General features: G+C 36.6%; 2 protein-coding genes and 1 pseudogene across 5 annotated transcripts in view; 1 reads left to right on the forward strand and 2 right to left on the reverse strand.

Annotated features, from left to right (window-relative positions):
* The first annotated feature begins 4,742 nt into the window (after positions 1-4,742).
* Dcun1d1 (defective in cullin neddylation 1 domain containing 1) lies at positions 4,743-47,330 on the forward strand. Of its 4 annotated transcripts, XM_071615438.1 has the most exons (8): positions 11,249-11,387; positions 12,618-12,723; positions 16,846-17,062; positions 18,853-19,021; positions 21,913-22,043; positions 41,713-41,795; positions 42,015-42,111; positions 44,528-47,330. In XM_071615438.1, the coding sequence occupies exons 2-8, from the start codon at positions 12,721-12,723 to the stop codon at positions 44,605-44,607; spliced, it is 780 nt and encodes a 259-aa protein (XP_071471539.1). In that variant the 5' UTR covers positions 11,249-11,387; positions 12,618-12,720; the 3' UTR covers positions 44,608-47,330. The 4 variants fall into 4 exon arrangements, with proteins under 4 accessions (XP_027798003.1, XP_071471540.1, XP_071471539.1 ...); XM_027942202.2 differs by lacking the exons at positions 11,249-11,387; positions 12,618-12,723 and adding an exon at positions 4,743-4,851; XM_071615439.1 differs by lacking the exons at positions 11,249-11,387; positions 12,618-12,723 and adding an exon at positions 9,600-11,211.
* An 8,257-nt stretch (positions 47,331-55,587) lies between these two features.
* Positions 55,588-57,215, reverse strand: LOC114098047 (splicing factor 3A subunit 3 pseudogene; annotated as a pseudogene).
* Positions 57,216-60,313: 3,098 nt separating this feature from the next.
* LOC114098033 (elongation factor 1-alpha 1) overlaps positions 60,314-60,395 on the reverse strand; it is a 1,585-nt gene continuing 1,503 nt past the window's right edge. Inside the window, exon 1 of the mRNA XM_027942117.2 lies at positions 60,314-60,395. This exon is cut by the window's right edge and continues 1,503 nt beyond it. The gene's annotated coding sequence lies outside the window, so the exon portion shown is untranslated.

Here is a 60,395-nt window from a genome sequence, read left to right on the forward strand (position 1 = left end):
GCAGGAAGCTCTAGGATGGATAGTGTGGGACAGTGGAACATTGTGACATCATCAGTGATTGTCTCAGATAGCTTCCCATTGCTGATCCTGAAGTCCCAGCTGTTACCGCAAGTCCATTCCTCTACCATGAGTGAGGAGCAGCTAAAATCAACAGATCCACATGTACCTTGAGGTGACAGACTGGCTCTGGTGAATATTTCCTTTTTTTTTTTTTTTTTTCTTAGAAGGTGACCCATTGGAATCTTGTTTTTTTACGCAGTCCTTGAGGTTTTTCCTTTTGTACTGATTAAGGATTCTTCAAATGATTCAGAACATGAAGGAAGAGTCCTAAGCAGTCATTCCATCAGTTTACTGGTAATGTTCTTTTGGGGAGGGGGAAAGTCGAAAACTTTTGATTTTAACCCCCCACTCTGATTATTTGGGCATGAATTTGGGTCTATGACTTCCACATGAGATTTCCTGTGACCCTGAGATCTACTTTGTCTGATTTACCCTTTGAAAAATCGTTGTGGCGGGGCTGGGGCTGGGGCTCAGTGGTAGAGCACTTGCCTTGCACATGTGAGGCACTGGGTTCCATCCTCAGCACCACATTAAAACAACAACAAAAAACAAACAAACAAACAAACAAAAAACCCCAAAGATATTGTGTCCATCTACAACTAAAGAAAATCTTTAAAAAATTGTTGTAGGGCTGAGTATATGGCTCAGTGTAGAGCACTTGTCTAGCATGCACGAAGTCCTGGTTTGATCCTTAGCACTGAAAAAGGAGAAGAAGGAGAAATTGTTATAATTCTGGAGATTGAGGGGATAGCTCAGTGGTAGAGTGTATGCTTAGAATGTATAAGTTCCAGCATGAAAAAAATAAAAGAAGTTATAATGCTGGATTGATAAGATGTAAATGCCATGTTATACTCCAACCAAAATAAGTTCCATTGATCAATCTCATTTACATATTTATAAGTAGGAAAGCCTGACTCTATTAATGTAAATGTAAATATTGGGCAAAATTAAGTCTACCCAAGTGAAGTGTGAGAGGTTGGCGGCTATGCATCCCTAGTGCCTCTGAACTATACCTAACCCTGCAGCTTAATTTTAGTTAGATGAACTACCAGAAATGTCAGCAATCTGTCTTTTCAGATTTCTTCTGCTCTTCCTTTCTGCTAAAGATAGATTCTGAAAGTATAGAATCCTCAGTTTTATTTGTTGCTTGAAACAGAACTAAAACTATTTTATCAGTGAATATTACTAATGTGAATTTTTAAGCTTTTGCAACAATAATTATTTTCAACTTAGAAGTTTTACTTTGAAATATCACATATCTACAAATACTCTATTAGTTTGTCACTGTAAGTGTACAGTGAATATGTATGTGTATGTGTGTTTGTGGGGGGGGAGAGAAAAAGAAAGGAGAAGAAAGAGTAGATTTCAGTGAGATGTTTCCATCTTAATTCTTATTGTTGTATTGAGATTGTTACTATAAAAATAATCTTTAGAAATTCTGTACTTGAAAAAAATGCAAAACCTTAACCTAAGTATTTGAAACCTCATAAAAAGTAATAGAACATGTTAATGAATATCCTTTTGTTAATCAAACATTGTAATGTATGCTTTATCTTCAGGACTCTTTTCCATTTTAAAAATAACTAGGACAATTTTAACAAGTATGTTTCTCTCACACAATGACGATTGAGTAATAATTCTCCATTTCACATTCAGTACTGTAGCTAGGAAGTGCAGTGATGGGTACAGTCGCTACTACATTCACCATCTGACCATATGGTACAACATACATCTGCCAAGGACAGAAATTCCATTATAATAACCATATAGGCACAGTCTTTTTGTTTATTTATTTGCAGTGTTGGGGATTGAACCCAGGGTCTGGCTCGGGCTAGGTAAGCACTTTCCCACTGGGCCATATCCATATTCTCAGCCCTAGCTAGTCTTAAGACCTTTCTTTCTTTTATTTATCCAACTACTACTCTGTAGCACATATGTTACATAGGTCAGGACCTCACTTTATACTAAAAACTCAAAATAGGTATACACTCAGGTCTCTGCCCTGGAGCAGTGCAGAGTCTGGCAGGGGAGGTGGTCATGGAGGCAAATGATTATCATATGATGTCATAAGTGTAATGGAAGTATATACAAGGTGTCATAGAAGTACTGAAGGAGAAACATGCCCAACTGCTGGAGCCCAGAAATGAGTCAGGAGAAAATCACAGAGAAGACCATCTTTAAGTTGATTACTAAGGTCTTGGTAGGAAATACATTGTGGTGCTTAAGAGAATAGATTTTAGTCAGATTGTTTGAATTTAAATTCCAGCTCTACTACTTACTTGCTGTGGAAATTTAGGCATGTTATTTAATCTCTCTGTTTCAGTTTCTTCCTCTGTAAAATGGGCATAAAAACGAGGCATAGCTCAGAGGGTGGAATTGAGAATTATAAGTGTGTGATGGGCTTAGAACAGTGTATGACTTATAGAAAACTCTGTCAGGGTTAGCCAGTATGCCACGGAAAGCAGAATGAGTGAAAGCAAGGAAATATCAAGAAGTATGTAGGTTTGGCTATTTAAAACTGAAACATGAGCTGCAGTTGTGTAGAGGGTAGTGGGGAATGGCAAGAATAGACAGATAAGAAGAGAGAATCTATGCCTTGCCAAAGAGGCTTATGCTGAGATATTCCTAGGAGAATTTAAGAAACAAATTAGGATTTGTATTTCTGAAAAACAATTCTGATACAGTGGGAAAAGAGTAGGGACCACATTAGGTAAGCTGATAAGATGAGAATAGAGAGGAAGAGATGATAAAGACTTGGCTAAGGGATAGAAGGTAGGGTGCAGATTTAGAAGTTATTTAGGGGATGAAATTGATGAGACTTGGTTAACAGCTTAGATCAAGGCAGATGAGACAGAAAGAGTTGTGGATGATTCTCAGATTTCCAAATTGGATGATCTGGTAAAAATACCAGAGGAAAGAGGGTTCAGGGATAAGATTTTGAATTTGTTGAGCTTGAGGGAGCCTGTGGAATGACTAGTATTAGGTCTGTTGCTTAGGAGCTGGAAGTAGGGGAAATGAGGCTACTTGGGTTATAGGCAGTACTAGCCATTGTAGGAATGTGAGAACATGACACTGTGTGTATACAGGAAGATATTTGGGGATGATTCTGGAAAGCTGAACATTGAAAAGGCAAAGAGTACATCCAGTAAAGGACAGTGGTCACAGAGGAAGGAGGAAAGTAGAAAATTGAGTTCTGAAAAAAATGATGGAAATTCGAACAGGAAGCCTTAAAATGTAGGAGTGAGGTGAAGTAGAATGAAAGCTAAGAACTGTCCCTCGACATGGGCAATTTGGAAAAAAAACAGCTTGACAAAACTCACAAGCTATTATACTTCAATGAAGTAGCACAGCTGGCTAAGAGATACAGTGACTCCTCTTTGTTAAGATCCTAGATGTTAACGTTTTAGGTCAACCGAATATTTTATGTTGCTAGATGAATTCCTGGGGAACACCCATGGATGGGGTTCTTTTTCAGGCTTGCTGTATGAGGCAGATCTGGCTTGTCTTTGTAGAACTGCCTTCCTAGAGATTAGCAAGAAGTTTACCACCTTAGTATGCACATACTAAATGTTGGTGGAATGAATGAAGGAATGGTCTGTGGGTGCCAAAGGTCTGTCTTGGTGGAGCCTAGGGGGCTCTCAATATACGGTTGGTTCCAGGAGGCCCTCACAAATTTTTTTTTTTTTGATTGTTGATTTGATAAGAAATTCAGAGTTGTTAAGATATGGGGGATCTGAAAGGACATGCCTGTGTTAGGGTGGGGGGAGGACAATTTTGGTAATGACAACAGGTCTACACCAGTTGGTCTTGTTATGAAACAAATTCTTGCCTCAAGTCTTAGATATGATTTTATGAGTAGGTTTGCTATATTACCTTTCTTATTTCCTTCTTTTGTATGGGAAGGTGACTAGTCTCCAACAGAGACATATTTTTAAGGATAGGGACTACTCCAAAAAGTCCTGTAAATTCTTCCAAAACTTATCCTGGAAAGGTTGAACTGAGGGGCAATTTTGAGCAAGCAGTCAGCAGGCCTTCATGCGCGGGGCCTCAATTGCCCAATCCTCCCCCAGAACTCTAGGGCTATCCTAAAGGTCTTCCTGGCCCTCAGGTCTGGGAAGAAACTGTCCCATCCTAAAGGATTTTAGGATTCACACAGGGCCAGATTAAGATCTTCCCTGGCATATTTACGCGGGTGAACTGATGCAGCCCAGATACTGGAACAGGGAGTTGGGGCACTAACATAGTGTTTTCATTATTTCTTTCTCCTCACTCTTTTTTTTTTTTGTACTGATGGGGAGGGGTGGTTTGGGATGGATCAAGCGCTTCATTCATCCCTTTCAGTCGCCCCCAGCTTCTCAAGTTAATGGCCATCGCACCTTTGAGCCGGTGTAGAACCGACCGCCGCGGTCCGACGGCGGAAGGAGCCGAGTAGGAAGCGGAGGTGGGATGTCCCTCTGCGCCCCCACCCCGCCGCGCTGGAGACCGGCAGGCGTGGCGGGAGGATGCCGGCGCGCGGAGGGCGTGCGCCGCCCGCCACTCCTTCTCTCCCGCCCGCGCTCCCAGCCCCGGGGACCCCCGCGCCCGGGGAAGCCCCGCGCTCGGCGCCGCCGCCCGCCCCCGTCCCTCCGCCTCCTGAGGCCCGGGGCTGCCTCCTCGGGCCGCGCCGGGGCCGCTCCGCACTGCGCATGAGCGGGAGCCCGGCGAGCCCGTGAGAGGAGCCGCCGCCGCCGCCGCCGTCCATTCGCTGCGGAGCCGGAGGAGGAGGGGAGAGGCCTGGAGGACACCAACATGGTGAGGCACTGCGGCCGCCCGCCGCCCGCCCGCCCCGCCGGCTGGGGCCAGGCGCTGCCGCGCACCCCGCCCCGGCTGCCCTCTGCCCCCCGCCCCGCGGCGACCCCGTAGCCCCGAGCCTCGGCCCGCGGCCTCCGTCCCGCTCCCGGGCGGGGGCTCTCCTCCCCGCCTCTCCCTTCCTCCTTCGCCCCTTCCCGCCCGGACGCCGCCGCTACGCGAGAGCCGAGGAGGCGGAGCGGAGTCGGGCCTAGTCGGGAGACCCAGGGAGTTTGGGGCGCGGGGAGCGGCCCCGGTGCCTCTCGCCCGGGCCCGGCGCGGGTGGGGGAGGCGTTGGGGCGGGGGGAGGGGAGGGGGCAACGTCCCTGCCCCTGCCCGGCCCCCTCGCAGGCTCCATTGTGTCTGGCTGGGGACTGGGGTCCCGGGTCCCGGGTCCCGGTGAGGAGCCTCCCTCCCGCCCCGGAGCCGGGGCTTCCCTCTCTGCCCGGCCCGGGAGAAGGCAAGACTTTGGCTGCGCCTCTTTCCCTCCTCCACTCCGGGCTCTGGCACCCCTCAAGTCTCCCAGGCAGTTTTGCTTCGGGCGGGGTATCAGACCTTTTCCTCTCTCCATCATTTCCCTATGCGTCCCATGCTTTGGGGAAAGAAGAGTTTAACTGGCCAGTTGGTGGAGGTTATATTTACCTCTCTACTGAAAACAAGGGAGACTACTGAACTTGGGGGAGGGGGGTACGGAAGTGCAACCTGTTCTCATTTCATAGAATTAGGGAAAACAGACTTGCTGCCTTTGGAGTACCTATTTTATTTGCTTGGGGTGGGAGGAGTAATGGCTTTATTATAGCAGTTAAGGACCATTTGTGATTTTTAAAAAACAGTTTATCAAGTTACTCCCCTTTTTCGTTTGGGGGGTAAAAGTCTTCCAAGCTTAAAGACCCTTATAATCACATTGTTTACTTTGGTAATTAAGTATCTGACTCTGTTGCACACTCTTTGTTTTTCAGAAGCGATGTTTGGCATTTTACAGTCTGAGCTTGAGTGGAATTCCTTGCAGGTTACTGTATGAATAGTAAAAATGATATTGTCCTTTTGCTTATGGGGAACATAAAGGCCTCTTTGAGGAGTGTGTATATGCGCTCCGGTGTTAAAGGAATGCCTCAGTGTCTGGTTTTAGTGCGTTATTTTCGCTGACCGACTAATATGTAGCCCTAACATCCCAACTTGTCAGTATTTTGGTGTCCTGTATGGATAAGTGGTCTAGTTTGCCACATATTCAGGGTTCTGTTCTTTGATAAGTTTCATAAAACTTTACTATTTGTAAGAAAACTTTCCTATGAAGTACAGGTTAATGTTTGGATGGATAGTACGATGTAAGTTCAGAGTTCCACCAGGAATTTCAATAAATAAAACTCCAAGAGCTTCCAAACTCTTCGCATTCAGTTGCGTATAAAAAGCTTGAAATAATGAAATGCAATTCTCTGGTAAATACTAAGAGCATTGAAATGTGCAGTAGTATAGTTTAGTATAGTCTCCAGATCATCCATGTTGATGTTCATCACTTGTTCAGGTTTTCAGGATTAATGTGATTCAGATAAAGAGTTCAGCTTGGGAGCTTCGTGTAAGCTTTTGTCTTTTTGGTTAATTTTCAATTAGGTGGTTTTGGAACTTATCCATAAGTCATGTAATTATACTGGTGGTGACAAGGTACCATTAATTTAGAACACTGTGGCAGAACTCCCTTCATATCACTAGGATTGTCTTGCTATGCCATTGTTAATTTAGAAACTCAACATGGGTCCATAAAAATTTATTTTATTATAAACTTATAACTGTCTAGATAGTTTTTGGGCCAATCTTAAATTTTTGATGTGAGTAGTGCAGCCTATTTCTACAGTACATATTAGTGTCAATTCTAGAATAAACTTAAATGATGGGACATCTGAAATATGTTCTATAAGAAAAAAAATTAGTCAGCTTACTCATCCTATCACATGTGTCAAAAATAACCCCCAAACAAGACCATATGATATTATTTTTAAAAGATTTTTTTTTTGGTAGATGGGACAGAATACTTTTATTTATTTTAGAGTGGTGCTGCTGAGTATTGAACCCAGTGCCTCACACATGGTAGGCAGGGTGAGCTACAACCCCAGCCCCTTGATATTATAATCTTCTAAAAAGTGTTCAAAACTTCTCGATTGCTTTTTTTACTCATTTGTAATAGGGCAGGGTCAGATTTGATGATTTCTAAAGTTCTACCCAGTTTACAATTTTATGATTGTAATAATTTTTATTAAATGTGTGTGTAGGTTGTGTAAGCTGTTAGGTTTTTATACACCCAGCATCAGAATTTCAAGACCTGAAATGGCCTCAAAAATCATTTCATTTGCTCCTCCCTACTTTTATAGAAGAAGAAATTCAGGCTGAAGGAGGTTTTTAGGTTCAAATTTGTAAGATTGTTACAGAACTGAAAACTATTTTCTCTTGGCCTCCATTTCCCCCATTTGTGGTACATCTAAATAAATCTTTTAAATTACATGAAATCTAGCAATATGGCTGAAAATTGCGTTTGAAATAACATCAAACAGAGGAAAACCTTAGTATTATAGTGAATGTGTTAAGTAACAAAATTCAAATTAACAGGTGGTTAATGTTATTAATTACTGTATTTTTAATGGCTTCTTATAAATGTGTGAACTTTGAAATTTAAGTTTATATTTTCTACAGAAATCAGAACTTATAAATCCAAATGTGTAAGTCTGTTCCAGGTTCTCTTTTCAGAACTTGCTTTACTTTTCTTTGCACATCCACAAGTAAAGGAGGGCCTTGATTGATTTCATTGGTTGTTTATTAAATGTTCATTATGTGCTAGACATTCTTCAAGGCACTTAAGAGATTGTGTGTGTTAAACACACACAGACACACACACACACGCACATATGCACATACACATATCACTGAACAGTAATCCCTGCTCTGGTGAGGGTTACATTTTTAATAGGAAAAGACAATAACAAAGTATATAATCTTTTTTAATGTGTTTAGAAGGTATTAGGTTCTATGTGAAAACAAAGTGTTTAGGAAAAGGTTTGGGAATGCTGGTGTGTGGTGGAAGTGGTGTTGCAAAATCGTGTAACACTGGAGATGTGAATTTTGAGCATACTAAGGAGATGAGGGGACTAAACTATGTAAAAATATATGGAGAGAATTTGAGGAATAGTGAGATCAGTGTGACTGTAGCTCAGTGTGTAAATTGTAATATAGGGTTATGGAGCAAATGAGCTATGAGTGCTAGGGAGTGGGTACAAGGTGAGCATTGAGAAGATACTGGCTTTTTCCAATAGAGATGGGAATTCACTGAGGGATTCTGGGTCTTTGTTTCTACCGCCACTTAGTGAACTATTACAATATCATAATTATTTTTAAAACAGCTTTTAAAAGACAAGACCCTTAAAGTTTTATTTGCCATTTAGCTTATGTGTACTGTTCTGAATTCTGTTTGTGATGACTATGTTCAATAAAAACTAATTTACCTTCCTACACTATGGTTAATAAAAACAACACACCAAAACCTCTTTTATAGATTTGTTGAATATGTTCTAGTGGTTGTTCTGAGTTTAATGTCTGTATGCAGAAAACTGGGCCTGTGTGTGTGGGGGGGGAATTGACATTTGAGAAGATACTGTGTGCTTCTTAGGTTAAAATTATTCTCTACTCCCACTTATGAAATAGTATTACTACCATTATTTTGATATCTGGAGATGTAAATGTAGTGGTTCTAGATAATTTGACCAAGGTAGGTTAAGAGCTAGTATGTGGCAGAGCAAGGGTTAGAAGCATGGTCTCTGGTTCCACATTTATATCTCCCCACCAACCCCCATCCCTCCCTCTCTCCTAAACTCAGCAAGCACAAGTACAGGTGTGGAGTCTGATTTCTCTCTTATATTGAAAAGCAGCAGTTGTTTCATATAAAATGATCTGAAATAAGCATTTAGTGTATGGTTGAAAATTACAACACTTTTGTGCATTTGGTAAAAAAGTTGGAAAGTAAAATTAACACTGTGAATTTTGTTTTTTTAAGTTTTAAATTTAAAAATTCATTTGAGTCAAATGGCTGTTTTGATTATGGCCTCATATTAAGCATAAGGAAAATCTGGGGGAAAGCCCCCTTTTAAATTTCAGTATGTGTGGTTTTTAAAGTTGCAATAGTATTAGCCTTGACATTTGATGAAGAGAAATAGTTCCAAATATGATTCAGTTGCTTTGTGGACAGAAACAGGCTGACTATCTGGTTTACCTAGCCACTTTAGGTGTATATCATAGAAGCAAAAATGCAAGGGGAAAAATGCCTCTAAAATAATCTTTCATGACTTTTTTGAATTGGTTTTATATAATTAGTATCTAGTCACTGAGAATTATTAGACCATTTTTATGTATTGTAAAAAAATTTAAAAGACCTTACTTTTAAATGGTTCTTTTCTAACTGAGCACAGAGATAGGTTGCTAAAGTACGCAGCCCATTTTCTTGTTATATTTTAATAAATATTTAGAGTGCTTATTATTAATAGGATCTTAATATTTCTATTTAAGATTTGGGTAGATACCAATTCTTAGAATTGGATTTTATTTTTCAGGGATCATTTATTATCTTTATGAAAAAATATTGTATAATTGTTGAATGCTAGCCATTATAAATGAGGTACCTATGGACCTTTAAAAATCACATTTAACTGAGTTTTTTGTTGTTGTTGTTGTTTGTTTCTCAATAATAGTGTTAATTGGAAATTTCTTTAGAAAAATGAAAGGAAAGCCAATTTATTTTTTTGAGGTGAGATTTCACTATGTTGGTAGTGAAGAGAAAATTGTTTAAATTTCCATTAATGGGATACTTTCTTTAAAAATTTGTGAGGGAAATTCTACAGAACCACTTGAATATCTACATGTATAAAAAATATTTCTGACTTTTTTTAGGTGGATTGACACTATATTTCATTGTTTAAAATACTTATGTAGCACATTATTCCACATTTGACCCAGTAGTTGAACACTGCCTCTTAAAGAAAAGTTAATTTTAACTGTTACAGTGCAAGAATGATAAGCAGCAAAGTCCTAATAAGTATTGTAAAGATTATAATTTAAAAGAATACTGTGAGGGTTTTGTTTTGGATTAACATTTGAAATTGCAAACATTTCCTTATATTTTCTGGCCATAACCTGCATATGTATATGCATTTTCTGTTTCAAGCTTTTTTATTGGAAAAGGAAACCTTGACTTTTATTTAGTACTTTTGATTTTTTCTACCTGTTCCTCCAACCTGTAATTGTAGCCATATTTTTAAAATAAGTAACAGGACCATAAACACATTTTTCTTCCTGTTATATATTGTCTTTAAAATAATCTTATCATCTTCTTCCCTGCCACTCCCAACTAAACACTTAATAGTCTTTCTACCCCCAAATTATCCTTTTAGATAGGTTGTGGGAGAATGCTTAATGGGGAATTTTTAGTGAGAATACAAATTGTTTACATTTGAAAAGGGAAAGGTCAGTTACTTAACTTTTCCATAAAAGGAGGTAAAGAAATATTGCTCACAATTCCTGTCCTCCCTCCAGTGCACACAATAAGTTAGTGGTTACACTTTTGCCTTTTGTTTTCTGTTTCACATGAAGACTGTAGAATAAATGGAAAAACAGTTTTATTTGAAATTGGCTGCAGAATTTCAATCCTGGCTCTGCTATTTTTTGGATGACTTTAAATTGTGTGTTCTGAACCTTGTTCCTCATTGTTTAAAATGGGATCAGTGAGACCACCTTGCAAGATTGTTCCTAATTAAATGCCAACACAATGCCTAGCACACAGTAGAAGCTCAGATAAATATTAGCTGCTAGTTTTTGGTTCTGGTTATTTTTTCCCTTTACTTTAAAAAAAAAAAAAAACAGAAAAGAAAACTTATTTTTATTCTGCTGGGCTCAGTGGTGCACGCCTGTAATCCCAGCAGCTCTGAAGGCTGAGGCAGGAGGATCGAGAGTTGGAAGCCAGCCTCAGCAATGGCGAGACAGGCACTGAGCAACTCAGTGAGACCCTGTCTTTCAATAAAATACAAAAAATAGAGCTGTGGTTGTGGCTTAGTGGTTTAGTGCCCCTGAGTTCAATCCCCAGTACCAAAAACAAAACAAAAAAACCTTTTTCTCCTCTGGACTTTTCTTCCTTATGGATTTGTAAGGAGTTCTTACTGTATGCTAATTACAGTTCTAAGCATTTAACTTGAATTAACTCATGTAATCTTAACACCTTGTTTACAGAGGAAGAAATTGAGGCACAGAGATTAAGTGATTTTCCCCAAATCACACAGCAATTAAGAGGCACAGGTGAGATTAAAATCCTGCCAGTTTGAGAGTTTGTATTCTTAACTAATGATGTTATATTGTCTCTCTGTGCAGGTAGAGGGCAAAAATAGAAGGAAGACCTACTCCTACTTAGATTCTTAGCCTGACTTTTCCTGCAGTAGAACTTTGCCCCTAGGCGAAAGTCTTCCTAGGAGCAGGTAGTTTCATTAACTGTATTGATTTTTCCTACACTTTTGGTGTGAAATCTATAAATCTGTGGGAAGGCCTTTTTTGTAGATGAGTGTTTTTGCATATTGGTAACATTTGGCTGTATCTGCAGAATACTATGTATCATATATGAAAAATATGATTTTTCTAGACTAAAACTAGTTCTTAAAAATTTCATGTGAAGTTAAATTGTTAACTATATGATAACCACAAGGAGTCGACATACAGTGTTTATCCTGGGAATTGCGGATGATCATAAAAGTGTTTCACTGTTAAAAACATTGACTTTTATGAACTAGATTCATCAAATAATTACAATTGCATTTGAAGGGGCTGGGGTTGTAGCTCAGTGGTTGAGCGCTTGCCTGGCATGTGTGAGGTACTGGGTTCAATCTTCAGCACCACATAAAAAAGTAAAATAAAGATATTGTGTGAATCTACAACTAAAAAAAAAAAAAAAAAGGAATTGCATTTGAAAAGTAATTCTTATAAAACTATAAATGAGTATCTGTTTCTTTCTGAGTTCAGCCTGAAGTTGAAATTTAAGGGTGAGAAGATGAAAATTCAGAGTAATATAAATAATCAAATGGATCTTGTTTTTTTGTTTTAAAAAATAATTGCTTACTCATTAAAATGATTTCTGTTTTGAAATTGTTAGGAATTTTCCTTGTTAATTGTTTTTGGTGCCGGGATATACTTAACAGTAGGAAGACTTTATTAAAACTTTTTTTTTATATATATATATATATATTTTTTTTTTTTTATTTATATATATATATATATATATATATATATATATATATATATATATATATTTACTGTAGGGCCATTCTTCTGTTCACAATACTATGTAGATTTGGTGGTAAATTATATTTCACTGTATACTTGGCTACATCCAAAGTGCTATATTTGAATTTTTTTCCTCCAGATAAACTATTATTATTGGTACTGGGGATTGAACTCAGGCTTTATGCATGTTGAACATGTGCTCCACCACTGAGCTACATCCCCAGCCCCTAAACTGTTACTTTAAATGTCAAGTTAAATTTTTTGAGTACAATGAGTAAAAATGAAGAAGTATTAGTATACAATAATAATGTGATGATAATCCAGCCATTTTTATTTTGGAAGGATGAACAAATAAGTGTACTTTATTATTATGGTACTTTTTTTTTTTAAAAAAAAGAGAGAGAGAGAATTTTTTAATATTTATTTTTTAGTTTTCGGCGGACACAACATCTTTGTATGTGGTGCTGAGGATCGAACCCGGGCCGCACGCATGCCAGGCGAGCGGGCTACCGCTTGAGCCACATCCCCAGCCCTATGGTACTATTTTTAAGTTTGGTAATATTGATAAAATTAGAGTTAACATTATGTACAAGATGTAGCATTTTTCTTTTTTTTTTTGCTAGAATTTAATTGAAATATATCCTGTGTTTTATAGTTTTCATACTTAACACTATTGAATTTCCTTGAAAACTGGATAATATGTAGGTAATTTTAACACTTGAGTACTGAGTGTGTAATGCTTAAGTTTTATTTAATGATCACTCAAGTTTGTTTTTCAAAAGTATTAAAGTAAAAGGCGTATACTACATTTGAGTGCTGAATCATTGTAGTCATCATATGTTTTTGTATTTGGGAAGATCCCCACTGGGTTTATAGTAGAAATAGAGAAAATCTATCTGCTTTTTCTTCCATCTCAGTTTTTTTGTCTACCCTCTCATTGCCTATAAAATAATTCTCTGGTTAGTCATCCCTTTCCTGTCTTTAAGTTGATAAAAATTCAAACTTTTGATGCTCTGCTCTCAAAATCACCTTGCCCGGTACATCTTTGTGGCCTGGTAAAAGGTGTGAGAGTGTTATGGTCCACCTAAATAGGCTTGAGAAGAAGGCAAGTGTATATAATCTACTTCTGAGACTACAGAATTTGAGTATATGAAAATTAGTGTTAATGTTTATTCTAGTCAGGGAAAGCTGACAGGAATGAGCAGAAGTAGAGCATACTTATCAGACTTTGCAGGAATAGGATTGCCCATTTCCCTTGGTCTGTCTGGAATCCTTACTGCCAGTTCTTTGTTGGGATCATCCATTAGCCTTTATGGTGTTGGAAATGGGTCACTGTGATCTCTTTTCTTAAAATATATTGATATTGCCACAGATACCAGGAAATTATACATAAGCCAGTTAAAATAGTTTTCATTACATAAACTTAAAAATAAGATATGACTTGAAATTAAATAATTAATTTGTTTACTTTTGTTATTTGTGTGGGTTATACAATCTTTTATCCTTGTTCCACCCCCACCACTCATATTTTCTATAGAGCCTTAGGGCCTGTTTTTCCCCTTCCCTTTAACAAATATGGTTAAAACTTCAGGGAACAGAGTATTGGGTTTAATACCATGTGATAAATCCTCAGATAAACCTGATTGTTTTAGGAGAATGGGGGAAAGTTATGCAAGAAGTTATATCAGATTTAATTAAAAAGTAATTTCCAGGATATGGATTGTGGTTGGTATACTTCCAGGTTAATCTCCATTTCCTACAACATTGTACAGAAGTCACTGATCACAGTGACCCTCAGGTACTTCCCTGTTCTTCAAAGGAGGATTAAAACGTGTGTACCCTATGACTCAAGGGAGAAAGGTTTTTTTTTTTTTTTTTGGTGGTGCTGGGGATTGAACCCAGGGCCTTGTGCATGAAAGGCAAGCACTCAACCTAGTGAGTTTATGTTTTAAAAAATTTTCAATAATAAAAGTTGAAATCTGAATGACTGTCTTGTTTACTTTCAGCCAACTAACTTTCAGAAATTTAAGTTATCTTCCTTGGCATTTGATTTCCTTATGAGTTTATTGTCAATTTGAATAATAAATCTCAAAGATGAGTTTTCAAAAGGGAAGAATCCTAGATCTTTGAAAGATGTGTTATGTAATGGGATATGACTTACCTGGCGTCCAGAGGTTGTAGTTATTATTAGTAGTAAAGTAGCAAATTAATAAATTTGTAGTCTTTAATATTAATGGAGAACAGAGGTTGAGATTTTAATCTAATTCTAAACAGTAACATATTTACAAAGAGGAGTGTGACTGCCAGATCAGACTACTGATCATAAACATATTTCATGTTGCATGAGATACAATTGTTTTCATTGGATTTTGCGTAGTCTTATTTTTACTCTGATGGGTAGAAATATATCTTTGGTAGTCATTCTTGAGATTGTCAAAAGCTTTATAAATATGTACAGCAAGCAGTGTACTTTATGGAAAAGTTACTGGGGCTAGATGTTAGCTCAGTGGTAGAGCACTTGACTAATATGCATGAATCCTAATTTCAGTCCCCAGTTCTGGGGGAAGAATGATGATTAAGACCTGGATTTGTGGGCTTAGGTCGTAGCTCAGTGGTAGAGCGCTCACCTAGCACATGCGAGACCCTGGGTTCCATCAGCATCACATAAAAATAAATAAAATGAAAGATATTGTATCCATCTACAACTAAAATAAAATAAAGAGACTTGGATTTGTGAGAATTCTTTGTTTTTGAATTATTCCTACTAAAAACCTGGGTGGGTTTTTTGTTTTTTTTGTGGCACTGGGGATTGAACTCAGGCACTTTACCACTGAGTCACACATTCCCAGTTCGATCTGGGTGTTTTTGTGAACAAATACTTCAACCTGGGTTTTTTTTCACGTGTCCAGACAGGATTAAGATTTGTGGTCTCCGATGGGGCTGGGGATGTGGCTCAAGTGGTTAGTGCGCTTGCCTAGGATGTGTGAGGCACTGGGTTTGATTCTCAGCACCACATAAAAAAAAATAAAAAAATAAAGATATTGTGTTCACCTAAAACTAAAAAATAAATATTAAAAAAAAAAGATTTATTGTCTCGGGTTAGGGTTGTAGCTCAGTGGTAGCGTGTGTGAAGCACTGGGTTTGATTCTCAGCTACACATACAAGTAAATAAGTAAAGGTCAATCAACTTAAAAAAAGAAAAAGATTTGTAATCTCTAGGTTTGGACCATACTAGAGATTTTGGGTTCTTAGATGTGTTGCTTAAACTATAGCATACATCTTGGGGGTAGGGTTGTGGTTCATTGGCAGAGTGATTGCCTCTCACATGTGAGGTATTGGGATCCATCTTCAGCATCACATAAAATAATAACAAAATATAGATTAAAAATAAGATACCGCTTAATGTTTGCCTTACCTCAAGTACTTTTTTCCCTTTATTTATCATAAGTAGAATAGAAGAACTGGCACTTGGTGTGGGGTAGGAGGGGCAAGAGTAATAGTGGGGAAGCTGAAGGTTGTATAAGGTGCACAGGGGAACCAGTCTGGGTGGAAGAGGAGAGAGAATGTATTTTTTTTAACAGATTTTTTTTGGTACTGGGGATTGAACTCAGGGGCACCGAGCCACATCCCCGCCCTATTTTGTATTTTATTTAGGGATAATGTGTCACTGAGTTGCTCAGCTCCTTCCTTTCGCTGATACTGGCTTTGAACTCATGATCCTCCTGTCTCTGCCTCACTAGCTGCTGAGATTACAGGCGTGACCCACCAGGCCAGCTACAGAGAATATTTTTGAGCTGGATCTTGAGGGAGAAGACATGGTTCTTGTTACTTGGGAAGAGTTGGGGGCCTAATTGCCCTGCCTCACTTTGTTTTAGGTTCAGGTCAGATGAGAAAAGAAACTTTGTCAGTGTGGGCAAGTGGAAGGTTTGCATTTATAAGGGCTGTTTGGAGAGAGCAAGAAGCCTGTGTTGGGTTCTTGCTAAGGCAAAGTGGTGATTCCTTAAGGGGAAACAGAAGAAAAATCCTATTAAAAAAGTAGCTCAGTGGGAAGGATGCTTCCCATTTGGATGAAGATATGAGGAAATTCTAGCCATCAATTTTATGGTTCCTGGTAGAAATGTAGGAATGTCTATTACTTTTATTAGCCAAAAATGACAAGAAAACAAGGTACACAGTGCTGGGGGAGCATGGTACCATAGCAAATACCTGATTAACAAATACCTGTTAATCATTGTTCCCCAGAGTCATTTGACTGATTAGCTAGATAGTGTCACCTTCTCTCCCACCACTCTTTATTTATTCCTGTGGAATTTTGTTTTGGGTCAGTGTTTTAGGATTTGCTGCACTTCCCTTCTAGAGCTTTTATGCATGCTCTCAGGACGCACTATAGGAGAGATGCTGTGGTTGAGCTTCCTTTGCCTGTGTGCTAATGTCTTTTCCCAAAACTACCAAATTTCATGTTTCAGAATTTTAAAATTTTATCTTTTTCAGAATTTAAAAAAATGTCTTTCTGATTAATAATTATCAAAAATAAGTTTTAAGTTAAAATGGTTTAATTTTTTATGAGGAAAAATATTACTAAGAATAATTAATCATAAAGAAATACTTAGTCTTATGTAATTTTACATAGAGTTTCAGTTTATTTTCTGGTTTTAATAGAACAAGTTGAAATCATCGCAGAAGGATAAAGTTCGTCAGTTTATGATCTTCACACAATCTAGTGAAAAAACAGCAGTAAGTTGTCTTTCTCAAAATGACTGGAAGTTAGATGTTGCAACAGATAATTTTTTCCAAAATCCTGAACTTTATATACGAGAGAGTGTAAAAGGATCATTGGACAGAAAGAAGTTAGAACAACTATACAATAGATATAAAGGTGAGTGTCTGCTTGTGACTTTAAATATTTTGATCCAAGTTTTCCAAAGTTCTGGGCTTGTTGTGAGAAATCAGATACTGCACAGAATATAAATTGAGTGGGTATGTTTAGAACTCTGCAGGTCTTGAAATTATTTGAGAGATCTGAGAGGAGGAATTATTTTCCTCTTTTCACTAAAATTTCACCTTGGCCTTTTGGATTTTTTTTTTTTTTTAACAGATTTTTTTTTTTTTTTTTTGGTGGGGGTACTGGGGATTGAACTCAGGGGCACTCGACCACCGAGCAACATCTTTTCTTTCCTGTTTTCCAATCTGAGAAAGGAAAACAAGGGGCCATTTTTTCTTCCCCTCTTTTTGTGAAGCTCAGCTGAGCCATATTTTAAGAAAACTTACAGAACAGCTTTTTAAAGAATTATAAGTAATATGTACTTTTAAAAAAGTTAAGTGGGGGTGGGTGTGGGTAGGTTTGGGTTGTATGTCAGTGGCAGAGCACTTGCCTAGCATGTGTGAAGCACTGGGTTTGATTCTCAGCACCACGAATCAATAAATAAAATAAAGGTCCATTAACAACTAAAAAATATTAAAAAAAAAAAAAAAAAAGTTAAACAGGGCTAGGAATGTAACTCAGTGATAGAGTGCTTGCCTAGCTAGCATGTACCAGTCCCTTGGGTTGATCTTCAGCATTGCAAGGGGAAAAACATTTAATAGCATATAATAGGTGAATAAATAAAAGAAAAAATAATAGTTTATCTTTTCCTTATTCTTCTGATATAACCAGTATTTAATAGCCTTGTATGGATCCCTTCTGAATCTTCTGTGTTTATGCATAAATATGTGTACAGTTTCAAAATTTCTCTAAAAAAAGTGAGATATGATATGTAAAATTCATGTTTCATAGTCAAAGGATGTGCATGGTTTTTATTGTTGAGTTATTGCCAGGTTCATTTTAGGAAGATGTTAACAAATTGTTTTTTTTTTTTGGTACTGGGGATTGAACCCAGAAGCACTGAGCCACTGAGCCACATCAGAGACAGGGCCTCACTTGAGTTGCTGAATGCCTCATTAATCTGCTGAGGATTGCTTTGAACTTGCAATCCTCCTGCCTCAGACTCCCTAGTTTCTGGGGTTACACATGTGCATCACTGTCTGGCAGCAAGTCATATTTGATGGCAGTGTAAGAGTGCCTCTTTCTCCTTCTATTATTTAGAAATTTTCCTTATATTGTTGAGATTAAGATTGAGGGCTGGTATCGTGGCTCACTGGTAGGGCACTTGCCTTAGCACATGTGAGGAACTTGGTTCAATCCTCAGCACCACATTAAAATAAATAAAAGTAAAAAAAAAAAAAAAGATTGTATAGTTTATAGTTTTTCTGGTACTCAGAAGTGATTGTTGTGATAAAATGAACATTAAGAAAAAAAGAATTTCTATATGTAGCACTGTTAATTTAGAATGTTTGCTTAAGCAAAATATGGATAATTCTGAATAGAATCCTTTGCCCATGTGTAGGAATATCTGATTTTCTGAAAGTGTATAGGTATTGGCTATTTTTCACACGGATGAGTGAGACTTGAAAATTAAGTGCACATCTGCATATATACTCATACTCTTGTACACTTTAATAATGCTGTGTGGGGGGGACCTTAAAGGCTTTAAATTTTGAGAAAACAGTAATGTTGCTTCATGTCTTTTGGTTTTTAGAATGGAACATAAAGTATTACCTTTTTCAGTTTTAGGAATACAGCACAAGAAATTATGGCACTAACTTGATATTGCATTGTTATTTTTAAAGATCCTCAAGATGAAAATAAAATTGGAATAGATGGTATACAGCAGTTCTGTGATGACCTCGCACTTGATCCAGCCAGCATTAGTGTGTTGATCATTGCATGGAAGTTCAGAGCAGCAACACAGTGCGAGTTCTCCAAACAGGAGTTCATGGATGGCATGACAGAATTAGGGTGAGTATAGAACCACCATAGAAAATTAGATATAGCACGTGAGGATTCAGGAACTGAATTATGTCATCAATTTTTAAATGTAAATTTAAAAGTTTTACTGGCTCACAAAGATTAGTTTAAGTAGAAATAGGCTAACAGGCTATTTATGTTAAGTAGTGTTCTGGGCTTGCTGAGCTACCTGTTTAATTACTATCACCTATTTGATTTGCATTATATTTTCATCATTTGTTTCTAAGAGAGGTTCACTAGTATTAAAAGTATTATGCATCAATATTTAACATGGAAAAGTGAAATGAGCAAGTTTGTAAGTTATTTACTAGTGTGAGGCTGTAAACTCTGAATTGACAAAATTTTAGAATTTAAAAACTGGAAGGTAGAAGTTACTGAGTGCCTTTTGTTCCACTTTTGCCTTCACAGATGATTAGCTGAATGTCTTTGAATAGATTGAAAAGTTATAGATGAAGGTTTTAATTATGACCTCCAGTTGCTTAATGAGATTATAAAAGTATCCAGTCATAGGTAGATAACAGGCTGCCCTTTGTGTTTTCAGTGGCCCACTGTTTAAATAATAGCTAGGGTTAATTGAGCATTATTTTGTTTTAGTAACTGTGTTAAGTACTTTACCTGCCTCTTCACAACAACTTTGTGAGAGAAGTAGTGTTTTTAAACCTCATTTTGGAGATGAAGAAAGTGGGGTTCAAAGAAATTACAGAATTAGGAAATAATAGAATCAGGATTGAACCCAGACACTCTTGAGCTTGAGGGCCATCATAATTAGCAAGGTGCAGTCAAGACACAAAAAACACATCAGTAATTTGACCAGGAAAATTTAATGAACTATTTTACTATGTAAAAGAAAATTCTGGTTATAACAGAAGTAGCAATATCTGTTATCACCCCTGTGACTGAGTGAAATGAATAAACCACAAAGGAATTTAGGAACTGAAGAGATAACCAGCAAGACAGTGAGGCAGAGGGCGTGGCTGCTGTAGGAACAGGATGCCTGTGATGAAGCTTCCACTCTGGTGGATAAAAAACTGGTTAGAGGCCACTTACTGAGGAGCTATGAGAGTTGCCACTGCTGGTGGGCACCGCTGGGACCTCTTCACACACTACAATCATTGCCCTCTGCAGAAAACAAGCTCTAGGGTAAAAGTTCCTTCTTCCTCTTCTGACCTTATTGCCCTCTCTTGGTAGAGCCTAACATGAGCAAGCTGGTGAGAGAAATGAAGTCACAGTTTGTAACCCACTCTTACAAAGTTGAACAGAGAAGGGTGGGTTTAAATCTGAGAGATAATAAATTTAATTACTTGACCAAACACTTTCTAAAGCCAAAGTTACCCATTCTTTCCTTCTTTCTTTTTAAAGCTGTAGATGGATACAACATCTTTCTTTCTTTCTTTCTTTAGTGGTGCTGAGGATTGAACCCAGCACCCCACATGTGCTAGGCAAGCACTCTACCACTGAGCCATAACCCCAGCTCAGCCAGCTCTTTCTTGAATTTGCTGGAATTATTGATGCCAAGGACAGATTTCGTTAGAAGTTAAAGAAACCATGTTTTTATTTTTCATTTGAAACTGAATTCATATAAAATGTGATGAACTTCCAAATGTGGATTGATTTGTGGAGTTTTTAAGAAATGGAATATTTCTATCATAAAACTATTATGAGGAAGATAAGGCTTGATACTTGAACCTTTTTAGCTCTTTGAAATTTGAATATTTTGCCAATGTAGAAAAAAGTAATTGATTTGAGATAATTCAGTTGGAGGTTGTAGGGTTTTCAGCTGATGTTTTTTATTTGTACTTTCTATATAATAGGAAACAAGTTTTCAAAAGGAATGCTTCCTTACCTAGGCAAGAGACCATGTTTCCAGTTAGTTTGGAAGCTAGACATGTGTTTGATTACCATGTAAGCAGTGTCTAATATGGTTTAAGATATGTTTTGTAATGCTGTACATTTTTTACCTAGTCACCAAAACTGACTTCTAAAAGTCAGTGTATTAATAGTTCAGTGAATTATGTGATTAAAAGTAATAACTCATTTCCTTCAAAAATAGTAATTGTTTCTAACATTTCATCACTCTCAACCTCCTCTTCCCTCAGCTAACCTCATATAAGAGTTCCCTGCACCATGTGTGGTTTTGGTTTTTGAGGTTTCTGTGACTCATGATCAACCCTGGTCCCAAATCATTAATTGGGAAATTTTAGAAATAAACAATTCAGAAATTTTAAGTTGTGCATCATTCTTAGTAGTGTGATGGAAATCTCGTGCCGTCCTGTCCTGCTTGGGATGTGAGTCTTCCTTTGTCCAGTGTATCCACATTGTATTTACTACCTATCTGTTAGTCACTTAGTAGCTGTCTCAGTTATCATATCAGTGCTTATATTCAAGCAATCCTTATTTTACTTAATAATATTCCCAAAGTACAAGAGTAGTGATGTTGGCAATTTGTTTATGCCAAAGGAAAGCTGCTTCCTTTAAGTGAAATGCTTCCTTTAAGTGAAAAAGTGTAAGATATTTTGAGAGTGGGAGAGTCCATATTTACATAAATTTTATTGTAGTATGATTATTTTATTATTAATATCTTACTATGCCTAATGTATAAGTTAAACTTTATCATGGTTATGTATGTGTATGGAAAAGCTTAGTGTATGTAGGATTTGGTATTGTCCAAGCTTTCAGGCATCCACTGGAAGTCTTGGAATGTATCCCCACGGATAAGGGAGGACTATGTACTTATTTATGTCATGTAAAAAGATGAAATTCCATCTCTCTGATATTTTAAAAAAGAAGTCTTAGGAAATATAAGCCCTCATAGGAATAAATAAGTGAAATTTTAAATTTATAGTGAAAAAGTTAACCTTTATAAACTTAATTTTATAATGTAGATGTGACAGCATAGAAAAACTAAAGGCCCAAATACCCAAGATGGAACAAGAATTGAAAGAACCAGGACGATTTAAGGATTTTTACCAGTTTACTTTTAATTTTGCAAAGAATCCAGGACAAAAAGGATTAGGTAAGAATATTTTAAAGTTATATTTGATGTTTCAAATATATTTAAATACATTGATAGTATCACTTTGTAATAGGAAGTTATGTGTTTTGATCATAAAGTCATGAAAATACCAGCTTTAGGGAAAAAAAATGAGAAACTGAACTTTTAGTCAGAAAATACTGTGCACATTGGATAATAGGATATCATGAACCACTGATATTTAAAAAAATAAAAAATTATACAGAAAATAAATAATTGTTAAAATTCCACTGACAATTATTTATGTATTATTTCATTCATTCAAGACATTTTAGAATCTTAGGACCTATAGAAATAGTATTGTTAAGGTTTTTGAGTAATTGAATACCCAATAACTTTTGTGTGTGTGTAGTGCTTGGGATTGAATTTAGGGCATGCACATACTTAGGCTAGTGTTCTACCACCGAGCTGTATTCCCAGCCTAACTTTATTCTTTTTATTTGAAAACTGTAAGAAAGGATGAAAAAGAAAATGATTAACATGTATAATTGTATTATAAGGGAAACACTTTGTTTGTTAACAGTGAAGATCAACTTAACCACTCAACCACATAATCTCATTAATAGATCAACTGATTTATACTAAATATAATATCCATACATTTGCTTTTGGGACAGACAGCTAGGAGATATGAAAGTAAAATATATATTTTAATTTACAAATTACCTAAAAGATTAGATAGTAGCAGGTAATACAAAATAAATGGGTATACAGGTTTTAGAGAAAGAAATGAATAAAAGCAGGAGTGCTTGGGAAATGCTTTCTGAACAGGGGGATATGAACTCCTCAAAGATTTGATATTTGACTTGACATGGGAAGATAAAAGGTATTTCATTGAGAGGATAGTTATTAATGAGGATCTACAACCTTAGAAATAAGGTTGGCTTGTCTGTAGTTTGATTTCAGTGGGAATTCTTTGTTGGAAATTTAATTGGCGAGACACAATAAGACTAACTAAATAACCACAGGCTTCTTTTGAAAATGGGCCAAAAGGTTTAAATTGGAGAATGTGGGAAATGTGAACCTACTGAAGATTTTGATGATAGCAGTAACTTCTATTTAATGTGAGCCTTCAGTGTGCCTGGCAGTGTGCTAAACGCTTTACACATAGCTGATGTTTGTCATGTTAAATGTAATGTTTAATAATTTTATGAGTTATTTATTCTTTGATTTAATAGTTTGTCAACTTCTGAGTGCCCAATATGCAGAAATAGAGTACTATGAGTCTTTTTTTTTTCTTTAAATAGTTTTTAGTTGTTAATGGACCTTTATTTTATTTGTTTATATGTGGTGCTGAGAATCGAACCCAGTGCCTCACACATGCTAGGCAAGCGCTCTACCACTGAGCCACTACCCAGCCCTTATGAGTCATTTTTTAATCCTTAATTAGCAGATGAGGAAATTGAGGCACAGGAAGGTTAAATAACTTTAACCATTGATGGAAATGAGTTTTTGTTTTGTTTTATTGGGAATTGAACCCAGGACCTCATCCACAGTAGGCAAGCACTCTACTGAGCCCTAATGTGGTCTTTCGTACTAATCCTTTGTTATATTTTAGAGTGGGGGCAGGGAAATGTTCAGAAATGTATTATATAAGTAGGGATTAGACTAAGGAAGTGATTGAAAGAGAGGAGGGGCTGGGGTGGTGGCTTAGTGGTAGAGTGCTTGTCTAGCATCCACAAAGTACTGGGTTTGATCCTCAGCACCACATAAATGTAAAATAAAGATATTGTGTCCACCTAAAACTAAAAAAGTAAAAATTTTTTTAAAAAAAAAGAGAGGAAAGGATAAATGTATAACATTTATTTATATTGGAGAATATAAACATGACTGAATTGATTAAAGGTTTATAAAATATCTTTAATCAAACTTTTAATGAAGCCTCCTTTCTGATTATTCAGTATATCACTTTTTAAAACAGATTTTTACTTTTAATTCACAGGTGGTAATTGTGTATTTTTATAAGATGCAGTGTGACATTTTAATACATTTCACTATATAATGTATAGTGATCAAACCAAGATAGATTTTATTCTTATAGGAAAAAAAATCCTCATTTTTCAGGCAAAATAAGCTGGGATATCTAGGGTTAGTTTCTCTTTATCTGTAGGCACCAGTTAACAGGCTATTTTTTCTAGCTTCTTCTTTTCCTTCTTGCAAATAAAAATCTGTTAAAGCCTCAGAATTTGTGTTAAAAGAATTATTTTGTGGTTTCTAGAAATGTAGCACAGTATTTTGGTAATATTAAACATAGAATTGTTAATGTCAAAGTAAAAGAACTGAATCTATTTCTTCATTATATCTCTACCTCTTACAGGAGCACAAAAAGTGGTTCTGGCTGAATATGTAGTTTTGATGTTGAAGCTAAGTTTTTTTTTTAATTATATGGTAAAAATAAAGCAAAATTAAATTTTTATAGATGTTGAATATTTTAATTGGAATTTTAGATTACAGGAAAAGTTGAAAAAGATTATGTGAAGATGCTAGATTTAAAAATTTAACTATCTAGTAAGTATTGTACTTAAGAAAAAAGTGTAATAAGAGTTAAAGAATTTATCTTTTGCAAGGTGAAGAGAATTCTGGAGATTGCACAGAAGTATGAGTGTTCTTAACATTGATGAACTGTATGCTTAAAAAGGTTAAAGTTGTTGGGCTGGGGGTGTGGCTCAAGTGGTAGTGCGATCGCCTGGCATGCGTGCGGCCTGGGTTCGATCCTCAGCACCACATACAAAGAAAGATGTTGTGTCCACCAAAAATTAAAAAATAAATATTAAAATTCTCTCTCTTTTTTAAAAAAAAGGTTAAAATTGTAAATTTTATGTTTTGTGTATTTAATCACATAGAAGAGGTGAGGCCCAAAGCAAATTGGCAAAGAGTGATAGTAAAATTAAGAAAACCCTAAAACACTGAATGTATAATGGCATAGTAAATCCTAATGTACAGTGTATTCTTAATAATAATAGACTTATATTAATTTATCAATTGCATAAAATATACCACACTAAAACAAGATGTTAAAAATAGTGAGGCTGGGTGCGTTGGCTCGCGCATGTAATCCCAACTGCTCTGCAGGCTGAGACAGGAGGATCACAGGTTTCAAAGCCAGCCTCAGTAACAGCAAGGCCATTAAGCAACTCCGTGAGACCATGTCTCTAAGTAAAATGCAAAATAAGGCTGGAGATGTGGCTCTCAGTTCAATCACATTTACCCCCCACCCTAAAAAATAGAATAGGGCTGGGGGGTGTGGCTTAGTGGTAGAGCACTTGAGTAGCTTGCACAAGACCTTGGGTTTGAACTCTTAAGCATAACACACACACACACACACACACACACCCCCATACACACACACACACACACACAGGTGGGAATTGAGGGGTGGGGAAGGAAAGGAGAGTATATGGGAACCTCTGTACTTTTTGCTCAGTTTCTCTTAAAACTAAAACACACAATGTATTATTTAAAAAAGAAAGCACAATAAAATAAAAGACATAGTTTCTCTTGTTTTGCATTGGTGTTAGGTGTCACTAAGTATAATGATTTGCTTAGTTGAAAAGCTTAATTAAGAAGGAAACAGTTTTCTTGACAACTTTGCAAGAGTTCACAGGGTTCTTAGATTACAAAATTTTGCATAGAGGAATTTTAAAAATCATAGAAGAGGTGAGGCCCAAAGCAAATTGGCAGAGTGATAGTAACAGCATTGTGGTTTGTTTATAAATAGCTATGTTGGTGCCGGGTGGGGTGAGTTCAAAACCAGTCTCAGCAATGGCGAGGTGCTAAGTGAGATACCCTGTCTCTAAATAAAATACAAAATAGGGTTGGAATGTGGCTCAGTAGTTGAGTACCCCTGAGTTCAATCCCTGGTACCCCCCCCCCCCAAAAAAAAAAAAAATGCTGATTACAATGAGAGTTGGTGTTTTTCCTTTTTTTTGCCTTAACTTTCTTTCCATTTCTTTTGTCTCTCAGTGTTAAGGATGGAACCCAGGCCTCACAGATTAGCTAGAGAAGAGCTCTGCCACTGAACTACACCCTGAGCCATATATAACTTTATTTCTTGGGACATCAGGCTAGGGTGCTTTGTCTAGCACCATCTGATTCAATCATCTGCCATTTTTGATACTTGTTAGCATTTTAAATTTGAAAGGGATTCTTAAAGTCCTCTATAAAAGCTAACCTACCCTGATGCTCATTTAGTTTCTCCTTTTGAATATACAGGATGAACATTGTTTTAGGAAGTTGTCTGTTCTGTCACAAAATAACTTGTGATTACTCAGTTCTTCCTTGTTAAGCTAACATCTTTGTCCTTATAACTTCTACCATTGCTCTTATTTGTTCTTTAGTGCGACAAAGAGGAAGTCTCACCATTTAAAGATTACTATCATTTACCCCTTGTATTATTTTCCCCCAGTTCAGCGTTCCAATTTATTTTGTTTTTATTTGAGGATGTGTTTGTTATTCCTGTTACTGTTCCGCCAAACACATTTCCAGTTCATTGGTTTCTCTCAAAAGAGAGCTCTTAAAGCTAAACATGAATCTGGGCATGGTGGTACACCATCCAGTAACTCTGGAGGCCAAGGCAGGAGGATTATTGCAAGTTTGAGGACAGCATCAGCAAATTAACGAGACCTTGTCTCAAAAAATAAGCTGGACACAGTGGCGCATGCCTGTGGTCCCAGCAGGTTGGGAGGCTGAGGCAGGAGGATTGAGAGTTCAACTCAGTGAGATCCTGTTTCTAAATAAAGTACAAAATAGGGCTGGGGATGTGGTTCAGTGGTTGAGTGCCCCTGAGTTCAGTCCCCCCAGCCAGCCAACTAACCAACCAACCAACCAACCAATCAACCAATAAATAAATAAATGGACTGGGGAAGAGGCTCAAAGGTAAAGGTAAAGGTAAAGCACTGCTGGATTAAATTCCCAGTAAACTACCCCCACAAACAAATAAATAAACAAAAACTGAACACAATATTCCAGATGAGGGCTGTTTAATATAGAGCACTGTTGATATATTATTATTTGTGAGACTGGTCATTCTATTAATTTTGTTTAAAGATGATATATTTTCTTTAGCAGCCATGGCATTTTAAGGACCATGCTGAAATTTTGTTAGACTAAATAAAGTCTATAGGTCATTTTATTGTGAATTGCGGTTCAGTTAAAATCTTATAACTGTGTAGTTGATTGAAAAGATTATTAAACATTGTGATTATAATTGATTATAAAACATTATTAAACATTTATTATAAAGCTAGGTGCAGTGGTGCATGTCTGTAGACTCATCATTCAGGAGACTGACATAGAAGGATCTGGAACCAAGGAATTCCAGGCCTACCTGGATGATGTAGTGAGACCCCTGAGTCAAAAAAGAAAAAAAAAAATTCTTTTTTACTTTCATGTTTAGAAATGATTTATAGTGTTTAAAAGAGCATTTTCAGGGCTTTGGGTTGTGGCTTAGTGGTAGAGAGCTTGTCTAGCATGTGTGAGGCCCTGGGTTCAATCCTCAGCACCACATAAAAATAAATAAATAAAATAAGGATATTGTGTCCAACTACAACTAAAAAAGAAAAAAAAAGAAAAATAAATTTAAAAAATAAAAGAGCATTTTCATCTATAAAATTTCATTTTGTTCTCATAACAACCCTTTGAGCTAAGTAAAAAATGCTATTCTATTATATTAAAATACTCATGGACTGACTAATTAAAAACACATAACTTTATAGTTGGTAGAACTAGGAGTAGACTCCAGTTACTTATGAGTACGTTCTGTATGCTTTTTGTTATATTATCCCTAACTGTAGGGATTTCTTTTTTTTTAAATTTTTTAATTTTATTTTTTAAATTTTATTTTTTTTAAATACACGACAGTGGAATGCATTACAATTCTTATTATACATATAGAGCACAATTTTTCATATCTTTGTATATACAGTATGTTCATGCCAATTTATGTCTTTAGACATGTACTTTTTTGCATTACAATTCTTATTACACATAATACCACAAATTTTCATATCTCTGTATATAAAGTATGTTGGCACCCAGTTCGTGTCTTTATACATATAAAGTTTGGATAATGATGTCCATCACATTCCATCATCCTTGCTAATCCCCTGCCCCCCCTCCTTTTTCCACCCACCCCTCTTCCCTGTCTAGAATTCATCTATTCCTTCCATGCTCCCCCTCCTTACCCCACTATGAGTCAGCCTCCTTATATCAGAGAAAACATTCAGCATTTGTTTTTTGGGGATTGGATAACTTCACTTAGCATTATCTTCTCCAACGCCATCCATTTACCTGCAAATGCATGATTTTATTCTCTTTTAATGCTGAGTAAAATTCCATTGTGTCTATATGCCACATTTTTTTTTTTTATCCATTCATCCACTGAAGGTCATCTAGTTTGACTCCACAGTTTAGCTATTATGAATTGTGCTGATATAAACATTGATGTGGCTGTGTCCCTGTAGTATGCTGTTTTAAGTCCTTTGGGGCTAGAATGAGGAGAGGGATAGCTGGGTCAAATGGTGGTTCCATTCCCAGATTTCCAAGGAATCTCCTTACTGCTTTCCATATTGGCTGCACCAATTTGCAATCCCACCAGCAATGTATGAGCGTGCCTTTTTCCCCACATCCTCACCAACACTTATTGTTGTTTGTCTTCATAATAGCTGCCATTCTGACTGGAGTGAGATGCTATCTTAGAGTAGTTTTGATTTGCGTTTCTGTAATTGTTATAGATGATGAACATTTGTTGATTGATTGTATATCCTCTTCTGAGAAGTGTCTGTTCAGGTCCTTGGCCCATTTGTTGATTGGGTTATTTGCTTTTTTTGGTGATTAGCTTTTTTGAGTTCTTTATATACTCTAGAGATTAGTGGTCTATCTGATGTGTGAGGGGTAAAAATTTGTTCCCAGGATGTAGGTTCTCTGTTCACCTCACAGATTGTTTCTTTTGCTGAGGAGAAACTTTTAGTTGGATTCTATCCCATTTATTGATTCTTGTTTTTAATTCTTGTGCTAGGCGCTAAGATTGTGGCTCAGCAGTAGAGCGCTCAACTAGCATGTATGAGGCCCTGGGTTCGATCCTCAGCACCACATAAAAATAAAATAAAGATATTGTGTCCAATTACAACTAAAAAATTTGAAAAAAAATATTGTGCTATACGAGTCTTATTAAGGAAGTTGGGGCCTAATTGCACCTTATGAAAATTAGGGCCTACTTTTTCTTCTATTAGACGCAGAGTCTCTGGTTTAATTCCTAGGTCCTTGATCCACTTTGAGTTAAGTTTTGTGCATGGTGAGAGTTAGGGGTTTAATTTCATTTTGTTGCATATGGATTTCCAGTTTTCCAGCACCATTTGTTGAAGATGCTATCTTTTATCCAGTGCATGTTTTTGGCACCTTTGTCTAATATAAGATAATTGTAATTTTGTGGGTTAGTCTCTGTATTCTCTATTCTTTACCATTGGTTTACCAGTCTGTTTTGGTGCCAATACCATGCTGTTTTTGTTACTATTGCTGTGTAGTGTAGTTTAATATAAAGATAATAGTACCTACCCTCACTGGTTGCCAGCGATGCCACCTGCTCCACTCTTCCTGCTAAGGATTGTTTAGCTATTCTGGGTCTCTTATTTTACAGATGAATTTCGTGATTGCTTTTTCTATTTCTATGAGGAATGCCATAGGGATTTTTTATCAGAATTGCATTAAATCTGTATAGTGCTTTTGGTAATATGGTCATTTTGATAATATTAATTCTACCTATCCAAAAGCAAGCTAGATCTTTCCATCTTCTAAGGTCTTCTTTGATTTCTCTCTTTAGGGTTCTATAGTTTTCATTGTATAGCTCTTTCACCTCTTTCGTTAAGTTGATTCCCAAGTTTTTTTTTTTTTTTTTTTGAGGCTATTGTAAATGGGGTAGTTTTCCTCATTTCCTTCTCAGAGGATTTGTCACTAATATACAGAAATGCCTTTGATTTATGGGTGTTGATTTTGTATCCTGCTACTTTGCTAATTTTATTTACTAGTTCTACAAGTGTCTTGTGGAGTTTTGGGTCTTCTAGGTATAGAATCATATTGTCAGCAAATAGTGCTAATTTAGGTATTTCTTAAAAAAAATTAAGGCATTGTGAATATTTTTTTAATCATCATTCCATCCACCCTAGTCAGTTGGTGACATTTTGTTCCCCTTAGGACTGTTAATTCATTTCCATGTTCATTCTGCACTCAACTGATCATTTTTTATGAAATCCCACATTGCCATATTGATTTTTGTTTGAAATAATGACATTGGAAAAAAATAAAATTATAAACTAACAAAAAATAGAATGACATTGAGAATATCTTTTTGCATTTTAAATTACACACTTAAGGATTCATTCTGCAAGCTATTCAATTTTAGAAAACACTGTTTTTAGGATTTATCCTGAATTGTTCTTTTTCAGTTCTTCAGAATCTATGATAACTTTAAAAATGATTAAAATAGAGGTAATGGTAAGGACTCATCTGGTACTGTTATAAATGCTTTATATATATTAAGTCAGTCTCACAACAACCAGTGAGGGTAGGTACTATTACCTTTATATTAAAACGAATCACAAAAAGGTCAACTTGGTTGCCTGCGTCACAATAACTAGGGGAAGAGTTGATGTTTACAAGACCAAAAGTCATGCTCTAAACTACTGTGTTTAGCCACCTCTTGTCTGGTGAGCCTGTTGTCTTTGTCACTCTATCTAAATAGTATTTTTTCCCTATAACTGGGGTAATTAACATCCTTGTACAATTTAATTCTATGTATGTCAGCTCTTAATTCTAATTAATTACTCTTTTTAAGACTTTTAAATTAAAAAACATTTATTGACTGCTTACTCTGAGAACCTGGAGTTAGCAGCATTTGAAGTCTTGGTCCAGGGGAGTTTGTGATGTTTTCAAAAGATAATAGTTTCTGAGCCTTGTTGGATGCATATTTTCGAGGCCAAAAGAAAAAACCCATTTCAAGTGTAGGGATTACCACGTACACTGGTCAGAGGTAAGTTCATTTGACTACACATACAGATATTTTCTGTATACTACAGGGAATCATTGGAGAATTTTAACATAGAAGTAACAATAGATTCATTCAAAAAAGCCCATCTCTAAGAACTGGTCCTTTTAAAAGGAATAGAAGGACTTGATGAAGAGATACTGGTTATGGAGCTGTTGCACGGAGTAAGCTAGAACTGAAGAGTATCCTAACATAGGCCCTCCACTGGGGATAAGAAATAGATATAAAATGTACTTAAGAGACAAAACCGAGAGTGCTTCTATTGGATGTGTGAGATGAGGAAGGAAATGGGTCTTCCCCAGGGAATTTCAATACCTTTAGGGAATATTTGGAAATCTGTAGGGTTGTTGTTTGGTAGTCACAGTGACCAAGGGTTTGTACTGGCACCATAGGGGTGCTAAATGGCCTACAATGCATGTGGAACATTTCCTCACTATCAGAAATTGTCTTTCTTTCTTTCTTTTTTAATTTTTAAAAAATATTTATTTTTTTAGTTGTGCACAATACCTTTATTTTGTTTATTTTTTATGTGGTGCTGAGGATGAAACCCAGGGCCTTGCACTTGCTAGGCGAGAGTTCTACCACTGAGCCACAACCCCAGCCCAGAAATTGTTTTTCATTGAGAAACATTGTGGGGTGTTATGACATTCACTGAGAGTGAAAGGAATAGCAGTTCTAAGGAGGTAAGAAATGAGTTAATTTTTAGCCCTGCTGAATTTGAGTTGTTTTAAGTACCCGAGTTGAAGATGACTTGAGGTAGGTAGCTATGAGTTTTTCAGAACTTGGAAGATTTTTCTAATTTAATGATCATTAGAGGTGGTCGAGTATACAACATGAAAAAAAGGTATAGGTTTGAAGATCTGCTGAAGGAAGCAGAAGTCGTTATTATTAACACACACCTTACAGAATGCCAGCATTAGTTAATAAGTGAATGGAGGAAGATAAACCAGTAAAAGAGAATGAGAAGGCCTAAGATTACAGAGAAAAATTGATAGAGTACTGTCATCAAAGCTGAAGGAAGTGACAATTCTATTCAGCCAATGTGCTCAGATCTATCAAATATGGCAGACAAATAAATTAAGAACATAAAAAATACTTAATTTGAGGACTGGGGCTATAGCTCAGTGGTAGAGTGCTTGCTCCTCAGATGTGAGGCACTGGGTTTGATCCTCAGCACCACATATAAATAAAGATATTGTGTTCATCTACAACAAAAAAAATTAAAAAAATAAAATACTTAATTTGGCAACCAGAATTATCTGATGACTGAATTTTGTAAGGTGAGCAACAAAGGTAGATACTAGTTACTAGTATTAAAGAGTGTGTGGGAGGTGAAGCAGTGGGGCACTAAATGTAGACCACAATAATTTCTCCTCTTTTGCAACCTGAGCTTTCATATACCATACATATGTAATCTTTAACTTGTAAGATTCTTTCTTTAGTGTGATCAGCTGACAAATAGGCATTTATACACGTCTTATGGTTGTAGGTATTTGAGTATTTTATTGTCATCCTTGTTTTATAAAAATTATTTGAAAATGGAGAAAACTACCAACACTAGTCTTAGTTTTCACAAATTTAATGCATTTGAAGTGAAGTGAAATCAAGTACATTAATAACAGCAAATCTTGGTTTCATGTGAATATTTACGGTGCTTAAGCCAGACCACTCTGTCGAGTTAGTGAAGGACAGAATTAAACAATCTGGAAGGAATATTGAGTATAGAACTTTTAAAGACTACAAAGACTAAAAAGGAGGTACAATTAGGAATTGATAATATTTTTTAGTACTCTTAACACTGGAGGATCTGAGTGGAGGTGTAGTGGTGTACACCTGTAATTCCAGTGGCTCAGGAGGCTGAGGCAGGAGGATCAAGAGTTCAAAGCCAGACTCAGCAAAAGTGAGGCTCTAATCAATTCAGTGAGACCCTGTCTCTAAATAAAATACAAAATAGTGCTAGGGATGTGGCTCAGTGATTGAGTGACCCTGAGTTCAGTCTCTGTTACCAAAAAAACCCCCAAAGAAACCAAAATTGGAGGATCTGATTTTGACTTTCATACATGGTTTTAGAAACAAATTATGTATAAAAGTAGAATACCACATCTACTATTTCAGGATATCTGTGAAGGGAAGAAGTAATAGGGTAGGTAGTAAAGGGGATAAGAGGTCCAAGGAATATTTTTAAAAGATAGGTGATCCCTAAGCATGTTTTTCTGTGGAGTGAGAAAAGCCAGAGGAACAGCAAGTTCCAAGTATAGAGAGAGGCCAGCTAGCTAATCAATATATAAGATTCCTTAAAAAGTGAAGGTGCTGGTCTGGGCTTGTGGCGCAGCGGTAGAGCGCTCACCTAGTACATGTGAGGCCCTGGGTTCGATCCTCAGCACCACATATAAATAAATAAATTAATTAATTAAATAAAGGTATTGTGTCCAACTACAACTAAAAAATAAATATTAAAAAAAAAGGTGAAGATGCTAACAGAGCAGGAATAAAGAGATGAAAGGCGTCTTGAATAGAAACGAAGAGGAGGTACGAGGTACCTTTTCTATTGAGCTTGAGGGGAAATGATAGATTTAAGGTTTAAAAAAGTATTCATTTGTTTGTAAAACCATGAGATGTTTGTTCATTTGTTTGTTTCTTTCTTTTTTTTTTTCTTTCTTTCTTTTTTTGTACCAGGGATTGAACCCAGGGGCACTCAAATACTGATAGCCACATCCCCAGCCCTTTCAGTTTTTTATTTAGAGAGAGGGCCTTACTAAGTTGCTGAGGCTGGCTTTGAACTCTCGATCTTCCTGCCTCAGCCTCCTGAGCCACTGGATAACAGGTGTGTGCTACCACACCCAGCTCATTCAGCAGTTTCTGAATGCCTGCTCGTTGTTGCAGTCTGTCAATTTGGGGATGTGTTTCACCTGTCCTTGCAGAAGTGAAGACCTGGTTAGATGGGAGATTAAAAAGAATAAAAAGATGGGAGAGGTGTGTGTGTGTGTGTGTGCGTGTGCGCGCGTGCGCGCTGGTGTTTGAATCCAGAGCCTTATTCATGCTGATCTTGTCTTTTGCCATTCAGCAACACCCCCAGTTCAAGGTGACTTGGCAGTACTGAGGATAGAACTCAGTGCCTCATGTATGCTAGACAAACACTCTGCCACAGAGCTACATCCCCAGTCCTATAGATGGCCATTTTTAGTAGGTAGAACAGTGGACACCTTGCTAAAGTTATATGATATTAATTTGATGGCATCAGTGTTGAAATGGTGTTTTTGTCAAGGAGAAATGAAGATTGTACTCATTCAGGATTATAATTTTGGAGAGCAGTTGTGTCCTGAAAGACAAAGGAAAGGTTAAGAGGATTATATAGAAAGAGTATGGTTGAAATAAAGTACCATGGAAGGGGAATAAAGGAAGGGATCTTGAGACTGAAGAAAAACTATAATGTTAAAAGGGAAAAAGAGCAAGAGATCAGCAGTGACTAAGAATATATGTGAAATATTGGTGTTTTTTTTTTTAAAGAGAGAGAGAATTTTATTATTTATTTTTTAGTTTTCGGCAGACACAACATCTTTGTTTGTTTGTGGTGCTGAGGATCGAACCCAGGCCGCACACCCCTGAAATATTGGTGTTTAAAGCTTAGGAGTCAGAATAATTTGAGTAGTATGTTAGCTTGTCATTGCTGTGAACAAAATATCTAACAAAACAATTTAGAGTAGGCTTAGAGTTTCAGAGGTTTCAGTTCATGATTGACTGGCTCCAAGGTAGAAACATCATGGCAGAAGGGTATGGGTGTCCAGTGGTGGGATGGGAAAAGGGCCTGAGATAAAATGAAGTCCCCAAGGGCACATCCCTAGTGACCTATGTCCTCCAACTGTGCCCTACCTGCCTACAGTTAACACTATACCCCAGTCATCCAGCTGTTAGTAGATCCACTTATGAGGTCAGAACCCTCATAATCTAATCACCACCCCAAATTCCTATCTCAGGACATTGCTGTGTTGGGGATCAAGCGTTCATTCAACCCACGAGACATTGGGTAATATTCCAGATCCAACCATACATTCTTCCCCTTGCCTCCAGAGGCCCATGTTTGTCTGACAAGGCAAAATGCATTCTGTCCCATGAATCCCTGCAATCAATTCTACCTTTTCTTAAATAAATCCAGGTTTTGTGTCTATTCTTTAAAGTTACATACTTCCAGCATACAATGGCATAGAGTAATTATTCCCATTCCAAAAGGGGAGGAATAGGGGTATAGAAAGGATAGGACCAAAAGCAAGATGGAAACCAAGCAAGACAAGCATAAGTCTTTTTTTTAGCTCCATGTCTGATATCTAGGGTTATATGTAAGTGGCCAGATATGGGCCCTGGTGGTCTTGCTGGTTGCAGCCCACATGGCGCCTCTCTTGGGCTGGCTCCACTCATTCCCTGCAGTGTTCCTTGGTAGATGTTCCATGTTTCTGGCGTCTCTAACTTAGGGTGTCTAATGCAGCTTTGGCTTCACTTGGACAGAATCAGACATCACCCTCTCAGGGACTGCTTGCAGATATTCCCAGCCCCAACACACACTGCTTGGTCTCCCAAGCCTTCCTTCCTTTCATGAAACTAAAACTCCAGGATTTTGCATTCCTGCAAAACCAGCACCATGTGGACAATGCCAAAGTCTGCCAACAGCTGGAGAATAGCTGGACACTGTAGTAGCCTCTACCAGGGTAGCTGAGCACAGTTAAATGAACCCTGGGGAAACAACTTTCTAGTTAGCCCTTTGTGAGCAGGATGCTCCAGCTCTCCTCTGAAAGCAACATCTTTCAAATGAGCTTTCGTTATGTTCTTGAGCCTGACATGGGTGTGGTCTTACCAATTCTGGAGATGCCTCAAAGCATCTTTCCTGTTGTCTCTGTAGAATACTTGTTTATTTTTAATTGTGCTAATATCTCAAGGAAACACAGATTGCTTGGCCTTAATTTTTCATACTTTTGTAAGTTGTGTAAATTTACAGTTTGGCCAAAATTTGGCAATACTGCCAATTTTCCAAATGTTTCTGCTCTTTTTGTTTATGGTTTCTCAACAGTGAACCTAACTAAAAGCCACATGTACTACCACTTGACTGCTATGCTGTTTCAAAATTTATTCTGCTAGATTAGTTTGCTACTTTTAATTTTGCCTCACCCCAGGTCTCAGGGAATAAAATGTAAACAAGTTCTTTGCTTGAATGTAACACATGTAGCCTCTAGTTATTTTCCATATGAAATCTTTTGAACATAGTCTTTACTGTCCATGTTCCTGTTGGCATTTTTGTCTTCTGAGCTCACACCTGAATGATCCATTAAACTCTCTTTACAGCATTCTAAGGGTTTTCTAGCCTGCATTTTTAAACTTCCAAAATCCTGCAAACCAGTTTCAGAGGTTTCTGAACAATGTGAACAGGTATAATCACAGGAATGACCCCATTCCTGGTACCAATTTTCAGTTTTAGGTTTTCATGTAACAAAATACCTAACAATAAGGGCTTGAAGGGGAGAAAGATTTATTTTGGATCACAGGTTTCAGAGTTTTGGGTCCTTGACCAACCAGCCCCAAGGCAGAAACATCATGGCAAAAGGGTGTTGCAGAAAAAATGCTGCTTAGTTCATGGCATCCAGGGAAGAGGTGGGACACACCAGGACATGATAAAAGTCTCCAAAGTATATGCCTTGGTGACCTGTCTTTTCCAACCATGCCTTACCTGCCCACCACCTCCCTGTAGTCTGTTCACTAGTTAGTGGATTTATTTGCTGATAAGGCCAGAGCCCTCATGATCCAATCATTTCTTCAAAACTTTACTTTCTGAACTTTGCTGCTTTGGGGACCAAGCTTCTGACACACAGACCTTGAGGGACATTCCAGACCCAAATCATAACAAGTGGCATAATGGTTAAAGTTCCAGGATATTTTACTTAAAATTTTTATTAACATGAAATATCGCTTATTGTTATGGGATTCAATGTGTTATTTCAATACATGCATAATGGTGTAAAACTGGTCAAATTGGGATAATCAGTATTTCTATCTCTTTTTTTAATATTTGGAGGTTTGAACTACTTCTAGATCTTCACAAAGTATATAATAAATCAGTGTGAACAGTAGTTGTCTTATTGAACTGTGGAACACCAGAACTCCTTCTGTGTTTTGGTACATTTATTCAATCTCTGTCTGTCCCCCAGCCTTTAGTAATTATTATTCTGAATTCAAGTTTAACTTCCACATGTGAGAGAGAACATGCACTTCTGTATCTTATTTTACATAATGTAATATCCTCCAATTCCATCCATTTTGCTGCAAATGGCAGGACTTCATTCTTTATGTCTGAGTAATATTTCATTGTGTATATATAGCATACTTTGTTTATTCATCCATTGATGTGTGCCTCTGCCAATTCTGTATCTTGGCTATTGTGAATAGTGCTGCAGTAAACATGGGGAGTAGATAATCTCTTTAATATGCTAATTTCACTTCCTTTGGATATATACCCAGAAGTGGAATACCTGGATGTATAGTAGATCTGATTTTAGTTTTTTGAGAAACTTCTATACTCTTCAAATTGATGCACTAATTTATATTACATTCTACCAGTAGTTTAAGAGAACAGTTCCCTTTTCTCTGCATTCTTGCCAGCAATTGTGACTTTTTTTTGGGGGGGGGGGTAGATGGATACAAATATCTTTATTTAGTTTTATGTGGTGCTAGGGATTTAATCCAATGTCTCACGTGAGTTAGGCAAGCATTCTACCAGTGAGCTACAACCCCGGCCCCATGACTTTTTTTAATAGTAGCTATTCTAACTAGAGTAACATGATAATTCATTGTGATTTTGATTTGCATTTCCCTATTTGCTAAGGATAAGGAGCATTTTTTCCACATATTTCTTGGTTGTTTGTATTTGTCCTTTTGAGAGATACTTGGTCAGATCATTTATTCATTTTTTATTTATTGTTGAGGGTTTTTGTTGTTGTTGTTGTTACCGGGGCACTTAATCTCTGAGCCATATTCCCAGCCCTTTTTATATTTTATTTAGAGACAGGGTCTCACTGTGTTGCTTAGGGCCTTGCTTAGTTGCTGAGGCTGGTTTTGAATTTGTGATCCTCCTGCCTCAGCCTCCTGAGTTGCTGGGATTATAGGCATGCGCCACTGTGCCCAGCGTTTGAGTTCTTTTTTGCATTCTGGGAGTAGTCATTTGTCACATGAATAGTTTGCAGATATTTTCTCCCATTCTTTTGGTTATCTCCTCACTCTTTCCTTTTCTATGCAGAAGCTTTTTGGTTTGACAAAATTCATTTATCTGTTTTTGCTTTTATTTCCTGTGCTTTTGGGGTCTTAATCTAGAAAAAGTCATTTCCTGTGTGGATGTCTTGAAGTGTTTTCTTCTTTTTCCTAGTAGTTTCATCATTATGCAGGTCATCTGTTTAGGTTTTTGATCCATTTTTGTGTTCACTTTTGCATAGGCAACAAATAGGAGATATATTTTAGTCTTCTGCATATGGATATCTAGTTGTCCCAGCACTGTGCATTGAAGAGGCTGCCCTTTCTCCATTGTCATCTTTGGCAAGAACCAGTTGTCTGTAGATGCAGGGGGTTATTTCTGGGATTTCTGTTCTGTCCAATGATCTGTGTGTCTGTTTTAAGCCAATACCATGATGTTTTTGATTACTATACTTTATCAGATATTATGAAACCTTCAGCTTCTCTTTCTCTCTTTCTTCCTTTCCTTTCCTTCCCTCCCTTCCCTTCCCTTCCCTCCCTCCCCTCCCTCTTTTTTTTTTTTTGGTGGTACTGAGTCCAAGAGGCTTCTCTGATTTATATGTCCATCACCCACCCACCTTTTCTTGTAGACAATGTCTTGCTCAGTTACCCCAGCTGGCCTCAAGCTTGCAGTCCTCCTGCCTCATCCTTCCAAGTAGCTGGGATTATAAGCATATGCCATCATTCCTGGCTTCAGCTTTATTCTTTTTGTTCAGGATTGCTCTGGCTACTTATTCTTTTTTTTGTTTTCCTTTTCCTGATACTTGGGATTGAATTCTGAGCCTTATGCATACTAGGCAAGCGCTCTGTCATGTATCCCTGGCCATTATTTGAGAACTTTTGTGTTTCCATATGAATAATAGTTTTTTTTTTCCCCTGTGAAGAATGGCATTGTTATTTTGATAGGGATTGCATTGAATCCTTAAATTGTTTTAGGTAGCTATGGACATTTTATCAATTCTGTCCACGAACATGGGGTGTTTTACCATTTTTTTGACATTTTGGGATTCAGATCTTTGGTTGAATTTAATCCTGTGTATTTTCTTTTATAGCCATTGTGAGTGACATTGCTTGCTTTCTTAGCATGTTCTTTATTGGCATATTAAAAATGCTGCTGATGTTTGCATGTTGATTAAAGCTCTTACAGTTTAACTGAATTTGTTTGGTTAATTCCAGTCATCTTTTGGCAGCGTTTCTTTTAGAGGAGCGTTTGCTTTTGGACTAGAGTAGAGGTAGGAACTGTCCTAATAGAGTGCGTGGTCATAAGACATTTCACGTGGACATTGAAGACCTTCAGAATGGTGACAGAACATGGGATCAAGAAGGACTGAACCAGTTACCAAAGATGTCAGCAAATGTGGCAGATTTGATTAGGAGCTTGGTAGAAGGATAGAGCTGAGAAGGGATTAAGTGATAGATTTAGTTTTTAGGTATTTCATAAAGCATGAAGGTGAAAGAGTAGTGATTTAGAGGTGGTAGTGGTGATCTAAGAAAAGTGTCCACGTTCTTTTGAGAGGGAAATGCAGCTGTCACTTGAAAGCAATGCTGTAAATTAGGATTTAGATAACACAAGAGGATTGAAGGTTACATTCTCTAAAAAAGTTCAGGATGCAGAATTTAGTTGTATTGTAATGGGCATTCAAGGGGCACTGGAGGATCAGAAAGGAAGACCTATAGGGACAACAAAAATCTGGGGGGAAAAGGCCAGTTACGGGAATTGGGATAATAGAAAAGGTAGTGGAATTAGGATAATAGAAAAGGTAGACTACCAGATAGGTTTGCAGTTTGGATTAATGGCTAGGAATGATAAAGGGGATTAACCAGTCTGAAAATTTAAATGGAATTCTGATAAAAGTTGTTTAGTGTCTTCTTGAGATAGAAGGGGGATTAGCAGAGATGACAGCAGCTATATAGATATGATAATCAAGCTTTAGCATATCTTGGTCAAATCACTAAGGAGTATTTGAGTGGAGTGGAATTATTAACATAGAATATTACTGTTTCTGGAGAGATTTTCCTTCAGGTTGGCTTTATTCTCTTAACTCTTGGGGAAATGGTTGTTTAATCAGTTAACTGTTAATTATCCTAGTTTCAGATTCTCTTCATATGATAGAGAAAATTCTGTATCATTAGAGAGATGTTGAATACCTCCCCCTTCTAGCATTCTAAGAAATCTCATAAGAGAAAGTGAGATTAGACATTAATTCTATACAATTTTTTTTTAAAGATATTGGGGATCAAACCTAGGACCTTACTCATGCTAAATTCACAGCTGCTTTTTTTCGTATTTTGTGACAGAGTTTTTCACTAAGCTGCGTAGACGGTCTCCAACTTGCAATCTTTCTGCCTCAGCTTCCCTAGTAGCTCAGATTTTGGGTGTGCATTTTCCTAATCTCTTATGTGTCCCCAGATTGTGTTCTGAACATATAAATTTGCTCATAAAAGCTAGATTACTTTTTATTTTAATTCCTTAAAAGAGATTAGCTCATGCTGTCATATAACAGTTGTAGTTATCATGTTGGTAGTATTGCTTCAGTTGTCTCTGCTCTGAGACCAAGTGTCCCTTCATATAGTATATGTATGTGTGTGTATATACATATGTATTAATTATTGGTTTTTATTTTACTTACCTGCAGTACTAGAAATGAAACTGAGAGCTTCATGTAAGCACTCTGTCACTGAGCTACATTCCCAGCCTATATCAGTATTCTTGATGGTCTCTTTGTGGTCAGGACCAACTTGGAGTGGGAGATTTTTAGGATTGTGAGTAGAAGTTCTTTGCATTCCATCCTATAGTTGTGTATCATTGATTCCCAGTTGTGGACAAATTTGCCTTTCAGGGAATCTTTGTCAATATCTGGAAACATTTTTTGTTGTCTCCACTTGGTATGGATTGAGACTGCTACTGGCATTGAGTGGGTAGAGACCAGGGATTCTACTGAAAATCCTACATTGCATAGGACAACCCCCCACAACAAAGAATTATCTTGCTCAAAATGTTTAAATTGCCTTGGTGTACATTAACTAACATCTGAATACTTAGTGACTAGTTAAGGGCTGAACTACATGATCTAATTTAAACTGTAGGACAGTTCTGTGAGGTAAGTGGTAAAGTGTTATCACTTTATTATGAAGGAAGGCCTTGAAGGACCATTCATCATGAGAAAACAGGATACAAACTTTAGGAAATTTTTAGTACATAAGTATTCAGGATACAAGTGTGGGTTTTTTTTTTTTTCTTTTTTGGTTTGTTTTTTTAAAAGGCCTTTCTTTAGTTCTTATTCTTTTGCAGGGACAAATATTTATAGAATATTTATGGAAGTACATAATTTATTTTTAATCTTACAGATCTAGAAATGGCCATTGCCTACTGGAACTTAGTGCTTAATGGAAGATTTAAATTCTTAGACTTATGGAATAAATTTTTGTTGGTAAGTTCACATTTTCTATAGTTCCATATATTTTCTCCATGATTATGCTGTATGTAAAGAGGAATTAACATTTTAAAGCATGATTACTCATTTCAGAGCATGTAAATGGACATAGAATAAGAAATTTGATTATCAGAATTGCATTCTTATATTTAGTGTCATCTGGACTATTTTTTTCTAACTCTTTATAGTGATACGAATGTTTTTATTTTTTAATAGGAACATCATAAACGATCAATACCAAAAGATACTTGGAATCTTCTTTTAGACTTCAGTACGATGATTGCAGATGACATGTCTAATTACGATGAAGAAGGTAATAAAACTTTTTTTTTTTTTTTTTTTTTTTTAATTTGCCATCTTTTATGTGGTGGGGGCGTTACTGGGGATTAGACCCAGGGGCACTTTACCACTGATGTAAATTACCTGCCCTTTTGTATTTTTTGTAACAGGGTCTCACTAAATTGCCCCTTTTGTCCTTGACTTTGGAATCTTTCTCTCTTAACCTCCCTGAATCATTGGGATTGTAGGTATGCCCTGTTTCTAATTTTTTTTTTTTTTTTTTTTTGTTACCGGAGATTAAAACTAGGGGTGCTTAATCACTGAGCCACATCCCCAGTCCTTATTTTTTACAGACAGGGTTTCACAGAGTTGCTTAGGGCCTTGCTTAGTTCTAGCCTTAAACTTGTGAGCCTCTTGAGCTGCTAGCGTTGTAGCATGAGCCACTGTACCCAGCCTCTAATCTCTTTTTATCACATATCCCTGAACTTCCTATCCAGAGGCTGTTTTTCTTAGAGTTGAATTTTCCTCCTGAGCTTTTATTTATTCTCTTTTATTTTTTGGTTTTGGGGCTTCAGCGTGTTGAATTTATCCTGTCATATGAAGATATAGTTTTTTTTTTTTTTTAATCTTTTTTAGATGTTGGTGGGCCTTTATTTTGTTTTATTTATATGCGGTGCTGAGATTCGAACCTAGTGCCTTGCACATGCTAGGCAAGCACTCTCCCACTGAGCCACAACCCCAGCTCCCAAGATATAGTTCTTTATCTTTAGTAGTATTCTTTCTTCACTTATCTCTGCTTCAGGACCAGTTTAAAGGCCAAAAGGTCCTGGGCATTAGCCAAGACTGCCACTTCTGAGCTATGCCCCCAATCCCTATGTATGCTATTTTAAATGTATGTAATGCCTTCATTTTCTTTACCATCTATATCATTTGGTTTCTTTAAAATCCAGTGAGTGGGTTAGAGGTGTAGCTCAGTGGTAGAACACTTGCCCAGCATGTGTGAGGCCCTGAGTTTGGTCCCCAGCAAAAGAAAAGAAAAAAAGCCAACCAGTATTCTTGTCTGCCAGAAAAACATAAGAAAAGCATGAGTGATTTTCACTTATATTTTAGATTTTCAGTTGAAAGAATATATTCTCTTCTTAATGTGTTTTTATATTTACTCCTATGTATTTTTATTGTTTTCTGCTAGTTTGCAAGCTCTTTAAGTTCACTGATTTTGTCTAATTTGAAATGCACTTTAGTTATAGGTATTCAGTAAACATTCATTGATTGAGTACTTTTCTGCTGTTTCTTCATAAAAATGATGCTGCCATCTACTACCACTATATACACTTTTTTTTGTTGTTTTAAATTGATTTATTCACACATACTTACCTAATCCCCCTCGAAAATTAACAGGATGGCTTTTTTTTTTTTTTTTGGTGCTGGGGATTGAACCCAGGGTCTTTTGCATGCAAGGCAAGCACTCTACCAACTGAGCCATATCCCCAGCCCTAGCAGGATGACTTTTTGAGATTGCTAAATATGGTAGTATTAGAAAAATCTTCTATGGCTGGTCTTGACCTCTTTGTAGTGTCCTGGAACCATTTAAACTAACCAGGGATGGTGTCTTCTCTCCATTTTTGTTGTCATGTATTGTCTTCACTGTGTTTAATCTTACATATGCCTGATAATTAGGCTTTCTGTTAGGTTTTATGCAAAACTAGAGACCTTCCTGATTTGGAGATTGGCATGAAGATATGTAGAGATGTGCAATTTAAAATCTTTTAGTCATTTATTTTCATGAAATAGAATAGATTTTGATACTTGCTGTTAGTTTTCTTTTTAAGAGTGCCACAAAATGCCTGGAAACTTGTTTCTTCCTGCTATGCTCACAGCGCTGGCAGCATGTTATCACTTAATGGCCATCCATTAGGCTGCCAGTTTTGATCAAATTACTTCCGTTGCCAGACTTCAGTGGCCTTCAGGAAACCAGAATGCTGTAGTATTGATTGATTGCCAGAAGAATTATTTTTATCACTTAGGGAGCAACCATATGTTGGAATAACAGATTAGAGAGAATACAAGGAGTATTTGGGGTAAAAACTACAAAGCTTGAATTTTGAAAGACTTATTAGTGGTAAAAGATAAGAATGATATAATTTAACTCTTAGGAAGATATTTTTTAAAAAACAAAGGAAGGCTGAGTACAGTGGTACATGACTATAATCCAGTAGCTCAGAAGGCTGAGGCAGGAGGATTGTTCAAAGCCAGCCTCAGCAACTCAGTAAGGCCCTAAGTAACTCAGCAAGACCCTGTCTATAAACAAAATGTAAGAAAGGGCAGGTGATGTGGCCCAATGGTTAAGTGCCCCTGGGTTCAATCTCTACTACCAAAAAACAAAACAAAACAAAACCACCAAAGGAATCTATTAAAATATTAGCCTTACTTTGGTTTTTCTTTTTTCCCAGGAGCATGGCCTGTTCTCATTGATGACTTTGTGGAATTTGCACGCCCTCAAATTGCTGGGACAAAAAGTACAACAGTGTAGCACTAAAGGAACCTTCTAGAATGTACATAGTCTGTACAATAAATACAACGGAAAATTGCACAGTCAATTTCTGCTGGCTGGACTGAACTGAAGATCAATCCTCACAATTCAAACTGAGGGTTGAGACAAAACTTTAAGGATACATCTTGGACCATATCGTATTTCATTCTTCTAATGGTGGTTTGGGCTTGTCTTCTAGTCTGGGCCGCTCTAAACATTTATAATTCCAACGTTGTGGATTTCATCTTATATCTGTGGACCATCCTAGTTTATTCTCCCATAAGTCTTAGAAGCTTTATGGTGATTATTTTGAGGTTTCCATTCTCGCATAAAGCACAATGCTGTCTTCATCAGAAAACAGTTTGGCATAAGAATTAAACATAATGAACATCACAAACAATTTATAAGAACTTCTTAAATATATGCTTTGGGCTAGTTGCAAAGACTATGCTGATAGCACTTCCAATGAGAGTGATATATTTAAGTGTACTGGATCTGAAATGGTGTTTTGGTTTGGGGGGATATTTTTTTTTCCTGACAAATCACATGTGTTGTTGATGTGCGTAGAGAATCTGATGAAAGAAACGTCAAAATAACCAACGTGAAAAATTTTTAGGATAACTTGGTGCCTACCTGAAAAATGTGTTTCAGACTCATAATTTCAAAAAGGTTTCACAGAACTAGTCTGCATTTAACTTTACCCATGTTTATATATAATGGTCCTACAGGGAGCTTTTATTTAGAAAATGTCTGCATAATGTTAGATTCCACTCTTATCTACATTATGCGCTACATAATTGGATTTCATTATGCTTTTGAAATGCTTATATGCCTATCAATAAGTTAAACTATTTAATTTGTTTTGAATGTTTTGGGTTGCCACACAATACAATATTCTAAATTTAGGCATAAGGGTTTTTGGTTTTGTTTTTGTTTTTTTCTTTCTGGTCATCGCACTATGGAACACAAATGAAATTCTTTTAATTTATAAAAAGATAGTAGGAATTAAATTTTGGAAATGGTTGTGATGAGCCATGAAGTTCAATCTATATAATATAGGTACTGCTCTTTCAGAAAAGTAGTCCATTTTTGATGACTTCTTATTTTGTTGAAATTGCTTTAACTGCTAATCACTGTGGTTGCCAAATATTTACTTCAGGAGCAAAGATTTTCAAACAAGCATGTACTTGATGCAAAATACCAATCTGGCTTCTATTTTTGTAAACTTAGTCTTTTTACTGTTTTTCTTTCACTCAAATTAGTTCAGTTTTCACATCAAAGCAGAATACTCTCTTGTATGCATTTTTTTTATTACAAGACCCATGAACTGCTTTCCTGCTGAAAGTGCTCATTTCTCTGCTTATTTACTGACATGTGAAGAAGGGTTTATTGGTTTCTTAAACATTTCCGTAAGGCATGTTAAAAATGCTGAACTTCAAACGTTAGATGACTGTGGTCTCTTAATAGGAACAGATATTGCTTGGTATTTCCAGGTACTCTCTAAGGTCTAGTATTAAAAAAGGAATGTATGTATGTACTTCAGAATAGCAGTACGTTTTATGCAGATGTGGAAATGATTTTAAGAAACAATGACATTAAAACTGCTTTTTATTTACATGATTTGGAAATTGACTAAAAAGCTTATCCCATAGATATTATATTAATATTCCAATCATAACTTTAATTGAAGAATGTAAGTCTGCAGAAAGAAAAATTATAAAATTTCTGTTCAGGTTACAGGAATTGGTTATTATAAAAGAAAAACAAAAGAAGGAAAAGAATCCTGCTGTTTTCAGTATTTCCTGATTTAATTTTTGTAAATATGAAGAGGAACTTCAATTATGAAAAAATTTTAAATGATACATATATGTGTTTTCTGTCTTAAAGATTCAAATTTTATTTTCTGTCTTAAAGATTTCAAGTTATGTTATTGTTTTCAGATTGACTAATTCAAGTATGCTGTGTTTTGAAATGAGATCACATTAGCCTTTTTTTCCCCCAATATAAATTGTTTTTCATAAAAATCTGATATTGGTTGTGGCCTAGTGCCTTGGATTTTACAGAATTTTCCTTTTAAATGCAAGCCCTCTTCAACAAAATAGTGTTTGTCATCAGTTTGGTACTAAACATTTATAATTACTGTGTAATTATAAACAAAAATACATAAAACTTTGAATATAATTATGTAGCATTAAAGTTAAGGTTGTTCACTATGATGGCATCTTAGAATTAAACAAAACTATTACTAGGGCTGAAAAGAGAAAATTGATTTAATGTGGTGTGATTATTCTGAGGATAAATGGTTACAGGGATATTTTGTACTAAATAATGCTTACACGTATGGTTGTATGCATGTGTTAGTGTGTGCGAGTTTGTGAGAGAGGAAGACACATACACACACAACTTGAATTGCTTTAATTCATAAGTGTTTCAGTCTTCATTCTGGTCACCTCCCCATGCTGATTCTTTGTTTCAAACTGACCCACAGGTACAGTTTCGTTTTTGCCAAATGTCAGAACAGGTACACATTTTAAAATGTAATGCTTTTTAAATAGTAAAATGTATAAAATTAGAAGTACCCACATATAAAAATACTTGAGAATCAAGGTTATCTTTAGTAAATATCATCTGCATATCTCTGTAAGTTCAATTGTGTTTCTTACAATCCCTGTCATATTACCAACAGAGGCAATAAAAGCTTCAGTGAAATTGCCATGACTAAATCTTTTCACATATTATTTCAGTGTATTATTTTTGAAAATACTAAAATATACCTGAAAACTTTTCCAGGAAGAATAATTATTCATAAAGAGCATTGTAATGGCAAGTTTTGGGGAGAAAAGATATGCCAAGTCTTGTTTACTACATTTAAAATGTTTACAACTATACTGGGCTGCTTTATTTAATTAACAATACTATAGTTGTGTAATATGGCATTGTAAGTGTGTTTTCTTCATTAGACTTTTAAAAAGTTTTAATGAGAGCAAGTACATTTATTTAACAAAAACCTGGAAAATCTTTTACATAATATCCTTACTGGGAGAATTCTTATTCCCCTCAGGTTTTAAGTGAAGTGTTATTTATTTTTTATTTGATGATAAGAAGTATGAGTAATTGTAGCTAGTTTAATGTGCACTTTGCTTAGAGTTTAAAACATGTTACTTTCAAGACTACTTGCTGTAGACCTGTAATTTTTGCATATTAATGACAGAAGAAAATTAAAACTAATGAAAAGAATTTTAGAATAAAAAAGAAAAGTGGTACTGGGGATATATTTATTATAGTCAACAAAATATGCCTTTGTAAAAAACTGAATCAGCTTTTAGGAAGAATTAATTTATGTAGTTCTAAATATTGAATTGTATATATTAAATAGGAAATACTTATGACATCTCAGTAATTTCCTTTAATGTTACCTTATACTTTTAACAATGATTTATATTGAATAGTTAAGTGTTTTAATTCGATTTTATCAAATTTGAAAATGTAATGATAAAACACTTTAAAATGTGAATTATATAATATATATCTGAATAACTGAGGACACAAAACCTGGATTGTGATTTCTACATAATATGGAAAATAGGGTTCAAATTATGGTTCATTTAGTTGGTTGTAAACTTTTGAGTGTACTTCTGAACTCCTTATTGCCTCCATTTTTACAATTCCATAGCAATAATTTTTATTTCATAGAGATTAATCGAAGTTATTTTCATGGCACCTTTACCTTTGATTTCTGAGGGGAAGGGATTCATATTTTGTAATCAAATTAAAAAATTCTTAGTTGTACTAATTTCCCTTTCCAGGTTTATCCTTATATTTTATTGCCATTTTGAGTGAACATTTTCTTTATATCTGATTCTGGAGGCAGATAGAATTTTTTTTTTTTAACTATCTGTTAGGCAAGTGGCATTTCCTGTTTATCAGTTTATTTGACTACTTTCCTCTAAGTTCAGTGTTTGTGTTATGTGACTTGTCTTTGGTTGATTTTTTAAAAAAAATCTGTCATAATCAGGAAATGATAAAAGGTGTATGGTCTTTGTAGCAAATGGAATTCCTAAAGAATAATGTATTTATGGAGTTTCAAAGGGAAATTAAAGGAAAATCATTTTATAGTTATTTTTTTTAATTGAGATTTAAAAAATTATTTAAATGTATTTCAAGTTTCTCTTTTGAGTGTTAGTATTTTCAATTTAAAAATTTTTGGAGTTGTGTTTTGCCAAAATCATAAGAGTATCTTGTAATTTATAACATTGGTTTTTAACGGCTATAACTTGGGGTTGCTTTGGGCCATAGCAGACAGGGTGTCTTCTACTTCATCTTTTTTTTTTTTTTTAAATTTTTATTGTTGGTTGTTCAAAACATTACATAGTTCTTGATATCTGCTTCATCTTTAGCTTTGTACTTTTATCTGTTGTAGGCACTTAGTGTTTCATATGAGACTTGACTTGAGTTTGATTTTAATAGTTAAATGTTCTCAATGGCTGCTGAGAGGGAACATTAACTGACATATCTGTACTTGGCTGAAATTCAAGCCATCCTGAGCATGGAAGTCAACAGTGCTTGGCTGAAATTCAAGCCATCCTGAGCATGGAAGTCAACAGTGCTTTGAAAATAAGAACCCATCAAATTCAAAGCAAAGAAGAATTTTGAAACAATTGAAATGTTTGAAACTTATCGGGGACAGCACTTGAAGTGACTTAATGAGCAAAGGAGGAGGAAAAAAATAGGAAAATATCTGTTTTCATATTTAGAAAGAATGTATGTATTTAAAAATGTTCAGTATAAATACTAAGATTTTTATTTCAGGTTATGAAATATTCTGAGAAAACTCATGGAAAATTGGGTCAATATCAAGTAACAGATTTTTATAAAATGGAATATTATAGGGTATAAGATTAGGGTAAAAACCAATTAGTAAAATAGAAAAGAGATGATCCTAATGTAAACAATAGGCAGATTTTTGTCACAATTACAAGACTTATAGCTTGAAGGAGCAATATTTGATCAGTAACATTCAGAGAGAGATTTACCTGGAAAGTCTTTCAAAGATGACTTGTTTAGTTTTCAAGCAATTGCTAATGTTAATCCTAGTAGTATATTAGAAGTCATTGTATTGGAATTATTTGAAATGAATGGGCTGTCAGTCTTAAAAGTTATTCCTAAGATTTTGTTATAATGGTGTTTAAAAGTTTTGGGTCTGGGATGTAGTTTCAGTGTTGAGAAGCACTGCCTACCATGAATCCAGTCTGAGTTCAATCCCTGGCATCAAAACCATTACAAAAATAGCTTTATTAACATAATTTATGTACCATAAAATTAATCCATTTAGATATACAAGAATTTAGCAAACTTATAGTTATACAATCATCACAATCCAATTTTTAGACCATTTTCAGTGGTCCAAAAAGTCTTTATTTTGCTCCTTTGAAGTTAATTCTCTTTCCTATTCTCAACTCTAGGTAAACTCACTGATTGCTTTCAAGTGTAAGTTTCCCTGTCTAGAAATTTCACCTAAGTAGAATCATACAGTTTGTACTTTTTTTGCATCTTTCATTCAGCATGTTGTAGAGGTTTATCAGTGTTTTACTTTATATGTACTTAGTTCTTTTGCTTACCGAATTATTCCAGTGTTTGGATATACTATGCTTTGATTTTCTAAACTGGTGATAAGATATTGGCTTACTCTTTTAATAATAATGCTATGAACAGTAACGTGTATGTCTTTGTGTGAACAAATTTTCATCTCTGCAATGGAATTGCTAGATTGCGTTGTAAATTTAATTTTTAAAAAAATACTGTGAAACTTTTTTCTAAAGTATCTGTACCATTTAGAATTCTGCCTGCCATAACATGCGAGGTTTGCAATTCACATTCTTGCCAATGCTTGTTTTTGTTTTTTACTTTTGCCATTCTGGTGGATATGTATTTTTTTAATATTTACTTTTTTAGTTGGACACAATAGTTTTATTTTTATGTGGTACTGAGGATCAAATCCAGAGCCTCGAACGTGCTAGGCAAGAGTTCTACTGCTGAGCCACAACCCTAGCCCTTGGTGGATATGTATTTTAAGTGTACAACTTAACACCTGGCTATCCTAATTCATATATGGAATGTGCAATTTGGGTGAGTATTCAAATGGCCCAAGGGATTGCTGTAGAATTAGTTACTAAAATCATCATGGATCTGTACTTAATGTGGAGGTAGTATTTTCTGTAACCTAAGCGGGTAATTCTTACACCTGTAGTGCCCTAAGTGATCTCTCTTCAGTTGCCGTGAGGTGGAGTGGTGCTGACTGTTGGTGTGTGGCTGGTGTCTCGTGTACCTTGCTTGATAGAGCTACCCAGTTAGCTTCTGACTGGTAAGGGTAATTAAAACTTAACATAAATTACTGTGTACATCTCGTTTTCCTAATCTTTTGGGAATTAAAAGATTGAGTTTATAGACATTTAGTTGATATCATTTATTGCTGAGCACTTTTCAGAGTGCTCTTGTAGTTGAAGTGAGTACATTTTATTTTTAAATGCTCTTATTAGCACATTATAGTTAAACATAATAGTTGGGTCCATCTTGACGTAATTATACATGCATGGAGTTTAATTGGGTTCATCTCAGTCCCCAGTGCCTTCTTTTTCCATTCCCTCCTCCTTCCCACTATTCCTCTATTATGCTGGTCTTCTGTCTAATTTGTTTTTTAAGTTGGTGCTTTATAGATATATGTAAAGATGGAATTTTTAGACATAATATAACCATTGAATTAATTCTACATTTCCTCCCCTTTCCTGCCCATCTCCCCACCGCCCCCATTCTTCTACTTCACTAATCTTCCCTCTATACCCTTAGAAAATATGACCCTGTCCTGCTTTTTTCCCTTATCTTACTCTAGCTTCCATGTGTGAGAGTGTTTGAGCCTTGACTTTCTGTGTCTGGTTTATTTCACTTAGTAAGATGTTCTCTAGTTCCATCCATTTGCTGACATGCCATAATCTCATCTTTTTTTTTGTAAAGATGCTATCAGGGAATGAACCTACAGGCGCTTATCTATTGAGAGACATCCCCAGCCCTTTTGTTTAATTATTTTGAGACATGATCTTGCTAAATTGCTTAGGGTCTCACTAATTTGCTGAGGCTGGCTTTGAACTAGTGATTCTCCTGCCTCAGCCTCCCAAGCTGCTTGGATTATAGACATGCATCATTGTGTCTGGCCATAATTTATTTCTTCATGGCTGAGTAAAACTTCATTGTGTATATTTATATATTATATTTTCTTAATTCATTTTTCTGTCAATGGGCATCTGGACTGATTTTATAATTGGCTATTGTGAATTATTCTGCTTGTAAATATTGATGTGCCTGTATCATTACAATATGCTGATTTTAGTTCTTTTGGGGTCAACACCGGGAGTGGCATAAGTGGGTCATATGGTGATCCTATTCCTGTTTTGGGGGGTGGGGTGGGGGTGGGGAAGGACTCTATATACTGCTTTCCAAAGTGGTTGTACTCATTTGCAATCCCACCAACAATGTGTGAGTATAAATTTTCCCCTACATCCTCACCAGCATTATAGATAGACTGATTTTTTTTTTTTTTCCAGTGCTGGGGTTGAACCCAGGGCCTTGTGCATGCAAGGTAAGCACTCTACCAACTGAGATATATCCCCAGCCCCTCCCTATATTCTTGATTGTTGTTCTAACTGGAGCCAGATGGATTCTCAATGATTTACATTGCCTGATTGCCAGGCATGTTGAGCATTTTTCCATGTGTTTATTTGGCCAGTATTTCTATTTTTAATGGAAGATTTTGGACACGCAAAAGGAGACTAACCTAATGAACCTGTTTCAACATGATTGATTCATGTCCAATTTTTTGTTTTAATATCTTATTTTTTAGGTGTAGATGTACACAACATAATGCCTTTATTTATTTATTTTTTTTATGTGGTGCTGAGGATCGAACCCTGGTCCCGCCTGTGCTAGGTGAGCGCTTTACCACTGAGCCACAATCCCAGCCCTGATTCATGGCCAATTTTGATTTATCTATGACACTCACTTTTTGACCATTAATTTATTTTGAAGCAAGGCCTAGAGAACAAATTATTTAATTTGTAAATAACTTCAGTATGTATGTATACAAGATAGAGCTTGTAAATATAACCATAATTCTGTTTTTACAGATAAATGTTAACAATTTTTTTTTTTTAACAATTTCCTAATGTTGGGCTGGGGATGTGGCTCAAGCGGTAGCGCACTCGCCTGGCATGCGTGTGGCCCCGGGTTCGATCCTCAGCACCACATACAAAACAAAGATGTTGTGTCCGCCGATAACTAAAAAATAAATATTAAAAAAAATTTTTTCCTTATGTTAATACTTTAAAAATAGAACTCCCAGAACTTAAAAAAAAAAAAAAATTACAAATGAGCAAAGGTTTTGAACTGACATTTCTCTAAATAAAATACAGAAATGACCAATATGCCTAGGAAAAGATGCTCAATATGCTTAGCCATAGGGAGATGCAAATCAAAACCACAAGAAGATATCACTTCACATTCATTAGGATTGCTTTAATAAGGATGACAGGGCTGGGGTTTTGGCTCAGCGGTAGAGCGCTCGCCTAGCACATGTGAGGCCCTGGGTTTGATCCTCAGCACCACATAAAAATAAAAAAGGTATCGTGTCCAACTACAACTAAAAAATATATATTAAAAAAAAGAAGAAGGATGACAACATTGGAGGAAAATAGATGGAATTTCAGAGCATTATGTGAAGTGAAATAAGCCAGACTCTGAAAGTCAAAGAGTTACGTTATCTCTCATGGAAGCTAGAGAAAGGGGGAGGGGTGTGTGAGGGCAGATTTCATGAAAGTAGAAGGAAGATTAGTAGAGAAGGGGACCAGAAGGAGGAAAAGGGGAGTTACTGGGTGTGGAATTGACCAAATTATGTCATGCATGTGTAAATGTGTCTCAGTGAATCCCACAATTATGTATAATTTCCTTTTAAAGGAAAGTTTTTAAATTTTTGTAAAAGTTCCTTTTAAAATGAGGATATGGAAAAATTGGAAACATTGTTGGTGAGAATTAAATTGGTACAGCTGCTTTGAAAAAGAGTTTGGCTGTTCTTGAGAGTTAAACAGAATGTGATCTACCAGTTCTATTCCTAGGTATGTACTCAAAGAGAATTGAAAACGTTCACACAAAAACTTGTACATAAACACTGGTAGCATTTTATATTTGATAGTAGCTAAAAAGTTAAAACGATGCAAATGTTCATTAACTTGATAATATGCAATCCATACAATGAAGTAGTTAGTACTTGTAAGGTATTGACCTGATGCTACAAGGTGGATGAACCTTGAAAACATGCTATGTGAAAAAAATATTCACAAAAGGCCTATGTTTTATGATTCTGTTTATAGGACATGTCCAGAATAAGCAAATCTATAGAGAGAATTAGTGGTTTGGGTGAGAGGTGGAGAACAGTGAGCGACTGTTAATGGATATGTATTTCTTTTGGGATGATGAAAATATTCTGGAATTAGATAATGGTGATGGTTGTACAACTAGTGAATACACTAAAAACAGATTTTATGCTTTAAGACAGTCTTATGGCTTGTGGATTATATAGCCATATTTATTTTAAAAAATAAATACATGGCCTGGGGGGGACATAAAGCCCTGGGTTCAATCCCCATCACCACAAAATAAATAAATACAGGCATGCATATGTGGATTATATAGCCATATTTATTTTAAAAAGTAAATACATGGCCTGCGGATATTAGGCTCTGGGTTCAATCCCTATCACCACAAATAAATACAGGCATACCATAGATAAAGAAAATGGAGCTATGTAATACTGGCATTCTTTGGAGACATTGGAAAATTTGCTAATTTCACCTGATTTTGGTAAGACAGCTGCTCGTGATTCATAGGATTGTTACATATTTTGTGCACATGTAGCTCTAAATTTCCCCTCTTCAAAATATTTCCTTTTAAAAACACGAAAAATTGCGCCCTTCATTTTTTTTTTTTTTTTAAAGATGCTAGAGATTGAATCCAGGGCCTTGCATAGGCTAGGCAAGCACTTTACCATCAAGCTGAGCTACATCCCTATCCCAATCCCCTTTAAAAGTTGGTATTTTGTGTCAGGGTCATCTTACGTTGCTGAGGTTCAGGATCGATCCTCCTTCCTCAACCTCCCTAGTAGCTGGGATTGTAGGTCTGTGCCACTGCTCCCAGCCTGTTTTATAATCTTTGATGAAAGAAAGTTGGTAAATAGCAGAGGGAATCCATCTGATAGAATTGAAGGTTAAATTGTACTTTTGTCATATCTAGAAGATAAGTAGGAGGAATATGTTTCCAATTATTTTTCAAAGTTTAGGGCCTTAGAAGCTTTCTTACGAGTAGTGGTGTTAAAGGGCCACTCTGCATAGCACTCACGTTTGAATTACTGCCCAGCCCACATGTAGCTGATTACAGGTAGCTTGGGATCTGACTGTTGTACCTCTACTAAGCAACAAAGAATGGTGGTGGGTAGGTAGTTCCTGTGTTCTAACCTTAACCAGGGGAAAATAATGGCATAAAACATTTATGTCCTACAAAATTACCAAAAGAATTTAGGAAGTCTGTTAAGATGGAGTTACTTCCTTTGATTTTTCACTTCAAGCCCTCTCTGCTGCTCCCTTAACTTTTTGTGGTACTGTGGATTGAACTCACATGCTAGGTAAGTGCTGAACTATATTCCCAGCCCTTCCCTTACTTTTTTTTTTTTTTTTAAACAAGGGGTTAGTTTTATTTTCCCACAGGATTTTTAAAAATATAAACCAAAGATAAATTACATCTCACATCTCAGCCCTGTAATCTGCCAGCATGCCTTGTTCCTACAAGGTGCTACGTAAGACTATGTAGCAAAGTCTTTTATGGCATTTGAGATAAATAGAAAAAGCAGATCCTAGGGAAGCCTGGGCAGGCCCAAAGGCTGAGCTACACGCTGTTCTCCAGAGTAGTCCTTGTCTTCAGATCTTCATATCTTCTTATTCATAATAACATTGCCACTAGAGTCTTCATACTCTTCCTCAGTGTCAGGCTGTCATGTTTCTGAAGCCTTTTGCAATTTCAGCTTGGCCCCCAAGAAGACAGCATCCTCAATCTGTGTCACATTAGCAAAGTGGACAGCATTTGGGATGTCCAATCACCTCATGCCGTGGACATGACACCATTCAGGCCCACAAATCTCACAGTTGTGGTTGATATTTAGGCCATGAAGCTTATACAGCCAGTAAGGTTGGCCATCCCAGCCCAGGGGCAGGTTTTTTGGGGTTGTAAATGATCTCATTCTTTTCATCTTCAGTTTCACTCTCACCAATCTGCTCTTCCTCCTCCTCTTCTTGATCTTCTCTTGTCCTGGCTTGCTTGTGTTGTACATTTTCATGAATGAGCTATTGCTATTCCCCAAGATCTCCACATATTCATAAATCTGAGCTTCTAGGAAAGCAATGTCTTTGTTCCTCTCAGTGTCTCACTTTGATTTTGGATTTTTGGCAAACAGGTGTTAAGGGATTTCAGGGACTTTCCTTTTGTGCTGAATAATCTCTGGGCTTGCTCTTCTAGGGTCCCACCACATTTCAGCACTAAATCTAAGAGTGCAAATTTCAATCTATCCAGACCCATGGAGGCCTACTCCTCCCAGGAGGAGAATGCAGAGAGGTCAAGATGAGCTCCACATGGGTCAGGCACTGCTTGTCTCTTTCTGACATCCAGGAAAGGTACCATTATCCCACTTTAAAACTTAGTCTGAATCTTCCCCAGAAGTTCATTCTCATCTTGAATGGGCTTCACTCTATCCATGTAATCCTGAAGGTACTCAAGCAGCATCTCTACTGCATTCTTCCTTTCTTTAGTAATGTCAAAGGTGGACAGGAATGTACTATAATCCAGCTTCTCAGATGCCTTCAGATTAATGTATTTGAGGTTACAGTCATAGAGATCATATCCCTCTTCATCTGTAAACTCCACCAGGTTTTGTGCCTCTTCTCTTGGATTCTCACGGGCTTTCAGGAGCTCCTCAAATTCCATTTACATAGGCATACAGATCTCATTTGGGTGCTTCCAATGGAATTCCTTTATTTGCTTGAGTCTGTTATAGAATTCAGCAAACTCATTGGGTCCTGAAATAGCATTAAGCTCCTCCTTTTATAATCCATCTTTATCCTTATACAAATCCCTCAGATTCCCACTGACCTCCATATACTCATCTTGCATGGCCTGGGTGCAGTAGTCAGTATTGACCTGGTCCTGGCCAGTGGACTTCTTAGTGAGGATCTCTTTGGCCATGACATCCATGAGCCATTCTTTCTCCTCATGCTGCTGCTGCTGCTCCAGAGTTGTCTCCGTCTTCCCTTCGCTATGATATCTCCCTTCCCTTAATAGTGCTGTGACTTTGTTCACGGGAACTTGTGTACTTCTGTAGGCCAACCCTATTACAGCTGGGATAAATCTGTATAGCCCCCCCCCCCCCCAGTCTAGGTTTCCTAGCTGTAGCCAGTTCCTTGTCAACCTCTTCACCTTAGCTGATGAACTATGGGTTCATCTAGAGGGAAGGAAACCTTCATATTTGTAACCATCAAAAAGACAAATTTGAACAAATAAGTTAAATGATCTAATTGGACTTATTTGCAATTTATGAACGTGGTAGCAACTCACCTCAAAATAGAAACTACATTGGGCCTTGGCAAAATAGTTGTTTTTTATAAGAAAACTTGAACTAATGGGCTGGGGTTGTGGCTCAGCACTCGCCTAGCATGTGCGAGGCCCTGGGTTCGATTCTTGGCACCACATAAAAATAAAATATTGTGTCCAACTACACCTAAAAAATAAATATTAAAAAAAAAACCTTGAACTAATAGGAATGAAGAAACAACATTACACTGAAGGCAGATTGGTGCAGGTTACTTCAGGTTACTTTCCTTGTAAAGGTTAAAGCAGAGGCAGAGGAATCATAACTGGCTGAAACAGGACTTTTCTGGGGATTTCTCTGTCTCTCCTGATCCCTCAGAGGCTCAGATAAACAGCTTAGTTTTGGATGAATGTATCTTCATTTTATTTTTTTATTTTTTATTTTTTTTCTCATTAAACTTTGTTTTAATGGGTCTCAAAATTCTGTGACAGATTTTTGGTCAAGTTGTTTCCATTAAAAAGTACTGATTTTAATCCAGAGTATACAAAGAGCTCAAAAAATTAGACAATAAGAGAACAAACAACCCAATCAACAAATGGGCCAAGGACCTGAACAGACACTTCTCAGAGGAGGACATACAGTCAATCAACAAGTACATGAAAAAATGCTCACCATCTCTAGCAGTCAGAGAAATGCAAATCAAAACCACCCTAAGATACCATCTCACTCCAGTTAGATTGGCAGCCATTATGAAGTCAAACAACAACAAGTGCTGGCGAGGATGTGGGGAAAAGGGTACACTTGTACATTGCTGGTGGGACTGCAAATTGGTGCAGCCAATTTGGAAAGCAGTATGGAGATTTCTTGGAAAGCTGGGAATGGAGCCACCATTTGACCCAGCTATTCCCCTTCTCGGTCTATTCCCTAAAGACCTAAAAAGAGCATGCTACAGGGACACTGCTACATCGATGTTCATAGCAGCACAATTCACAATAGCTAGACTGTGGAACCAACCTAGATGCCCTTCAATGGATGAATGGATAAAAAAAATGTGGCATTTATACACAATGGAGTATTACTCTGCATTAAAAAATGACAAAATCATAGAATTTACAGGGAAATGGATGGCATTAGAGCAGATTATGCTAAGTGAAGCTAGCCAATCCCTAAAAAACAAATGTCAAATGTCTTCTTTGATATAAGGAGAGTAACTAAGAACAGAGTAGGGTCGAAGAGCATGAGAAGAAGATTAACATTAAACAGGGATGAGAGGTGGGAGGGAAAGGGAGAGAGAAGGGAAAATGCATGGAAATGGAAGGAGACCCTCAGAGTTATACAAAAGTACATACAAGAGGAAGTGAGGGGAAGGGGAAAAATAATACAAGGGGGACAAACGAATGTCAGTAGAGGGGGCAGAGAGAGAAGAGGGGAGGGGAGGGGAGGGGAGGGGGGATAGTAGAGGATAGGAAAGACAGCAGAATACAACAGACACTAGTATGGCAATATGTAAATCAATGGATGTGTAACTGATGTGATTCTGCAATCTGTATATGGGGTAAAAATGGGAGCTCATAACCCACTTGAATCAAATTGTGAAATATGATATATCAAGAACTATGTAATGTTTTGAACAGCCAACAATAAAAAATTAAAAAAAAAAAAAAAAGAAAGGGCTGGGGAGGTGATTCAATTGTTAAGCACCCCTGAGTTCAATTCCTGGTACCAAAAAAAGAATTAAACAAATGAATAAATTAGGAAGTGGTTATATCAGCCATTTCTCATGTTTGCCAACTTTAAAAAAAAAAAAAAAAAAAAAGAACATCATGGACATCAAAAGAAAAATAAAAAATAATAAGTCACAGAAAAGAACCCAGAGTGTACAACATCATGTTCACAAACCAGTTATTGACCCTACAATAGCTAATATGATTAGTAAGATAACAGAGGAGTATTCTTTGCACATCCTGGTTTAAGAGCTATTTTCTATTTCCAGGAACCCGATTCAGCTTTGTCTGGGTTTTCTTCCTTCCAGCTACCTATCTCCATGTGGCCAGAGCCTTCCTTTTCCCAACACAAGACAACATCTAACTGTGCCTCTTGCCCTTCCCTAAGAACAATACAAGAACTTTCCTCATAAAAATCCCATGTTTTTGCCTAATTCAAATCATCCTGACATCCCTCTTCCCCTCCCTGGGTATTTATGGCTTTTCATCTGGGAGGATAAGTCAAACTCTCAACTGATTCATAAGGGAGGACTTGTCTTGGCCTAGTCTGTCATCTTTGCTTAGTTGTAAAACATTCAGTGGCAATTCATAGCTTAGTGTCCTCATCTATGAAATGGGCATCTGTTGCAGTTTATGCCATTGTTATAGTTTGGATTTCAAATGTCCCCCAAAGGCTCATGTATTTCAAATGTCCCCCAGTGCAGTGGTGTTCAGAGGTAGGGCTTTTGGGAAGTGTTTGGATGACGAGGGGGTAACCTCATCTATAGGTTAGGTCCTTCCTTCCTTCCTTTCTCTTTCTTTCTTCCTTCCTTCTTTCTTTCCTTTTTTTTATATTTATTTTTTAGTCTTCGGCGGACACAACATCTTTGTTTGTATGTGGTGCTGAGGATCGAACCCGGGCCGCACGCATGCCAGGCGAGCGCGCTACCACTTGAGCCACATCCCCAGTCCCTCTTTCTTTTCTTTTCTTTCTTATGAAATCCAGAGCTCCTATTTGTTAGGCAAGTGCTTTATCACTGAATTATGGATTAGTCTATCAATGAGTTCATACTGAATGGATTATTAGGAGATGGGGCCTAGTCAGAGGAGGTGGACCTGTCCTTGAAGGGTATATTGTTCCTCTCTCTCTCTCTCTCTCCCTCCTTCCCAGGTGCCATGGGGTGAACAGCTTTGCTCTTCCATATCCTTCTGCCATGATGTATGAAAAAAAAAAAAAAAAAAAAAAGTACTGATTTTAAAAACTAATAACTTAAAACTGCCACACACAAAAAAACAAAATGGTCCACAAAACATTTTCCTTTCCTTCTGAAGGTTTTACGATGCATTGTTATCATTAACCAGTCTTTTACTATTAAACTTAAATGGCCAATTGAGACAAACAGTTCTGAGAC

This window comes from Marmota flaviventris, chromosome 8 (assembly GCF_047511675.1).
Source record: "Marmota flaviventris isolate mMarFla1 chromosome 8, mMarFla1.hap1, whole genome shotgun sequence".
Classification (NCBI taxonomy): domain Eukaryota; kingdom Metazoa; phylum Chordata; class Mammalia; order Rodentia; family Sciuridae; genus Marmota; species Marmota flaviventris.

Bases quoted from the DNA above. Each gene is read 5' to 3' on its own strand.
- Dcun1d1 (XM_027942202.2), top strand. The intron at 41,796-42,014 runs GTAAGTTCACAT...ATTTTTTAATAG, and splicing joins TATGGAATAAATTTTTGTTG to GAACATCATAAACGATCAAT. The intron at 42,112-44,527 runs GTAATAAAACTT...CTTTTTTCCCAG, and splicing joins GTCTAATTACGATGAAGAAG to GAGCATGGCCTGTTCTCATT.